Source organism: Monodon monoceros, unplaced genomic scaffold (genome assembly GCF_005190385.1).
Source record: "Monodon monoceros isolate NGI ecotype Baffin Bay Population unplaced genomic scaffold, NGI_Narwhal_1 Super_Scaffold_14, whole genome shotgun sequence".
NCBI lineage: Eukaryota > Metazoa > Chordata > Mammalia > Artiodactyla > Monodontidae > Monodon > Monodon monoceros.
This window is the reverse complement of record NW_021703770.1, coordinates 69667455-69739543: the sequence shown is the minus strand read 5'-3', so window position 1 is coordinate 69739543 and position 72089 is coordinate 69667455.

Here is a 72089-nt window from a genome sequence, read left to right as displayed (position 1 = left end):
TCTATGTCTGTGAGTCTGTTTCTGTTTTGCAGATAAGTTCATTTGTGTCATATTTTAGATTCCACATACAGTGATATCATGTGGTATTTGTCTTTCTCTCTCTGACTTCACTTAGTATGATCATGTCTAGGTCCATCCATGTGGCTGCAAGTGGCATTACTTCATTCTTTTTTATGGCTGAGTAGTATTCCGTTGTATATATGTACCACATCTTCAGAAAGGTGAATTGAACACGAGAAGAAACTGAGTCAGTGTTCACACTTTCCTGCATGTTCTGGATAAGACTTGCACTCATGCTTACTCTCCAGGAAGCCCAGTACCAACCTTGTCATTTATCACTGGAAGCTGGTGTTCTGGGAAGGACAGGCAATACAGCTCAGGAGTAGCATGGAACCAGCCCTAAGGAACTGAAAGAACATGAAGATCAATATTGTTTCAGTACAAGCAGGTTCCTGAGAGCCTCGGCGTTGCAACCTTTTCTTGCAGGGGGAGATTTGAAATTTTTCATCCACTGATCCCTACTCCTCACATGGGCCCATGAATTTTGTGATGAATTTGTAAAATCAAAATTGTCTATACAGGGTCCCCACACACTATAGACCCTGTCTATACAGGGTCCCCATACACACTAGAGTCAAGAAGAAAAAATATTTTCTTCTTGACTTTCCTAAATATTCCGGGTCCTTGCTTTCATCTCATCCCCCGTAGACCCTGCTCCAAACAATGTACTGTCTCATTGTGCCTCATACAGAGTTTTCTCTACCATGACTCTCTTGACACCATTTTCCTCACTTTGAATAACCTCTGATATTTTCCATTCCCCACTTCCCACCCCCAGTCCACTTCTTCTCTCTGCTTTGTGCCCTGCTATGCTGGACATTATGAACTGGCATCTGCGGGTTTCCTGTCCTTGGCTTCTGATTGCGTTCTGTCAGTAGGAGGGACCTTCAAGTGATCAGAGAGTGTAAGGGGATCCTGGGTGCTCAGGGCTGTGGCTTCCTCCACATCAGGCCACAGTCACTGCATTTCCCTTCTGAAGGCCAGAGCATCTGTCAAGTGCTGAATCATTACAGCCCTATCCAGTTCCTGGAACTGCTCCCACTTTTGTCTTCAGGCTGAGGAGTAGCAATGATCTCCCTCTCCTGTTAGTTCTAGAGTGTTCCATCAATGCTGTGGGCTTCCATTAGCTTTGCATGTCTAGGTAAACAATACCTTCATTACATTCTCTTATTTCCCTTTTTGAGTATGCCATCTCACTTGGGCCAAAAGCCATACTGGTACAGATTCCTTCTATCTCCTCTGGTTTCTCAGAGTTTATATCGTTTCTAAATTTAATAAACAGAGCAGGTTCTGGATTTCTGCATCTTGTCCCTAGACCCTTCTGATTATCATTGATTAAGTGTTAGGATTAGGTTTGGCATATAATAGAAAGATAAATGTTTTCTCTCAAATAATGTTGCTTAAACAAGATAGAAGCACATTTCTCTCTTACGTTAAGGAAGTTGCAATGTATCTGGTTGGCCAAAACGTTTGTTCAGGTTTTCTGTAACATCTTACGGGAAACCTGAACAAACATTTTAGCTAACCCAATAGATACTCAGGGCATTTATGGAGCCCTCGTGAAGGTCATCAGAAAGCCAGGCTCTTTCTTTTCACTATTTCACCTACTGCAGGAGGTCCAAGGTGATTTCTAGGTGATACATCTGTCTCTGGGTGGAAGAATGGGGAGGGACACGGTTGGGGTTTCTCTGTTCTCTATTAAGAAGACCTCTTGGAAGTACAGCATAACACCAATTACATTTCATTGGCCAGGACTTGTTCCAACACCTTCCCTAGCAAGGGAAGCTAGGAAATGTAGTCTTACGTCTGGCTGACAGTATGCTCAACTGAAAGCCAGAGTTTTGATATTTAAAGAAGGGAATCATGGATGTTGGGAGAGAACATGCAATCTCTGTCAAAAATGGGAGCTGCCGGGCTTCCCTGGTGGCGCAGTGGTTGAGAGTCCACCTGCCGATGCAGGGGACACGGGTTCGTGCCCCGGTCCAAGAAGATCCCACATGCCGCAGAGTGGCTGGGCCCGTGAGCCATGGCCGCTGATCCTGCGCGTCTGGAGCCTGTGCTCCGCAATGAGAGAGGCCACAGCAGTGAGAGGCCTGCATACCGCAAAAAAAAAGGGAGCTGCCATATACCTGGAGAAAACCATAATTTGAGAAGATACATGCACCCCAATGTTCACAGCAGCAGCACCATTTACAATAGTCAAGACATGGAAGCAACCTACATGTCCACTGACAGAAAAATGGGTGAAAGACATGGCATATATCTACATAATGGAATATTACTCAGCCATAAAAAAGAGTGAACTAATGCCATTAGCAGTAACATAGATGGGCCTAGAGATGATCATACTGAGTGAAGTAAGTCAGACAGAGAAAGACAAATACCATATGATATCACTTAAATGTGGAATCTAAAAAAATGATACAAATGAACTTATTTACAGAACAGAAACAGACTCACATACATAGAAAACAAACTTATTGTTACCAGGAGGGAAGTGTTGGCGGGGGAGAGATAATTTAGGACTGTGGGATTAACACAGATATACTACTACATATAAAATAGATAATCCACAAGGACCTACTTACAGCACAGGGAACTCTACTCAATATTCTGTAATAATCTATATGGGAAAAGAATCTGAAAAAGAATAGATATATGTATATGTATAACTGAATCACTTTGCTGTACACCTGAAACTAACACAACATTGTGAATCAACTATACTCCAATATAAAATAAAAATTACAAGAAGGAAGAATATACATAAACTTTAAAAAAAAATGGGAGCTGCCATATTCTGGTGATCATGTGAGGCATTCAACACCTTGCTTTCCTACTGATTATGTATCTCAAATAGCTAGAAAAACCTTCACAGTAATGACAGCTAATTACTTACGATTTCTAATTTATTTAAAGTGGATTGAATTGTCCACCTTCACTTACTCCTTTTCCTTCCTAAATTATTCTTTCTTAAGAATAATGCAATATGATTTTTATCCCAACAAATTTATTTAATCTATTAACTTAAAGATATCCAATCACTTCCTTATCATAAAATCTAGTGTCCTCTTTTCCATTGTAATTCTCTTTAATTTTGTTGCAGTGTTAACTCTCTTGTTGCTTGGCTTCGGACATACAACATTTTCCTGTTTGTTCACTACCTCTCTGGTTGCACCTTTTCTGGTGTCCTTTGATGGTTGCCCTTTCTGCTTCCATCTGCTAACTCTTCCCATTCTTTAAAGTTTTAGGCTTCCATTCACTCCTAGCTTCATTACTTGGCTTAATGATTAGATATCATCTTACAGTTCAGCTACACTTTTCAGTGCCCTAAACTTTGGCCCAATCTCCAATCTCATGTCTTTGAACTACTTATAAACAATTTCTCAGCATTTCAAACATGATACGTGAAACCACATGGCTCTTCCTTCACAAATGATTCTCTTTTACAACTTCTCCATTCGTTTGTCAACCACACCACATCTTCCCTAGCCATGTAGACATAAAACTTTTGAATAATCTTTTATTGGGCCGTCCTCTTCAATCTGTCATTTAGTCAAACAGACACTTCTTTTGAAATTTCTTTTAGCTCCATCCTTTCCTATCCTGTGATCATCCAGATGTTAATGTTAGCTGCTAAATCACTCTAAAACCTTTTTGCCCATCTTTCTGAGTATAGTTTGTAGTGTGTGTGTGTGTGTGTGTGTGTGTGTGTGTGTGTAGCTAATTCTTTTTGTATAAAAATAACAGGCCACATTTACTGAGCACATATGATATGTCAGGAACTCCTCTGTGTATTATAGATGTATTAACTTATTTAATTCTCACAGGAACAAAAGGAGGATGCCTTATTGCTATTTAAAGTTTTCAGATGAGGAAACAGAGGCATTGAGAAGTTAAGTGACTTGTCTAAAGCCAAATCTAGCAAATGAAAAGGCTGGGTCTCAAACCAGGCCTTCTTTCATCAGGGCCTGAACTCTCAAAGTTTTGCTGTATTGCATCTTCTGTTGCTGCTTGGTTAATGGGCCCTGCTATGGTACAACTAAAAATCCCCCCGTCTGCCTGGGACACCAAGGATAACCCCATCCGCCTTGTTTCCTTGGTTCTCTGCAATCCAGCCCTACCTGATACACCCAGCTCTGTTTATCACCACAGTCTATATATATAGTGTGGTATATTGCTGGTTTCATTTCTCTCAGCTCCCCAGATTCAGTTGTTTCCTCAGGCTGCAGCAGACTTGCTTCCTCCTGGGGTGACACTTTCTTGTTCCCATGTCTTGTCAAACAACCTCCACCCTGGCTTGGCCCTGGGAAATCATGTATCTGAGGGCCGCCAAGGAGGGGCCTGCCCTTCTCAGACTCTCCCCTGGAGTGGAACCCTCTCTCTGAGGAGGAGGGAAACGACATGAGCTGAGGGATGGAAATGCACCCCGCCTTGGTGCATTATCCTCATACATAATCCTTTAAACCAAAGCTCAGATGCGATCTACCTAAAGAGTCAGTCATTGGCAATAATCATAAAAAATAGAAGTTTTGCACAAAAGTCTATATATGGTCAAATCCCCTCCTTTTGAAGTTGAGGAAACTAAAGTACATTGTATTTCCATAATTGGCCATAATTCACAGGTTATAGGTGAGAGGACTGGAATAGAAACCTGGTTTTCTGGCCCCTTAAACAAACCACCGTACCTATGTCATTCTAGGGATTCTCTGGAATCCTGGTGAGGGACAAGCTGGGCGCATCATTTTTCCTCCTGATGCTGATTTCATCATTGTCTCTATTGAGATTTATTGCAAAGTTTCATTTGAACAAGGAGATCTGCAGCTAAAACAATTTTGAAACCCCATGGTTGGTTGGCCAACCATGGCCTCAGGGCCTGATCTGGTCTCCAACCTGTGTGTGTATGGCCCATAGACTAAGAATGGTTTTTACATTTTTAAATGATTAAAAAAAAATAAAACTTTAATAGCAATTGAGACTCACTCTGCAAAATATTTGACCAGTACTCCACAAACTGTCAAGTTCATCAAATACAAGGAACGTCTGACAAACTGCCACAGCCGCGAGAGGCCAAAGAGGCACGACCCCAAAATGTAGTGTGGAGTGCTGGATGGGATCCTGGAGCAGGAAAAGGACAGTGGGTAAAAACTGAAAAGATGGGAATCAGGTATGAACTTACAACAATGTATACATACTGATTCGCTAATTGTAATAAACATACCATAGTAATGTGAAGTGTAACAGGGGAAACTGGGTGTGGGTATATGACAACTCTCTGTACTATCGTCACATGTTTTCTGTAAATCTGAAGTGGTGTTTTTTTGCGGTACGCGGGCCTCTCACTATGGTGGCCTCTCCCGTTGCGGAGCACAGGCTCCGGACACGCAGGCTCAGCGGCCATGGCTCACGGGCCCAGCCTCTCCATGGCATGTGGGATCTTTCCGGACCGGGGCACGAACCCGCGTCCCCTGCATCGGCAGGCGGACTTTCAACCACTGCGCCACCAGGGAAGCCCTAAATCTGAAGTTTTTAAAAAATAAAGTTTATTTAAAAAAATTTTTCGTGAAACGTGGAGATGACATGAAATTTGAAGTCAGTGTCCAGGAATAAAGTCGTGTTGGAATATGTCGCCTTCATTTGTTTTTGTATTGTCTGTGGCTGCTCTTAGTGGCAGAGCCAAGCAGCTGTGACAGAGACCACGTGGCCCAAAGACCCCATGTATTTTCTACCTGGCCCTTCAGAGAGCAAGGTGCTCACTACTGTGTTTCTCCATGTTGCCTTACCGAGCACTTCTTTCTCTGAACTTCTATACCGTTTACAGTTTGCATCACACAATTTTTGAGTGTACAACAAATTCTCATTGAATTAGTTGACCAAATGTGTTATCTTAGTTTCCTATAGAATCGTGAATGCCGTATTCGTTTTCTTTGGCTGCCATCACACAATACCACAGGCTGGGCTTAAACAACAGCAGTATATTTCCTGGTGGTTCTGAGGCTGAAGGTCTGAGATCAAGGTGTCAGCAGGGTTGGTTTCTCAGGAGGCCTCTCTCCTTGGCTTGGGGATGCTGAATTCTCTCTGTGTCCTCATGTGGCCTTTTCTCCGTGTGCCAGTGGCCTTGGTGTCTCTTCTTAGAAGGACACCAGTCATATTGGATTAGGGCCCCACCCTTAAGATCTCCTTTAGTATTAATTACCTCCCTAAAGGCTGTACTTCCAAATGCAGTAGCAATGGGTGTTAGGGCTTCAATATATGAATTTCAGGAGGACATAATTCAATCATAACTCGTAACAAGGGATGCGCTTTAAGGAGGCACCTTTTTTAATCAGATTATGACACCCTGGAGTAGAAAAGGGGGAGAAAGCATGGCGCAGTGGTTTTGTTGTTAGCTTTGGCAATACTAGTCTGAACTCTGATGCCCCGCTCTCTCTGTTATCGTTACTGACTCTAATCACATGAGGTCTGATTGACTGACTGGGTCTGCTTTTCTCATTTCTCATCTCTAGAATGCAAGGGTTTTACATCTCTCTAGACAAGTCACATAAAAGAACAAAGTACAACACTGAAGACCTTGAAGGGAAAGCAAAAAAAGACTGTGTAAAGTAGAAGAGCATTTTCGGTACTTTCTAATGTCATTAGCACCTTTTGCTCTAACCCCAAGTGAGGGTTAGAAGCAGAGAACATCAAAGAGAGACAATCACGCTGGCATCCTGTCTCTGCCAGTGGTGCCACTGTTGTCATTGTCTCACTCTGATAGGACAGTGATTGGAGGCTGTTAATAATCACCACTGAATGCCTTTAGAGCTGGTCTCCTGGGCTGTATTAGTCCCAGCAAATGCTTTGTCTAAGTAAGTGTGTCCTACGTAGGGGGCAAAAGTGGGATCTGACTTGTCGTAGAAAATTTGGAAATTATATAATTTTCTGAAGGGTAATTACTTAAGATGTTATAGAAAATTTGGAAATGATACACTTTTATAAAGAATAATTTCTTAAAATTTTGAGGTGGGGAAAAAATAGAATCATTTTTAAATGTAAAAGTGAAAAAATTGGCCTTATCCAAAGAACATATGGAAGAACACATTTCTGAATTGCATCCTGCTAAAAAAAAATCCTTCTCCAGTCTCAGTTTTTTTCCCCACCACTGTTATGCCAATTCCAGTTCCAAATATGTAAATTGCACCAATAAGGTATATGAGGGTGTGGCTGTTCTACCAAAATCACACAGAGAAAGATTTCTTATTGTTGTCAACTTTTGATTTCCTCTGGTTCTAGATCTGTCCTGTCAAGTCATTCAAACTATTCATTGCATGGCTTGATGGCACTGAAGATGGAGGTGGAAGTAGGTATGTGTGTATATGTGTGTGTGTATGTGTGTGGGGGCTGGCGTGCATGTCTATGTAGTATTGCTATTAGTAAAGATGTGTGTTCCATTTGCAAGAAAACATCAAATAGGTTAAGAAAAGTTTCTGAGAGCATCAAAATAGTATTTGATAATTTACTTGGAGTACTTGATTTAAGCAGGTTCTGTGTTGAAATGCGAAAAGCATGGTCTTTGGAGACACGGTCTTTGGATTCCAGTCCCAGTTCTGCTGTGTCCCAGCTGGAAGACCTTGGGGTAAATGGCTAACTTTTCTAGTTATCTAATCTGGACACAATAAGGTAATTGTTTCTATCACAGAGTGCATTTTTCAAACTTTAAAATTTGCAACAATAAGCTGCAAAAATAGTGCAAAATTAGTGAAAAAAGCTCAACAAAGACCTCATTTACCCTTAGTTAATGCAAAATAAAAAAGTTATACAAAATAGTTAAAAAGTAGTGCAAAAGCAGTGCATTTTTTTGATGAATAGTTCCATGTAATTTTATCATATGCACAGATTTGTGTAACCACCATCTAATTGGAGTACAACACTGTATCATCACCACTTAGAAACTTCTCAGGGTGGTTTTGAATGTTGAATAATTGTAACAGTTAGTATACTCATATGTCTTTCTTTAAGAGGGATGCTTTTATGATTTTCTCACCGCTAGGAAGCTTAGTTATGATAAGTGGGATCTTTCTTGTTATAAGACATTTAATCATAATACCTAAGAGGTGTTTAAAATGATGTCTTTTTGGAAATGACAAAAAAATTTGTTAAAAATTTCTGAGCTCACTCTTCTTCACAAGAATAGTATTCAATTTACTGTACTAGAACAGATTAGAACAGATTCTAGAGTTAGAGATAGGTTCTGATATAACTAGGGAATTGGTGTTAAATCTAATTTCTTTGCTTGTCCAGCCAGCATTCTCTTCTGGGCGTCCTGTGTGGTCACATCTGTGCTGGCAGCACATCTTCTTAACTTCAGGGCTAGGATTTTCTGTCATATGGTTCTTAATCTTTAGTAACCCAAGCTAACCTGCATAGATTAGAAATTATTTCTCTCCTAAGTTCATTTATTCTTCCACAAATATTTACTCGGTACCTACTTTGTGATGAGCACAGAAAATGGTACCTGGACATAGGTGGACCCCTGCCTTCATGGACGTTCAAACTCAGTAGGAGTGGAAACTAGTGGATAAGCAATTATAATACAAAAGGGTGAGCGTTAGGGATGCACAAGGTGCTATGGAGGCCCCAGGAAGTGTATCTAGCCTGAACCCCTAGAGAGTCTTGAAAGGTTTCATAATAAAATGGCATTTAAGCTGAGTTCTGAAAAGCCCGGGGAAGTTATCTAGGCAAAGAAAAAAAAGGAGGGCAGTCACAGACAGAAAAGTGAAGCTGAGGAAGAAACAAAGGAATACATGTGGTGTGGGTGCAAACCAGAGCAGGCAACGGGCAACAGGTGAGCTGGAGAGGAGAGCGGGCTCAGGCCACACAGGGCCCTGTCCCTGAGTTTGATTTGAGGGGCCTGTGTCCCCATGCCTGAAATGAAAAGGAACCTTCTTTAAACAGACTCACGACACTTTTGCAACACCAGCCCGAAGGCTCTGCATAGAATGGGACCCTGGTCCTTATGTCATTACGAACTGGTGAGGCTCATCTAGCACAGAGTGGAGGCTCCAATTCTAGAATGGTCCTGCTTTTCCTGTGATTGCGTGATTTTCACCCTTTCTTTCCTTCTGCTTTGGTTTGAGTCCTTTCGACTTAAAGGAAACCTCCAAAATGAGTTTGGGTTTGTACAAACTGTATTCATTTCTGTGTCTTTTTAAAATATTCTTATTCCTATTTCTGCTTTTTTAAGACATAAATTCAAATTCAGAAAAACAAAGTACCAAGGACAAGTTTACTTTTTCATTTAATGTAGAAAAGCTATAAAAAGTGATACAGATACTAAAATATTCACATAGGAGTTTCAAAATATAATACAGGAACGAGTAGAATGCTTCAGAAGAGAATATGCGTTTCTAGAGGAACAAGAAGAATGATGAACTAAAACTGCTCTCAGGACATAGATTTTATAACGCCTAAAGGATATTAAGTTTGCACCAGTCAGCTACAATAAAAGACTAATTTTATTACAGCCTTTAGAAAGAATCCTGCACCCCAAGTGATTATACAACAGCTGTAATGATTTGATGTGAGCTCTCTCTAATATGAAGATTTTTCTTATTTCTCATCTGTCTGGTTATGGCTATTGCTTTGACCTTCTTTATGTCACTCATGCAGAGAATACATCTAACTGTATCTTGAAGTTCCTACCTCAGAGTGTTTGAAGCAACTACATGAGTTAAACGTTACTAGTGGGGTTAAACTCCTATGTCACCCTTAAAGCAAGGATTTCAAAAGGGCATATTTACATACTTCCAGCTACTGTTTTGTTAACATTAGTTCAACTTAACAACTCTCCCTTTGAGTATCCAGCATGGGGAAACACAAATTTGGCATTCTATCCAAAAGACCATGGAAGGGCCAAATCTGGACCATGCCCTGAACTTATCAAAGCAAATGTTTTCAGTTTGTTCTAGGGAGTTCTGTGTGCTAGATTCAGCCAGCTGTTGCTTGGATTAAATGCTCAGGGTGTGGAAATTGACTCAGTCTCCTACTAATAAAGCTATACCCTAGAAGGGCTTTGGGGTTCTCCTCATTACTGCTATCTTTTCTAAGTCTTCTCCTCATTATGTGTTGAATGCATATTAGATGCATGAAACAAAGGTAACATCTACATGATACCAAATATGCAATAAATACAATAAATTTGGCCAAAACTTTACCTCTGATTTTTTAAAAAATTATAGATAAAATGATTTCTTTTGAAATAAAAATATTTCAATGGTTGAGTGTCTCACCTTAAAACTGTCTCATAATGTCTCTTTAGATAATTTGTTTCATAATCAATAATCATTATTTGTCTCATAATGTCTCTTTAGATGATTTAGATGATTTTAGAGATCTACATATTAAAAATAAAGGTAAGAATTGACAATAAATCTGATCAGAAAGTCAATGTGGACCATCTAGTTCTCCTGGTCTGCTCAAGGACCTGAGTTGGCTATCTGGAGTGATGACCAGCGCTGGCTGTCCACACCAGTTAAGTTAATCGAAGAGATTCCAACTCACAATTAAGTTAATCGAAGAGATTCCAACTCACAATTTATATAGGATGCCAGAAAATCAGACCGACTAGTCAGTAATTCTTTCCAGATTGATTCAACCTCAGTGATATTTTTTATTGTCAAATGTTTTACTTTCATCTACTTTTGAGAACAAATTCTGAAACATTTTTTTGTTTGCTGAATTTAGTCCATTACATGGGAATGATTTCTCTTGAGACAAGTGTATGAAATTATAGGTAGATGACTGGAAATAAAATGATTATGATTCATCTGTGGTTGGTATTTTCCCAAAGTGGAATTCATTTAAATTAATTCATTATTCAAAAAGGAAATTGTCTTGACAGAAGATAACTCTAACTACAGTCATATAGAGCAACAAGTTTCCAACTTTAAGATTAGAAGAGGAACGGGTTGTTTGTACCAGTTCTCACTCTTGTTACGACTGTTGTTATGAGAATGGATTCATGTTGTGCCATTTTCTGTTCCTTTGCCATTTTTTTTTGTCACAAGAACAAGACATGAGAATCTCAACGGCTAGTGTTGTCTGTGAAAGGCAGTAAACTATTCTGCCTTCACCTTTTATATGGTCTCCTTTTGATTGACTAGCTATTCTGCCCCTTTTTCCTAAGTTACCAGTGGTGCTAAAAGGAAAGACGAGAAACGGCTGCCTAATCAAATGAAGGACATTAGAAAGGTCAGAGCTGTAGACTTGGCCGCTGGCTTTCACAGCACGGATGAAACATTTTTTTAAAGAAAAAACTTATTCTTGTGACAAAGATTGCCATAAGAATAGAAAATGTCAGATCAGGAATCTATTCATGTGACAATGATTGTGATGGGAATGAAAATAGTGCACACTTTATCCTTTCTCTTTATAATCATAGTAAAGTAACTTCCCGTGGTGCCGCTTGGGAGCTGAACTTGAGAATTCTGAAACTGGGGGAAAAAAAATCAAAGGAAGAGTGAAGCATAATGTAAGAAGAATCAACATTTAGGTGACCACCCAAGGTATAGACACTTCTCAATTACAGAATGTGAGTGGTTTTAAGTAAAGGTCTGGTAAAATTGGTCTGCAGATAAACCACATAGAGTTAAACAGGAATCCTATTTCCACACTTATATTGCTTTTGAAATATCAAACTGTGAACCTTTCTTTGTTATGTAAATAATAAAACTGATTTCTAAGTACATGTAAACTGGTTAGTAGGTCATTCAAAAAACACAATATGTTGATTAGTTTTTTTCTATGACAACAAATGACAAATTACTTAATATTTTTTTCTGGGTCCTTTTCTAGCACAGATGCCTAAGTTGAAACTTCCAGGGCACTCAAATCCTGTTGAATTAAACTGAGTTGAGTTAAGAAAAATTGTTAAGAAGTGGTAGTGGACAGCAGTAGCTTTCCCAAGGTTAAAGACCGCTGTACCTTTATTGAGATACAAAACCAAGGAATAAAATAAAAACATTTGATCTAGCACTCTAACTTGATAATTCATATATTTAGATATTTACTGTGTATCTAATGTTTACAACCAGATCTGTGGCCCTGGGACTCTACAGTCCCACCTCTGCCCAGTAAATCTTTGCCAAGTCACTGTAACGTTTGCTTGAAGTTTGCAAAAAAAAAAAGAGAGAAGTAGAGCAGTATATATTTATACTTGTATTTATGATTTTTAAAATTTAGATGTAATTGAAATATCATATCAATTTCAGGTGTACAATATAATGATTGGATATTTGTATATATTGTGAAATGATCACCACAGTAAATCTGGTTAACATTTGTCACTCTGCATAGTTACAAAAAATTTATTTTCTTGTGATATGAACTTCTGAGATCTATTCTCTTAGCACTTGTCATATATGCAATACAGCATCATTAAGTATAGTCATCATGCTGTACCTCATGTCCTCAGGACTTATTTACTTTATAATTGGAAGCTTACAGCTTTGGACCCCCCTCACTCATTTGCCCACCTCCCACCCCTCACCTCTGGCAACCACCAAGATGTTCTCTGTATCTATGAATCTGTTTTTTTTTAGATTCCACATATAAGTGAGATCATATGGTATTTGTCTTTCTCTGTCTGACTTATTTCACTGAGCACAATACCCTCAAGGGCCATCCATGTCGTTGTAAATGGCATATTTATGATTTTTTATTAGCCTTATACATATTGGGAAGGGATAATCAATAACAGACTGACTTCTAGACTTCAAAAGAAAGGATTTGATTAAGATTTTTTGGTGTGGTTTTGTATGAGTATTTTGAACAGAGAGCAGCAGATTTATCACCCATAACTTGAGATCACTAAGTTTACTTATCCCAGAGAATGTGGGGTTTCTTTTCCATTTGCAGGAAGACCCTCAAAGATCAAGGCTGAAGCTTAGTTTTAAACATAAACATTAGTTCCAAAATGGTTGTCCATATGCTATATTGGTATTTACATTGTATGATATTATATAACAGAAGCAGCAAACCCTGCAAGTTCTGGAATACAGACTTGGGGAAAAAAAACAGTAAAGTTCACTTCAAACTCCTACGTGCATTGTACTTTTAAGTTTGCCATCACAATATGAATAGAGGGGAAAGTTCTTTGGCTGGAGTTTAGACTGTTAGCTCCTTGAAGGAAGGGACCATGCCTTGTTTTTTTTAAAATTGAAATATAGTTGATTTACAAAGCTGTGTTAGTTTCTGGTGTACAGCAAAGTGATTCATATATATGTATATATATACATATATATATATGTAAATAAATATATATTCTTTTCCATTATGGTTTATTGCAGGATATTGACTACAGTTCCCTGTGCTCTACAGTAGGACCTTGTTTTTTACTTATTTTATATATAGTTGTGTGTATCATGCCTTGTTCATTCCCAGCACAGGGCCTGACATCTAGTAGTAACTCAATCAGCATTTTATGAATGAACGAATGAATGGATATGTTAATCAGACACTTGTGAGCCTTTGTCTCCAAAGGCCCTGGCATCTCACACTCTCCAATATGCTGGAGGAGCTCCCTTACAATATTTCAAGAAGGGACCCAATGATGCTAGGAGTTAGTGAAGCAGTTTTAATAATGCCTGTTTTCCAGCACACACAACAAAACGCCATCAGTAGAACGGCTATTTTGAAAGTACGCATTCATGACATATTTCTGCATATGGTTTTGATTTTAGGACTTTTAGAAGACCCTGCCCCACAATGACTATCCACTTCCCTCAGACGGAGTCCAAAATTTCTGACTCCAAAATTCTATAAAAGAGCTGCAAGACTAAGGTCATGACCCTGTTACAATGCAAGTATCCCTGATGGGTAAACCCCCAACACCATAAGTGTTTTTTTTTTTTTTAGCCTTGTAACTACTCATCTTTTTTTTTTTTTTAACACCTTTATTGGAGTATAATTGCTTCACAATGGTGTTTTGGTGGTGCCATATAACAAAGTGAATGAGCTGTACATATATATATATCCCCATGTCCCCTCCCTCTTGCGTCTCCCTCCCTCCCACCCTCCCTATCCCACCCCTCTAGGTGGTCACAAAGCACCGAGCTGATCTCCCTGTGCTATGCGGCTGCTTCCCACTAGCTATCTATTTTACATCTGGTAGTGTATATATGTCCACGCCACTCTCTCACTTTGTCCCAGCTTACCCTTCCCCTCCCCGTGTCCTAAGTCCATTCTCTACATCTGCGTCTTTATTCCTGTCCTGCCCCTAGGTTCTTCAGAACCTTTTTTTTTTAGATTCCATATATATGTGTTAGCATACAGTATTTGTTTTTCTTTTTCTGACTTAATTCACTCTGTTCACTCTGTATGACAGACTCTAGGTCCATCCACCTCACTACAGGTAACTCAATTTCGTTTCTTTTTACGGCTGAGTAATATTCCATTGTGTATATGTGCCACATCTTCTTTATCCATTCATCTGTCAATGGGCACTTAGGTTGCTTCCGTGTCCTGGCTATTGTAAATAGTGCTGCAATGAACATTGCCAACACCGTAAGTGTTTTTATGTCCTCCGTGTAACTTGCTCACCAGGGCCTGAACTACAGGCAGGCTTTCGAGGAGAGGAAAGGCAATCATGGTCGAAGATACTGGAAAGAGAGAAGTTGGAGATGTTGGGACAAATTTCATATTCACAGGGTTGCGGGAACACAGACATGCAAAACATATCCTGTTTGAATTACTGGAATTAATGCAAATGACTTTCCTCTAGAAACCTTTTTCTGAGATTCAGTGGCAATACACATTTAAAAAATAGAATTTAATTTTCTCCCCTTTATTTTGTGTTTCTGCCTGCACTGAACTTCTGGCCTCAATTGTCAGTAAAAATAGAACCCTGGGGAGTTTTCCTTTCTTCTCTACCAACTAATCATCCAGAGGTGTTCAAAACCAGGAAAGTCTAATGTGTGCTTTCATTTATGATTTTAATTCTTTCTACTCTACAAGGGAGAAGCATTTTTCTCTCTTAGACTTATTAAGTGTTGCAGAGAGCATTTATATCCTTAACTGATGTTCTGAAAGCAGGTCAGTTTTTGTGTTTGTTATTTAGAAACCATGATTCACGAACAAGGTTGGTTACATTAGCTGCCTAGGGGGGTGTTATCATTGGGGTGGCCCTTGGTTTGATGTAGAAGCAGAAGTGCTGATAACGTCTTGAGAGCAAGCAAAATGGTTTAAAACTATGGGAAAGAGATTCTGATATGACCTGGGATTCTTTGACTAACTGCAGGCCACATCCCATTCTATGCCTTCAAAGCCAGTGTGAATGATTAGAGATCATCTATCCTTTTAGTACATGCCCACTTGTTCTAACCTCCTGCCTAATTTAATGTAAATTTTCAAATTGACCCTTATTTTTCCACAGTTTCATGGATTATCCTTGAAATATAATATCAAAGAATCTGCTGTATGGGGTAGTTTTTTAGCACAGTAATTCTTGCTTTTAATGGATCTTAATTTTATTATGAAAATGTAAGACCACTTTCTGTAGATTTAATCTTGATGAAAAGTTTAAAAACTATTAGAGTCCAGACCACCTTGGGTGTAATCATGGGAAAGGAGCAGGTGATTGATGGGAGAAAGGCACCACGATCCTCCTGTCATGGACACAGTTTTGAGAAATTTAGAACTGGATGTAAACTTATGGGCCTGCTTCACTTTTTCAGATTGGGTGAATATTAATTAGAAACTCTTCAGAACAAAACAGGAAAAGATATTTTTCTACCTATCGTCTGCTCTCTTCAATTCAGCAAAACAATTGACTTAAGTATCTTTTTGACAGCAACGTGGCTGGGAAGTGACACACTTTTAGTTTCAGAGAATCTTGATTTGTCAGGGACCATAGCATCTTTTGTCGAGCTTGGTCCAAATGGAGACACCCAAGTGATGAAATCCCTGCTACTTGGCCATACAGCCTCTGCTTATATATGGTCAATGATATGGAATTATTTACTTTTCAAGGAAATCCATTTTATTTTTAGATAATTCTTATTGTTGGAACATTCTTTCTGATCAAACACAAAACTGCTTCCCTATGAATTTCAACATTTGTTTCTGCTTTCTGGAACTTCATCGAATAAATTAAATTTCACATGGAGATCATTCATATGTGTGGCATGCTGAGTTTTGAAATCAAACATTCTTAGCTTCTTCAGCTGCTCCTCACATGTAATGGTTGTGAGACTTCTCTTTTCTGCCTCTCTTTGGATGTACTCTAGATTGTCAATGTCTTCCTAAGGTAGACACTGGATAGAACTAAACATATGTATCCAAATGTCATCTGAATAACAAAAAGTACGATGTTTCTTTCACCTCCTTTAACCTGAAAACTATACTTCTTATGATGTAGCCTAGAATAACTTGTTCTTTCCAGCACTTGCTAAATGAGCTCATGAGAATCTAAAAACCCAAGTGTTTTCCACCAAGAACTTCTGACACACCAGCACCTCTTTCTTCTTCTGTACCAGTGCAAGCACGTGAAGGGAAAAATAATTATATTAAGGACATTGTTCATATTTTTCTAGGGTGATAAAATCATACTATTCTGGAATTAGGTATGACTTTAGAAGTCATCTAGTACGATCCTGAAATTTCACAGGGGAGAAATTTGAAAGTCCGGAGAAAATAAGTGCATTGACCAAAGAACATGTGACAGTACGTGCTGAGGCAGGGTTAGACCCTCGATCTTTGGATTTGCTGAGAAGAAAAATATTGTCTAATAACTCCTTTACTAAGGCAGAAAGGGAACAGTCTACTGAGAGCTGGTAAAGCAAAATGGTTGAGCCCACAGGCTAATATTAATCATTATTATCTTTAAATGAATTGAAATAAGCTACATCCAGCTAGAGATGTGAATGGTAAAAGACAACTTAATATTTCTTTAATGTAAAAGCGTAGAATTATTTTACTGTCTTCTAAATGCTCAGCCCCTGGTCGCTTTAGGGTCTCCATTAGGATTATGCTACGCTGTCTTTTTTTTTTTTTCTTTTTACTTCTTTCAAGTGGTGCAAGGACAGAGTAGCAGAAAAAGATGCAGTAGAACCAGGAAAAGGAAACCACAGAAGAGAAACTGTTTTTTTATCTTGCTTGCTGGTAGTTATTCTTCTTATAACAGTGAGGGAGAGAGCAGGCACATTTCTGTCAGATGAGCAGCAAGAGGTGCTTTGAGGAGGTTGAGGATAAACTCCCTGAACATTTAGAACTCATTTTCAGGGAAAAGAAAATTTCAGGATTATCGAGAAAAGTATAGAATTGTGCCCCAAGTTAGTTGTTATTAGCGGGAGGCAGAAAAGTATAACACAGTTGATCTCAAGTCTGTCTGCATAAGCCAACTGCCTGTGGAAATGTAGATATTCAGATTCTAATTCAGTGGACGTGGAAAGCTTCCAGTGCTTTCAAGAGACACTCCCCAAGACACTGTGGTATAAAGTCAAGTTTTATAATCATTGGTATATTGTTGAGGGTTTGGGCTATCCAGTTGGCCTGTTCGTTTGCATCTAAGCTGATCTCTTACTCACTACATGTCTTAGCACAAGTTGGTTAACCCCTCTAAGCTCCATTTCCTTGGCTGTAAGATGGAAATAATATTGGGAATGGTATTATTATTATGAGCCAACTCCAAAAGCTTGTCATGAAGATTAAATGAAATCATACTTCTAAATTAATACAGTGCCAGGTACCCAGTAAGCATCCCATGCATATTAACAACTGAGTATTTCTTTAGGAGTTTCTCTAAAATGCTATCTTTATAAATATGATACAACTTATATATTATATACATAATTATATATATATGATGCTATTTATATATTATATTATATAATCTGCTATCTGCTGGGAGAGGCCAGATTTTATGAGCTGGCAAACAGGATGTAGTGTATCAGAGCAACAGAAAGGGCTGAAAAGTGCACCTTGTTGTTAAAGAAAAGTCTGGAATGCCACGTAAACTATTGGATTAAGGGAGAAGATTAAGTATTCCAGGGGGTTACTATACGTTGAACACTTGTTGTGTCTCATTATTTTATTTAATCCTCAGACTCAATTTATGAAGTCAGCACTAATTTTATTCCGTTTTCAAACAGGGCAGTCAGGGCTTGGAGTGGTTACATCCTTGTGCGATTAGGACGTTAGCAAGTGATGGAGACTTTCAAACACACAAGGTAACTGCCATTTAGATCACGAAGTTATGATTGAAGACCTCCTGTCACCTAGTGTCCGTGTACCCACATTGCAGGCTTTTTTAATTTGAGGGCTGAAGACATTTTCACACTCAAAGTTTTAGAGGAAACTGCATTTTTTAACCTCTAGGAGTGAGCTTTATTTCCTCTTGTGTAAGATAGTGATAAAGTGTCACAGTTTTCAAATTTTTTTATGCATTAGAAATAATACATATACAAAGAATTTAGCGCAGTTCCTGGCACGTACTAGAGGCTCAGTGAATGATGATGTACTTGCTTCCTGTGTACATTTAACTTACCTAAAAGCAACTGTGGAGAGAGAGAAGGGAAAGGAATGCTTAGACCAAAAGCAGAGATAGAGGAAGTTAATAATGGTTGGTTGGATAAGTGTCTACTCCTAGACATTAAAGTGTGATTTAAGTGACTTTATGGGGGTAATTTTGGCTTAATTTCCTCCTTACACATTGACCAAAAAAAAAAAAAAAAGTGAAATGCTCTCCACTGTATTAGTGGTAACAATAATAGCTAGAATATTATAATTACATTACAGTATATAATGACATAATAAACGTGTCTCTATTTTAAAGGTACTGATGAAGACTCAGTAAGATAAGATTGAGAAGTAAAATGTCTGGCCAATAACTGATGCTCTGAAGTGTGAGTTTCCTTCTCTGTTGTTGCAGGCACATCCCCTTAAAATTCTCCTGTCAGAACCTTCCAATAGGCCACTGAATTATAATTTACCTATCATAGGTTCCCCTCCCGCCAATAGAATGTTGAGAATTTTTATGAAATGATTTGATTATGTCCTTTCACAGAGCATTAAAATAGAATTATTTGTTAGTGATTATGAACTTAGTTTGGAAGGCATAAGAGTTTTGTAACATATTGAAATATGGGAACATTTAAATTACATCTCTTCATTTACTTCAATTCAAAAGTTAGCTGTAAGCTTTCATTGTTTTGGTCTACCTTCAATATCTAAAACTGTCTTTCACTCCCTAAGTTTTACTCTTTTGATTAATCTGATGTTAACAGTAAAATATAAAGGGAAAAGCAATGGCAGAATGATGGCGTTACCGCAGTTTCGGGGAAAGCAGTGGAGGTACCACAGAACTTCCTTTCACTTCTCCCTTCCCCGCAGGATTTAGGCTTTGGAACTTTACAGTGGAAAAGGAGATCATAATTATCCTCTTCATCCCCCCTTTCCTCTCTTTCTTCTTCCATTCCTGGAGTGACATTTGGGTGGTCACATCTGGGATCTCTACCTTGGGTTGAATGAGAGCTGGTAGGGACAGTGAAATTGACCAAGGAGTAAAGACCAGGGGTAAAGAGATGCCTTAAGTGTCATACTTGAAAGGGAAGCAAACAGGGGCTGGTCAAAGATGGCAGGTGTCTCCACGAAGGTTGCTGTGACCTAGCAGCAGACAGAGGACAGGTAAAGGTCAACAAAGTTACGGGGAGATCATATTAATGGCCACCTTGATTCATTCGAAAATAATTCCCTTAAGCCCTCTCCCCACAGTTGGTGCCCAATAAATGCTTTTGAATTCATGGGGGAACTAACAGTAGGCACTCAGTACGTGTGTGTTAAAGGTGATAATATAAACCGGCCGACAATTCATTGGGGTGGGGTGGGAGGAGAGCATGTGTTGGCGCAGAATCATTTTTCTCTCGGACCATCTCACGTTTCTTATTGTCCTTTAGCTCCTGTTGTTTTGCTGGGTCCCAAGATTTCTGCTCATGGTTAGGGTGGCTTCCTGTGCTCTAAATCTCCTCTTTGTGGCACGATCCAGGGACTCTGCTGTCCTTTGTCTCCTCCTTCAAGCTGCCCCACCCATCTGGATTTTTGTATACTCCCTCAGCCTCGTGGTGGGAAAGGACACAGTCCCCTCAGCTCACTGTTTCGTTCCTGATGCTGAAGATAGGCACACCAACCATTGGTGTTTGCAGGTTTTTGTTGTCAATTACCAAGGAGAATTTACAAAGGATTACAAAAATACAAATTATGAGAATGATACTAAAGTAAAGGAACCCTACAAAATATTTGCTTGCTGGTCTCTTCCTACTCTTTTTTTGTTTGTTTGTTTGTTTTGCTTTTTGGGGTACGTGGGTCTCTCACTGTTGTGACTTCTCCCGCTGTGGAGCATAGGCTCCGGACGCGCAGGCTCAGCGGCCCTGGCTCACGGACACAGCCGCTCCGCGGCATGTGGGATCCTCCCGGACCGGGGCACGAACCCGTGTCCCCTGCATCGGCGGGCGGACTCTCAACCACTGCGGCACCAGGGAAGCCCCTCTTCCTACTCTTGTATAAGCTTCTATCTTGTATTTCCTATCCTCTTAATTTCAAGGAGATTCAAAGAGATTAATATATGCCCCACCTTTACCTTGCCTAGAGCAGTCTAATTAGACCCCAAGCACCTTTAGACTGGATGACACCCGCTCAGGGTCCAGGATACTTCTTCAGAACCCTAAGTATAAATGATTACTCATTTCTACTTTTTAAAATTCTAAACTGCATGTCTGAATTTTGCATTAGAAAGCCACAGTATTTGGTACATCTAAATACACACACAACTTGCGCTCACAATTGGAATAAAACTGCATTTTAACTTTAAATTGTTTGTTCCTTTTAAGATTATAAGTATTCTGCTATACTCCTGAATAATATGCAACATGTAACTCTCAGGGCTACTATGCAGTCCACCATATGGATTTACTATGAATTTAACTGCTCTTAGGTATTGAAATTCGTTCCAATTGTCTAAACTCAGAGAATACCCCAGTGAAGTCTTTGTATACCTTGGTCCTCGCTGCTGATTATGAACTCCCATTAAGTACCTAGAAGTAGAATTTCTTAGTCAAATAGTTAAGTAGCATTTTTAAAAAAACATGTATAAAATTGCCGTCCTGAAGAGTTACATTAACTCAAGAGACTTTCTGACACAGTCACCTTTGCCTTCTTCAAATCCTGGCTGGCTTTCTTCTGTGGCTTTATCAGGCATCCAGATATGAATTTTACAAACACTAGGGACCAGGAGGATGTAAGCAAGTCAGTCCGTTGGGTTAAGGCAAAACTACATTGCTGGGAACTTCTATATTCATATTTTAAAGGTTTTATCCTTTTTAGTATTTTTGTTTTTCACTTTGACAAAGTTGCAAAATGGTATTAAGAAATCTTGTATACCCGTTACCCAGCTTCAACAAATGTTAACATATTGTATAATCAACCATTAGTACCCTTATCCAAACCAGGAAATTAATATTGATACAATACCCTTAACTTATCTAAAGACCATGTTCAAATGTTTCAAATTGTCCTTTCTGTGTTCAAGGATCCAGTACAAGATCCACATCCATTTCTCCTTATTTGTCTCCAATCTGGGAAAGACTGAGGCTCTGCCTTTATTTATCATGGACTTGACTTATTTTTAATTGCATTGGCCCAGTATTTTGCATAAGTTCCTTAATTTGAGTTTGTGTGAGGTTTCCTCGTGCTTAAAATCAGGGTATGCATTTTTAGCAGGAATACCATCTAAGTGATATCGTCCATTAGGAGGCAGGTGACATTGATATACCCCTACCAATTACTAGTGGTCATGTTAACTGCTGTCATTTATTTAAGATGGCATCTTCCAGGTAACTCTGTAATTGATAAGTATCTTGTAGAGAGATACCTTAGAATCTCATCTCTCTAAATTTTCAATTTTTGTGTGTTTTATTGTGTATATACTGTATTAGTAAAATGGTGAATGTATATAACTTATAAACAGCTTGTCCATACACATAGCGCTCAAATGCTCAGATTTTTTTACTGATACGGCTATCTGACTAACAATGTTTCAGAAATCTCTGTTCTAACTCATGTTTCTTCTTCCTTAGGCTTAACACGTGACATCCCCATTGTTTCTCACAAGAAAATTTCTACTGCTGACTCTGTCCTATTATAATTTTCCCCTTATCTGCATTTTATACTGTCTTGAACCTGTGCGTATTTGCAATAGACTGCTTTATCTGTTTGCTAGTTTTAAAAGCATCCTCATTTATTACCATGTTTCAGTGCCAGGCATACTTATCGAGATTTTAATGTAGTCAAGGCTTACCTTATATATGCTATATATGCCATAGTCTATATACGTTTTTATTGGGCTGTGTCCTGCGAAGGTAGCATCTGTGTTTGGTTTATTTCTGTACCTCCCATAATATAAACATAATGCCATGCACATGAAAAGCTCTCAGTTAGGCTTTGTTTATTGACTGAGTGAGAGGATAAACATCTGGTACAATGTTTGCTCAGTGAGGAAACATAATTACTTTGGTTCAATGACTGTGGCAGACACTCTTGGATGGCTAACCAAGTCACCATTTCCAACTTCTTTCTAACCAACTTCTAGTTAGCGTTGGGCACACGACATAGTTCCAGCTAATGAAAGAGAAGGGGAAATCTGATATGCAGTTCTGGGAAAAGCTTCTGTTTTTCTCATATCACCCCTGAAATTCTGCTTTCTTCCAGCTCTTTGCCTCGGGTGTAGAGGTGATGGCTGGGCTGCAGCAGCCTTTTTATGACCATGAAGGATAGATAAGAGAAAAGTGGTGCCATTGGTCCTTACATTTTTAAACTGAAGAAGCAAAACCAAGAACTATTTACTTTTGAGCATCTTACTGTATAAGAAAAGAAATCCAGATTGGTGTAAGCCATTGTAGCTGGATTTCCTTCTACCTGTTAAGATAAAATATTCCTGACTTATACTCCAATAGACCAGAGAAGTAAGAATTGCTCTTTGATCTATTCAGAAAAACTTCATTGAGAAGGGGGTGTTTCATGATCATTTTTATAGTGGGAGAAATGACTTGGGGTATTTGAATTAGAGGAAATTCCCATGATGTGGTTCTGCTTTAGATCCTATCTGGAGGTGGGGATAATGTAAGCAATATAAGCGGAGCTCATTTCTGGGTTATGCCAACGGAGGGGGTGTGGGATGCCAGAGATGGGGACAGTGACTTACACCAACGTAAGGCTTGGGGGGCTGGCAGCAGGATGGCCCAGCTCATAATGGATTATGGGAATTAGGTAAAGTTAATGCAGCGGGCAGGTCGGAAACAGCGGCATCTTAAGGAAGAAAGGGGAAACCTGCAGAAAACACTGGACATGTTATGGAATTTGGGGCAGTGGAGTACAGTGAGAGCTCAGAGCATATGGGGTCAGAAAGTTGGAATTAAAACCTCATTTCTGCTACATACCAGCTGAACAAGCTGGCCAATTCAGGTCCTTTCTGAAACTCAGCCTCCCGTCTATCTGATAATAATAAGAGAGGTTTTATTACCTTTCATGAGGTATGTACCTCAAGAGAGATATGAAATAATTACTCAAATGAGGAACGCTGGAAACTTGTAAACAAATAACATTTATTGACACCAAACTGTAGTCCAATCTCAGGGCGATTTTACACGGCATGTTCTACATGAATGTAGAAGAGAATTCTATAAGATGTATTTTCCCTTTGACTGAGGCTCAACCAGTAGAAGGGATGGCCTCTAGTAAAAGGTGTACCTCAAGTCTCAGCATCTTTTGTAGTTCTGTGTGATTGGGTTTCAGTGGTGTTGAATTAAACCTCTGGCTTTCTGGCAGGAAAATTCAGTTCCCATAATCTCGGCAGGTTAGACCCCCTAACAGTTTTTAAGCCAGTAGTAGTTGATGAATGCTACCTTTTGGTTTTTTCACCTGTTTTAATTGAGGAAACTTCTGTAAAATGCTGTTTTTGGTTCCAGCACACTCACTAGTAAGGATTACTACTCAAAGCCAAACTCATTCAGCCAACAGCACTAAAAATACTCTTGGTTTCTGTCAGTCAATTTTCTTCTATTTTCACAATTAGTGGTTCTGCCTGGAAACTGCCTGCCAACATGCAAATATCGTCCATGGGCTGATGGAAATTTGAGAATGTGCTAAGCTGTGTAAGGTTTAAGAGCAACATTATTCATTCACTATTTGAAATACTTAAACAAATGTAAATCAAAAAAAAAGAGATGAAATCTCATTATAAGAATGAACGGCTGCTTTCCACTCTTTCTACAGTATAGGCTTGATACCCATTTACATACCATTTGTAATATTAATATTATTATAGTGCAATAAATCACATCCTTCACTTTTACATTTTTAATTACATTTTACCGCATTTGTTCTTTTGTTTATAGTTAACTAGTAAAATATTTATTACATCTTACATATATGTTGGCGGTTCTGTATTTTAATCAGATTTCACACATAATCTTTTCTTCCTCTTTTTGTATCTTTTTTATGACCCTATGCACCATGGATGTTGTTTTGTGGAAACCTCATTATTTTTTAATGCATGGCTATTTATTAATGTATTGTGTATATAACACACTGTGCATTTCTTTGAATTGATGAATACATTTACATCCACTTGAGAATAAAAATTCCCTGAAGGGCCAGCCTCACATTTCTCTCGCTGTGCTAGAAGCCTATACTGATTATTTTTTCTTGTTTCGTTGAGGAATGAAAAGTGAAAAGGAGACAAGAAAAAGACAGAGAAAAAAGAGAGACACAACGAGTAGTATTTTTAAATTTCATTTTCTGAGAGAACTTTCTCCTGAGGTCAAAAACTAATGCCTCACTGCAAAATGGAATTTTCAGAGCATGCAAATTAATTTACCCTTTGCAAAATCTTATATTTGATATGCATTTTATGTGGAGCAATTGACCTGCTGTTTCTCCAGTTCATTTCCATTGTACTTGCTGAATCACCTCTTCCATCGCTCCACCATGTTGCACTTAGAGGATTAGATATTAATTGAATGAGGAGTGAAGAACACAGTTAACTACAATAGCAAGTACCACTGAATGTAATCTTACAGCTATAAAAAAACAAAAGACTCTCTCATTGAAAACCCTGCTGCTAACCATGAGCCCAACTCCCCACAAGTCAGACAGTCTTTGTGAACCACAGGGTAAGCAGGACGGAAACAATCTCTCTCCCAGGTTAATTCATCCACTATTTGCATTATTTGAGAATTCTTCTGTGGGCTGTTGGGCGTGGGCCCTCGCCATGCATCTTGCTAGGCACCCTGCTAGGCGTCCTCCCCATGACTTTTGCCATCTTTTAAGGACACTAGTCTGGGCTCTTTCTGGGCTAGCACAGGACAGTGTCTAGCTTAACTGACTGGGAAGACCAGTGACCTTAGCAGATTGACTCTTTGTTCGGTGAACGAGATTCAGGTTTAGGTGGAAGGCTGTGGAAGGGAGGGGAACACGACAGGTTTTTTCTCTTCCATTCTCTAGAGGGAGTCGTTTTGGGTGCTGCAGAGAAAACATGAAACCGAGAGGAAAATGTCCTCATGTTATTTTTCTCTCTCCTTCTCCTTTATACAGTTTTGCCTGACGTCCTCAATTAACCACACATTCGCAGTACTCTTGGACGTATTTCCATGACAACTCCCTGTTTTAAATGATTCTCTGTTTCCAAGGAATATGTATAATTTTCATATGGTATGAAGAGGGTGCTGGGCAGGAAATTTATTGTGACCTCCAGTTTCAATAAGCAAATATGTCAATTGTGACTGTGTATTCAGGGAATAGGAATATAAAATGTTTTCTAAGATAGAATGTAGTAGAGGAAGCATTACCGTCTAGTCACAGAGAGACAAAGCGTGCACTGGTGTTTTCTAACTCAATTGATCTTTTTTCTTTTTATTTTAACATCTTTATTGGAGTATAATTGCTTTACAATGGTGTGTCAGTTTCTGCTGTATAACAAAGTGAATCAGTTATACATATACATATATCCCCATATCCCCTCCCTCTTGCGTCTCCCTCCCTCCCACCCTCCCTATCCCACCCCTCTAGGTGGTCACAAAGCACCGAGCTGATCTCCCTGTGCTGTGCAGCTGCTTCCCACTAGCTATCTATTTTACGTTTGGTAGTGTATATATGTCCATGCCACTCTCTCACTTCGTCCCAGCTTACCCTTCCCCCTCCCCGTGTCCTCAAGTCCATTCTCTATGTCTGTGTCTTTATTTCTGTCCTGCCCCTGGGTTCTTCATAACCATTTTTTTCTTTTTTTTAGATTCTATATATATATGTGTTAGCATACGGTATTTATTTTTCTCTTTCTGACTTACTTCACTCTGTATGACAGACTCTAGGTCCATCCACCTCACTACAAATAACTCAATTTCATTTCTTTTTATGGCTGAGTAATATTCCATTGTATATACGTGCCACATCTTCTTTATCCATTCATCCGATGATGGGCACTTAGGTTGCTTCCATGTCCTGGCTATTGTAAATAGAGCTGCAATGAACATTGTGACACATGACTCTTTTTGAATTAGGGTTTTCTCAGGGTGTATGCCCAGTATTGATATAGCCACTATGGAGAACAGTATGGAGGTTCCTCAAAAAAACTAAAAATAGAACTACCAATTGATCTTTCAAGCCTGTGCTTCTGTGGGGCTGCATGCAGGACCGCTTTGGCAATTAGGAATATTCTGGATACTTTCTTACTACCTGTGGGTGACATTCCCAGGCATTCAGGTTTCAGAGGCTTCCCAGGCATTGTGCTCACATGTCTCTGGCTTAGGGGTGCTCAGAGGTCTAAATGGGTAAGACGCTTGTCACCTCTATGTTCTCCTAGGACCCAAGCAATGGGAGATAGGCTTTTTTTTGGTTTTTTTTTTAATGAGTGACTAAGAAATGTGTTTAAGGATGAATACCTAGAGTGTTCTCAAAACATCCAGTAAACAAGACTGTAGACCAAATGATATTGTTCATTTGCTGTTCAGAGTCACTTAAATTCTTAGAACCTCAGGGTCCTCATGCTAAACTGGGACTAGTAATAATAAAGCCTCCACCAATGTTAGCTCTCAGTATCACTTCTGAGGCTTCATCTAATGACTAAATGTTTTCTGTTCTTATTTCTTTGTTTTCTCTCCATTTGTCTTCTCCCTTGCCATATCAATATGTTCTAGTCTCCCACAAAAATAATGTCTTGACAGCTCTGCCATCTCCCCCTTTTTTTTCCATGAAATCTCTCAAATTTTTTGAAGATGATCCTAAGCTATTGTTCTCACCTGCCCTTCACCTCTGGTCACCTCATGGGCCTAGAACTCCTAGTACTAGTTCCCAGAGCAAAATAGGTCTTCAATAAATGTTAATTTCCTCCCTGTGTTTTTTTCTCTTCTCTTCTGTGCTCCAGAAATAAACATTTTAAAAACAATTTTTTAGAACGATTATAGATTCACAGTAAAATGGAGAGGAAAAGTCCAGAGGTTTCCCATATATGCCCTGCTTCCATACATGTAGCCTCCCCATGACCAACATCCCTCACCAGAGTGTTACAGCTGATGAACCTACATTGACAAATCATAATCACCCAGAGATAATAGTTTACCTTCGGGTCCACTCTTGGTGTACATTCTATGGGTTTGAACACCACATAATGACATGTATCCATGCTCTTCGTTACGGTGCACGGGCTTCTCGTTGCAGTGGCTTCTCTTGTTGTGGAGCACGAGCTCTAGGTACACGGACTTCAGTAGTTGTGGCATGTGGGCTCAGTAGCTGTGGTGCACGGGCTTAGTTGCTCTGCAGCATGTGGGATCTTCCTGGACCAGGGCTCGAACCTGTGTCCCCTGCATTGGCAGGCAGATTCTTAACCACTGTGCCACCAGGGAAGTCCCTGAGAGTATTCTTAATAGAGACATTTGGACTACCTCTCAGTGCCTCTGAACATGTGGAACAGATAGCAGTTCAGTCAAGTGTGTTATTTGACTTCGTGTAAATTCATACTATATTCAATTCAGTAAACAGATTTTTGTGTTTAGAAATTACCTAGAACCTGACTAGTACTCATATAACGACTACATAACTACAAAAGTGAAGAGAAAAACATATTTTAATTCATACTATATTCAATTCAGTAAACAGATTTTTGTGTTTAGAAATTACCTAGAACCTGACTAGTACTCATATAACAACTACATAACTACAAAAGTGAAGAGAAAAACATATTTTAATTGGTGAAGAGAGTAATTGCGTGGGTCTCACGTAAGGAATCAAATTTTATAGTGAAATGTGACAACACAAGCAACTTGTTTAAAGGCTCCTGTGCTGTTCAGACCTAAGACCGGTCCTGTGGTTCTTTGTCTTCAGGTGAACCATCGGCAATGGTTTACAGATGGATTTTGTACAAATTTTAGCAGCAAAAGTCTTTGCTGTTATGCAGATGACTGTTTCAGGGGGAATGTCTTATTTGGTGATATTGCATTTTTCCCCCACTTTTCAAAATATGTGAAAGCAGAGCTCTATTTATGTAAAACTATCACAGACTAAAAGTAAATAACGTAATCAAAAAGTTTTTTTGTTTTTATAACAAATAGGGGGCTTGATCCATCTCTTCTCTGAGGGATACGTCAAAACATGAACGCAAAATAAATCATTCTTTGCATTTTTAGATGTTCACAATTGATAGTTCTGCTTGACCACATCAATTTTACTGATTATTCTTGGATTCATGTAGATCCTGATGCTGGAATTATTGGAGGCACACTTTGTTCTTCTCCCTTTTCCTATTTAGGTGTGTCTTAGCAGGGTCTTGCTTGTACCAATGGGAGGAACTCCCAGAATCTCTGATTCCCTTCCATTCTCCTTACCACCTCATCCATTTGTCAAAATGCGAGGATGCAGAACATCAAGCTTGAAAACTGTGTCACTGGTAATCAAGGAATATTGACGGTAATTGAAGATAAACGAAATTCACTTTATCCCTCGTTATCTGAATTTTCAGATGCGATGAATTAACTATGTATAGATGTAATTTTTAAAAATATGCTTTGAATGATATATGTAAATGAAATTAAGACATTTGATTTCATGACAAAAATTGAAAATTCAAAATATGTCCCAACAGAAGTTATATAGTCAATTATTTTCACTCCCTCACTCTCCATGCTGTTTGAATTAGTTTTTCTCCATAGCTGTCTGGCAAATGAATGAATGCATCAGACCTCGTTGGGAAGAGACAACACTGTTACTGTACTCACATCCTGCATTGGCAAATTCCATGAACAGAGCAAAACATCATTTCTCTCACTTGTATATGATACGCTTTACAGAACAAAAATTCACAGATGGCCAAGCAGGCCAACTTTCCCCTCTGTATTCAGTGGGTGTTTCATTTGAAATACAAAATCAAGATATTGTGTTTTGAAATTTTGAAACTTTTGGTTTAGTGATGTATAAGTGTATAGGAGAATTTCCTGTGATGTCAAATTGTTCCTTCCGGTGACCATGGAGGTAACAGATGTATACAGTGTAGTTGGACTATAAATTCTTAGCACTTATTAACCTGGTGCTATTACTTTTGTTCTGTACTTGTTTAAATATCCTTAATATAAATTATATATTTTAAATGTTATATATTTATTACACTTAATATTTATTATATGTATTATTAAGTTCTTTATGGTAAAATAATGTATTTTGAAATTTATATATAATAATATATATAACATGTAATTACAATGTAAAAGATATAGTTTAATAATATACTGTATATTACTTAAAATATATTATATATTATTAATGAATATAAGTTTATTTTTATATAAAGTTTAAAATATACAATAATATAGAAATATAATATATTTATAATTATATTTATTTATAAATATAATTATAAATATAAATATATTTATATATCTATAAACTATATATTTATATTTATACACATTTATAAATATACTCTATTTATACATCTAACCATTGATTTCACACTAAGGATGGTTCTCTAAGTGTGTAATAAAAGAAGCAGGATAAAAGCATTTTGAATTTTCTTTTATTGAGAATAATTTTATTTTGTGGAAGGGTGTTAGAGTTTATAACAACACCAACTATTAAGATGGGTTTCCATTTTTTCATAGCGTTTACTTAATATTGCATTTTCCAGTAGTTATTAAAATTAGATGAGTAGCTTTGAACATGGTGTTAAAAACATCAGTTAAGGAACGAATTTGTTAAAAACATCAGTTAAGGAATGAATTTATTAATATATTGTATTTAAGTGGCAATACCTTGCCACTTAAATTATGATTATGTAGATGCTATCCTGGTTATGTCACTTATTCAGCCCTGGATGCCTCCTAAGGGCCAAGTAATTGTAGGAAGTGGGTGGGATTGGGGGGAGAATGAAGACTTAACCCTTCAGGGACTCACTGATAAATGTACAAGGTGCAGTGGTAGCATATTGAAGTTGCCTGTCATTCCCATTCTGAAGTGGCATCAGTAAAATAGACAGTTCACTGACCCAGATTGGCCATCTCTCGACCTATTGTGCTATTAGCAAACCTTACCAAAGCATAATATGAAACTAATTTTTAAAATATTCCTAAATATATGTTCAGAATCTTATGAGATATCTACAAGACTTCAGTTTATAACTAAATGTAGGTAAGAAAGGAAGTGGGGAATATTGCAGAAATGCTGCTCTTAAAAGCCTAATTACAAACTTAAAAAGCTTTTGGAGATTAAAATATGTTTAAACAAACTATAAATATAAATATTAAATAATATATAAATATATAAAATGAATCACTTATAAGACATAGAACTCAGAAAGTGATCCTTTAATTACCTTCTATAATCAAGCATCATTTCCTCTAAGAAGCTGCAAGCTCTAGTAATCCTTTAATTTTCAATTTCATCCGCATAGCCCCACTTCTTCTCCTGCCTTATGTACGCTTGCAACAATTACTCCTCTGATCGAGAGAGAAGAAACTTCCTACCATTATGGGGGGATAGAAACTGATGAAACAATGAGGGGACACATCTGACCTGTGTGAAGGTAGATGCAACGCCCTCACTTACCTGATTTTGACCATGTCTAAGCCCAGCTCCTGGTAGGTGGTAGCTGCTAGAAAACCTCGTATTCTCTGGAACAAACCAGGAGGCGGCAGCTGCCAGGGAGCTCAGTCCAGCCAAGGGCTCCTCTTTGTCTCCCACCTACTTCATAGGCCTTAGGTATTTCTTTAGATCCAAAGAAAAACATTAATTTTGCTCTCATGCAAAATTAGAATCTAATCAAGTTAAATTACAAAAGAATTATGATTGCACTTAATACTTGAAGAAACTTTCTCCCAGAACCTTTGTAAGACATTAACTATGAATAGAAGAATTTTGGATTTTTTTATCTTTCTTTTTTATTTTTATAATTGAGTATAGTTGATTTACAATGCTTCAGGTGTACAGCAAGGTGATTCAGTTATACATATATATACACATATATGTGTATATAATCTTTTTCAGATTCTTTTCCATTATATGTTATTACACGATATTGAATATAGTTCCCTGTGCTCTACAGTAGATTCTTGTTTATTTATTTTACATATAGTAGCATGTATTTGCTAATCCCCATTTCCCAACTTACCCCTTCCTGCCCCTTTCCTCTTTTGTAACCATAAGTTTGTTTCCTATGTATTCTGTGAATCTATTACTATTTTGTAAATAAGTTCATTTGTATCATTTTTTTAGATTCCACATATAAGTGATACCATATGATGTTTGCCTTTCTCTTTCTGATTTACTTCACTTTGTATGATAATCTCTAAATCCATCCATGTTGCTGCAAATGGTATTATTTCATTTTTTCTTACGGCTGAGTAATATTCCATTGTGTATATATACACATCTTCTTTATCCATTCATCTGTCAATGGACATTCAGGTTGCTCAAATCATCAAATCTCAAAGGCAATTTTTAAAGTATTTTCTCATTAATATTAACATGAATTTTGAGAAAACCATGCAACAAATTCACGTCCTCTTTGGCAATAAGGATGATATTTAATAAGAACTTGTTAACTAGATCCCCATAAAGATATAAAATCAACAGATGTTACTATTGTAAGATGTGCCCAGAGGTACAAGTAAGACTTTGAAATAAAGTTTTAAAATATTTCTGATAAGCACATGACTGACCTGGATTGCTTTAATTTTTAAATAATAATGGATTTAGATAGGTATATTACTCAATTTAGAGTTATATTTCTATAAAACTATAGTTTAGAGTGACATATCCAATATATCAAGATAACTACATATTCTCTGACTTATATGCTGGTTCCAGATATTTGTAAATCTCATAGAATGAAAATAACATGTTGCATTCCACATTTCATCTCTTTAAGAAAGATCAGAGTAAACATTTGAAAGATATTGTCAGAAACATTTTTCTTTGTACTTGGCAACTATCTGAAGGTCAGGAAGGGAAGGAAGAGTCAAAGGTGAATGGAGCCCAGTTGTCTGGAAGAATGAGGTGCCAATAGTAGAGGTCACCACGTCAGGAGAGAGGGTGAGCACCTTGAGTAAAACATGAGTTAATTTTTTTTTTTTTTTTTGCGGTGCGCGGGCCTCTCACTCCTGTGGCCTCTCCCGTTGCGGAGCACAGGCTCTGGACGCGCAGGCTCAGCGGCCATGGCTCACGGGCCCAGCCGCTCCGCGGCATGTGGGATCTTCCCGGACCGGGGCACGAACCTGTGTCCCCTGCATCGGCAGGCATACTCTCAACCACTGCGCCACCAGGGAAGCCTTGAGTTTAATTTTGTACCTGTACTTGGAGGTTCAAATCAGATATCTCGGTGGAAGAGCCTAGAATTCAGTTGGGAATGAAATGAAATAAAGTTGAAGTAGAAAAAGAGATTTGTGATTTCCTTACGTAGACTGGAAACTGAAGAGTTTGGAGGGTGAAAAAAGGGTTGAGGCTAGAATTTTCTAGAATCTGAAACATTCACTCCCTCTATTTTCTAATTTATTATTTAAATTGGGTCATAGTATCAATATATAATTCAGTTAGAAAGTAATTACCTCAGATGGACATATAAAATATATGTCCATTCAAGGTAATTATACATATAAAATATACATATATGATTTTATACATAAAATATAATATAATTAATTTTATACATATACATATAATTTATATATAAATTATATTATAATTATACTATATAATTATATATATAATTTTATACTTATAAAATATATGATTTTAAAATATAAAATCTTAAAAAGCAACAATTGTCTACATCAAGAATATTATGTGGCATGGGGTAATGCATAAAATAATCCATCAGTTACCAATAACGTAGATATTAAAAGAAATAGGCATTATAAGTAATTACTTGCTTTGGAAATGTTTCCTACATTTTGACTCTCAAATGTGTGTACCCCAGCCAATTTATCTCTTCTTTCCAGAGTGTGCTTTTAATTAATGTTTGCAGTATGTAGACCACTAGAGATTTAGTTTGAAATGGAAGATTAAATTCTGAAATTTGTTTCAGTAAACAGATGAAGGTTTAATAATTTTGTTGACTTTTAATGCTGATTTAATGGGAAGATTTTTGAGGATCAGATGTTAAGACAAACAGAAAAAAAACGAGCCTGAGATGTATGTTTCTAGGCAAATAAATGAAATATTTACATCTATTTTGTAAGCTTCTTCATAATGACTTGTTTTCCAGTTCTGAACCATATTTTGTTTATAGAAGAAATTTCAATATTATAACATAAAAAAAATTGAGCCTCTGTGATATCAGAGTGAGTCCTAAAGTTCATGAGTGGAGCAAGGTAAGAGACTGCAATTGTTCTGATTGTTCTAGATTCATAAGGCAAAGGCGGTTTTGGCCAGTCCTGGGAAATATACTCTCGCTCTTTCTCATTGGATTTGAATGTGAGGAAATGAAGTGTAAATGTGCTGTGTGAACTTGTGCCTTTGAAGGGAGAGCTTGCTGAAAATGAAGCCATCATGGATGGGAATTGGGACTTGGTAACCGTATCTGAACCTTGGGCCATGTTGCCCTGAAGCTGACCATGTCTTTGATTTTTTTCAGTTACGGTGCCTAGCTCTTTTTTTTTTTTTTAAATCCTAAAATCAATTTGGGGAGGATTTTCTGTCCCTGTAAGCATCCTAAATGATAGAACAGCTCTCATTGTTGATGACTTTGTTTTTTCCTAAGAAATTCCTGAACACAAAACCAAGCAGAAAAGTCACATCTTATAGTTCCTGGTTCAAGCAATGACCATATCTTACCCAGTTTTCAGGAAGTCTTCTGAGTCAATCTGGTTCCTTCACCGCCCCAAGCAAGGTGAGGTGCTTTCTATACTCAAACAAAGTTTTATATCCCTGCGGCTTCACTTTAACTTTTTACCTGGGGGCTGCATGGCCGTAACTGAAACACTGTCGCCTGGTATATATTCTGAGCACAAGACTGGGAGATGCTGCAAGGTCCAGTGACCGGGCATTTTTGTGATGGATGTTGGGACATCTCCTGACGACAAGTATGCATGGCTGAACCACGATGATTTCTCAGAAATGATACACACTGAGTTCCCTCTGTCTTTTTATCTCTTTTCCCCTTCTTTTTCAAGGAGGAAGAGTTAAACGTAGACTCTGTGTAAAACCCTACATTCTTTGCGTGCATTTTAAGGCAGAAGCAGGTGTACCTCTGTGTAGCCCAGTGCCCTACAAGCCCTTCATAAGTGTGACCCCAACCTCTGAGACTCAGTTATAATTTCTGTCCAAGGAGACATGATAATAACCCTTCATTGTACTTTACCTGATATTCACATGCCTAAAATCAATCACATGTATTTGTGCCCTTGTCTTACAGACGGGGCTACTGAAACTCAGAGAACTGGGGACTAGCAGACAGGTCTTTGAATAGCAGGTCCAGGCTCCTGCCACCATTCACGAGCGTGGCTTCGAGCACTAAGGTACCCAGTACATGCTAGTACAGCCTTCTGTCTCCACATTCAAGGACCCGGCTGCCCTCTCCCAAAGGGAGCGTCAGAGAGAATGATCACACGCCCTGCCTACGCTGTCCCCTACACTTCCTCTCATCCTTTGACTCTGTCCCTCTCACAACATCCCCAGAGCAAGAGCAAGAAGGTGAAGATACGCTTGCTTGGGTACACACACACACACACACACACACACACACACACACACACACGGCCTCTCATAACACCACTCTCTTTGGACTAGCTCTGTTTGCATTTTATCCTTTTTTTAAATTAAAGTACAGTTCATTTACAATATTCTGTTAGTTTCAGGTATACAGCAAAGTGATTCAGTTATATATTTTTTTTTCTGTTTTTTTCAGATTCTTTTCTGTTATAAGCTACTACTAGATATTGAATATAGTGGAATTTGCCGAGAACCTTATTTTCAACCAGTGCAATGATTACTATAAATTTTTGTCCATGAAAAACACAAATCCTTATGGAAAACTCTTTGTTTCTTCCTTTTGATGGGAAGAAAACAGAAGACATTAGCTGGCTGCTTAAACGTATTAGAGTTTGTTATTATTTAATAAAATATGTCTCTGTTTACTGGGTTTTTTTGCAAAAATGTGTTGTGCCATACCAAATTCTTTGCAGTAATTCCAAGCTGCCAAGAAAGTCTCAAAGGATATTTTTAGTGTGATTTTTAAGCTCTGTGAAATCAACTCCTTTTTGGACTTTAATTAGAACAATACAACATCAGATCTTTCCCTAAAGCTAGCTGCTGATTCACGTCCTGTACTTGCTTCTTAACCCCATGGCTGGTCAGGGGAGAGTGAAAGGAAGGCTTTAGAAACCTTCTACTTGCTCTTTGCCAAAGTGTCATCTTCCTCCCAGGACTGAATCAGAAATCAATCTTGATCCCTTGCTGGTGGGAAATCTATAACAGCACTCTCTCCCCATCCTTCTGTTTGTTTTTAGAACAACTCCAAAAAACGACAACATTTTTCCAGGAGATGCATCGCTTAGCACAGGGAAATGCCAAGCAGCCCTGTCAGTTCTTATCTCAGAATCCCTACAATTCTTGTTTTAGGAGATTATAAGGATTTTAACATTTTTATTTGTTTTTTAAAAATAAAGACTACATCCCCTGCAAAATAGCGGGTGTATTAGAAGAGATGCTTCTTTGTTTTGCATGAAGACATTGCATTTCTAGAGGGAGAAGTCAGATGTTGGCTGAAGTAGTTCAGGGAAGTGTTTACATCAGGACTGTGGGCTTCTTATAATGCAAACTGTACCATATGATCAGACTATGTGATCAGACTGCTTGATCTTTTTTTTTTTTTTAGATTAGAGCAGGACAGTACTTATAGTAACAATTTAATTGAAGTTGCAAGCACTTAAGGATAATGAGGGGTGATGATTTCATGTCTCTTAGTGGTATGCTATTGTTACATGTTTCTGCCAGAGTGAACAGGCTAAAACGGAAAGTTGTCTGTTAGTTATTCATAGGTATTTTTCTACAATAAGTTTGCCTCGCCAAGCTTGGTTTAGAGAAAAAATCAATATTTTCTCCCTAAGAACATATCACCTAGAGGCTGTGACAAACACACACTGGATTGCTTTGAAGAATTCTTTCAAAACCTCCACGTTAAAAAGTTAGAAAAGGAAAAAGGGTACAATAATTTTACTCTTGGTTGTCATTCAGCAGCATCAAGCTCAAATGGATGTTCTACTTTTAAGGATTAGAGAAGAAAAGAAATTGATCCGTGTTTTTCTTCCCTCTTTTTTGAAAGAAATTATGATGGGCTGATTCCACATCCTTTTCTTCAACCATTATCTAATAATTCACGAATTTATATATTTTTTCCAGATTTTTTTCAACCTCCAATCCTGAATCCAACTGGGCATGTCCTAAAAGTATGTCAAACACAGTTTTCTCCCCAGACATGCTCCTCCCCTGTGGACCTTTAGCAATTGGTAGGTGCCATCATCTACCCAGTTGGCCAAACCATGCTTCTGTGAGTTACCATTGACCTCTGAATTTTTCTTACCTGCCTTTTCTGACCACTAAATGCCATCTTTTTGGAAAAGACCCCTGGTCTGGGCTGTTCTGTCATTCATTAAAGCAACAGTCTTCATCTAGTTTTGGACTCAGTACTGAAGAGTTCTGAAAAGTTTAACCCATATTTACCAGCCTAACTGTGGCCAACCAAGTGAAGACATGAGACGTGAGAGAACAAGGATGGAACTGCTTTCTCAGACATGTTCACCTGTGTGCAGGTGTCCAGTGTTGATAATCCAGCCAGTGTTTTAACTCCTGAGATGTGCCCGAGGTGTTAGGAGAAAGTCACACCTGGCATCCACACATTGCCGTCCTCCTGAGTCCTCTTCTCTGGGAGAGAGAAGCTGGAAGGCTAAAGGCTCATTGCTCCAAAGGATTTCAGAGGGAGAGGGAGTGGCATTCCATGAAATAGGAAATGTGGGGGTTTTGTGCATTTCGAAAAGAGTGAATACGAACCTTTCATCCATCCCCAATTTCATATGCTGCTGCCAATTTATTATGGCAATGATTCATGGACAAAATAATCCAAAAAGACAGCAGATCAATTTCCAGTTTGTTAACAAAGAATATATACTAAAAGTGTGATTAAAATGTGATTTGTAAGAAATCAGTATCTGAAAATCATTTGAAATCTAATTCCTGGGACTTCTAAGCTTCTAGAATTAATATATTAAGAATTCATCAATTTCTCTCACTTTAAGAAATTGTTGAATAGCCTCAAAATTAATAAATTTATATATTTCTTTTGAAGTAACCTGGTTGCTTTTCCTTGGGATTCAGTAAGTCATTATTATTCTTAGGAGTAACTTCAATTTACAGCAATTTTCTTTTTTATTGTCTCTTAAAATACACAGTGCATAATAATGCCACATTTTAAACACTTGATCAATACACAAGCTCATAAATGGTCCTTTCTCTCCTCCACCTCCTATTCTGCCGTCTACCCATCACCAGCAAGGAGAAGCTACAATGGATAACAGTGAGGATTCCCTCAGGTCCTCTGTCCATTACTGCATTGCATTTAATAAAACATAACTAGATCTACTGTTTGCCTTAGTCTTATTAGCTTTTTCTCTTCAAAGCATGAGCCTCTGACTCTCTTTTTGACTATTACAGTGTTCTGCATATGGAAGGACCCGTTGATTCAATGATCCCTCCTCTGCTGTGTATCTTAGGGGGGAAATAGATGGTGTCCATGTCAAGGCTACCTCCTAAAATATCTCTCCACACTTTCTGCTCCGCCTGCTGGCAGAGGTTAAGGCACTATCGACTCTTTCCTGAATCCTTCCGACAACCTCTTACTAAGCTATCTCTCTTTCTCTAGCTTTCATTTCTCTCTAATTGATTATCACCTGCAACTGATGTGACTCTTTTAAAATGCAAATTCCATTTTATTAATTCTGGTTTATACTCTTTCATTTGTATAGGATGAAGCCCCTCTCCTTAGCATAAGCAAGACCTCTTATGAATGAATCTCTCTTGTGCCTACTTTCCCCACCTCCCCTCTGTCCCTTCACCTCTGTGCATCCTGGATGCCACACAAGCCATCTGTCATTCTCTGAATGTACCCTGGCCTGTCTTGTCTCCATGTCATTGACCTTGCTGCTTCATAAGTGTAGAGTCACTTGTTCCGTTTGGCTTTTCTTGTGAACACCTTTGGACTCAATTCAAATATCATCTCAATTTGCCTGGTTTTCTTTCACAGAGTTAGAGACCTTTTCTGTGCTTCCGTAAGCCCTTGTACATACCTCTGCTCTATGTATTTCAATGACTATCTCCTACAGGGACCATGTTTTATTAATCTTCATGTCCCCAGCATCAATCAGAATGCCTGAAAAATAGTAGAGATAAAAGCAAAATAAATATTTATGTAATGAATAAGTGAATGAAAGAATCGGCAAGGGTGAAGGTCAGGCAACTTGACTACCAGGAAACGGAAATTAAAGGTAGGAGAGAGAAATATACAAGGCATCTGCAATTTATCAAGCAATTTTTAAAAATCAGTTGACCCAAAGTCATAGTATTTGTGAAAGACAACAAAATTCAACATTTCAGACTCAAACCCATCAACCTGGCCCCAACCCACTCCATCTTCCCACCACAGTATCACCTCTACCCCTGATCTGACCTCTATCTTTTTTTCTGGACCTCACTCTTAGTTTACCCCTATCAATAAGCTTCTACTCTTCTCCTAGCCTCCTCTCTACTTCTTACAGTCTCATGGCTCTTGACACTCTGATCAATCGGACACCTCTGTCACGGTGCTGATCCAGACCCAAGGGGCAAAATGTAGCATCTGTGGCTATTTTACTTCCATTGAGATCAGAGGGAATTGAGACTCAGTTTAGATTTTGGATGCTATTGCATTTCTTTATGCACAAGCAGATTTGTTCCTTTATATATACAATAATGATTGTGCTGCTTTTAATTAGCAAAGTTAGATTCTTAGATACTATTTTTTCCAGGGACTTGCCTAAAATTTTGCTAATTGATTCCAGATGAAGAGTAAGACTGGAAACGCCTCCATGGCTTGAATCGTAAGGTTTCATGTAACTGTGGACAAATAAAATGAAATTTAATACGAGTCATTCAGCTATGCCTTTCAGTTAAGAAATTTTATGTAAATGATAAAGCCCAGAAAATAGTTTCTAATTGCTAAGCTTTAAAACAAATGATGCACAATTTAGAGCAATATTTTAATTTTATTTTTGGCTGCGTTGGGTCTTTGTTGCTACCCGCAGGCTTTCTCTAGCTGCGGCGAGCGGGGGCTACTCTTGGTTGCGGTGCGCAGACTTCTCATTGCGGTGGCTTCTCTTGTTGCGGAACATGGGCTCTAGGTGTGTGGGCTTCAGTAGTTGTGGCACAAAGGCTCAGTAGTTTTGGCTCTTGGGCTCTAGAGCGCAGGCTCAGTAGTTGTGGCACACGGGCTTAGTTGCTCCGCGGCATGTGGGATCTTCCCTGACCAGGGATTGAACTTGTGTCCCCTGCATTGGCAGGCGGATTCTTAACCACTGTGCCACCAGGGAAGTCCCCTAGAGCAATATTTTAAAAGCATAAATATCTAGGTATCATCTGAATCTTTATCATGAATATCAATATTTAAATGATGCTGTTTATTCTAATCATATTTAACCCTATTTTTATGTTTAAGACTAAATGAAGAAATTCATCCTGCAACCTACATTAATGATAATAAAACGTTACCATTTGTTGAATGTTTATTACACATGTGTCTGGCATTTCATTTACATCCTTTAATTTAAATCTCACAACAAGCTATGAGGTAGGCATTACTTTCTCTGCTTTGCTAATGTGAACATGGACTCTCAGAAGTGGAGGTGCCATTCCCAGCAGAAACAGCTCTTGACTGGAGGGACAGACACTTGAATCCAGCTCTAACTCAGAAGTCTGTGCAATAGCCACCCGTTGCTCCTGCCCACTACCCGCATGCGTCTATTACCCCCACGCCTAGGGTTGGAAGCATTTCAGAGCAAATGAATGTAATTCTGTTGCTTTGGGACTTTGCTACATTTCAGCGTCCAACTCCTTTGTGGGTCATCTCTCACTAGATGGGTAGGCTTAACGAGATTAAGGCTGTTTTGTCTTTTTAATGTTCCATTTCTGGACTCATCATTCTGCTTCCCTTGTGACCAGCAGAGAGGAAGTGAAATATTACCTGAAGCTCATCTTAGGTCGTTGATCCCAGGCTTTGTTGGGCAGAAGAATTAGTGCAAGAGCCAGTTAAAATGCAGATTCCAGGACGTTGTTCCTCAAGATGAGTTTTAGTAAGTCTGGGATGCAGCCTGGCTGTCTAAATTAGTAAAAAGAGCCCCTGCTTCTTCCATCCCCCCTTCTTTTTCTTTAACACAATATAACTAACGTTTAACATTATATTAGTTTCTGCTGTGCAATGTAATGATTTGATATTTATATATATTGTGAAAGGATCATAACAATAAGTCTAGTTAATATCCAACACAATTACAAATTTTTTTTCCTTGTGATGAGAATTTTTAAGATCTACTCTCTTAGCAACTTTTAAACATGCACAATGGCACTATTAACTATAGTCACCATGTTGTACATTACAGTCCCATGACCTATTTATTTTATAACTTGAAGTTTGTATCTTTTGACTCCCTTCACCAATTCTGCCCACCCTCTACCCCTTGTCCTCCGGAAACCGCCAATCTGTTCTCCGTATCTATGAGCTTGGTCTTGTTTTTTTCAAAAATCATCTTTATTGCTATAAACTAAGTGTCTCAGAGACAGGGTTTCACCAGAGAAATGGAATCAGTAGGATAGAGATTTATTCTTTTGTGATTGTAGGGGCTGGCTAGTTAAGTCTGAAACTCTCAGGCAAGCTGTTAGAAAGGGTATATGAGCTTGGTTTTTATTTGTTTGTTTTAGATTCCACATATAAACGAGATCCAACGGTGTTTGTCTTTCTCTGTCTGACTTGCTCCCCTTAGCATAATGCCCTTAAGGTCCACCCATGTTCTTGCAAATGGCAGGATTTCCTTCTTTCTTAAGGCTGAGTAACATTCCATTGTGTATATATGCCACATCTTCTTTATCCATTCATCCATCAATGGATACTAAGGTTGTTTCTATATCTTAGTTATTATAAATAATGCTGAGATCAACATGGGGGTACAAGCACCCTGATTCTGATGTAAGTGGTGCATGAACAGAATTTGGGAAACCAGTTAAGACCCTAGAACAATGCTGCTCAATAGAAAGATAATGTAGGTCACAAATGGGCCATTTAAAATTTTGTAGTAGCCACATTTAAAAAGCGAAAAGAAACAGATAAAACTAATTTTAATAATATTTGGTTACTCCATGCATTCAAAATACTATTTAAAAGTTGGAATCGTATAAAAAATTATTGAAATAGTTTAAAGTTTTTTTATACTGAATCTTTGAAGTATTTTATGCTTAGAGTACTTGTCGGTTTAGACCAGCCACATTTCACGGGCTCAGTAGCCACATGTGGCTGCCACACGTGACAGTGCAAGTCTAGAACTAGAGAGGAACTTTGTTTCGAGGTAGTTGGAACTTTGTTTCAAGGTCATGTCACAACTGAGGGTCAGATGAGTTACCAAGCATGTCTTCAAATTACTTGCTAGGTCAAACATGTCCCACAGACTGGAAGTAGACATGAAAATAAATTAATTGAAATCTTAAGGCGTCCTTCTGGAGGAGATGAAGAGGGATAAAGTGAAGTGACAGCACAAGGGAAGCAGTGGGGCTTTAGAAGAGGTGAGGTGAATCTCCCCATCCCTGAGGCCAGGACCACTGTTTGGTGTAATCCTGCTGGACTGAGGAGGGGTGGGAGGCAGGGGAGCAGGTGCTTAGGGCTAGACAGAGTTTACTTATCTGTACAATGAGAGTATCAGGTAAGTTCGCCCCTGAATCTTCACCATTGCTAAAATGAGATGATTCTGTGGCTATGAGGACCATGCCGTATGCACATCCATGGAGAACGATGTCCTTTTTCTACCCGGAGAAAATATCTTTCCTATGGCTCACTCCTGATCAGCTCCCAACCTTTTGGAACTGAGGCTTGAACTTGAACGTACAGTATCCTTTGCTACCATACATGAAATTCAAGTTTTATACCCATACCTAATTCTCATTCTTAAAGGGCCAGACCCCTTTCCCCAAAAGACAATTTTAAATTGCTCAGGAACAGAAGGGACCATAGCTTTGATACAAAGATATAAGATTGGTTATTCACAAATTATACAAAGGCGTGGCTTTGGCATTGCATTAAAATGGCTTTTCTGTGTTGTGCATTTGAAGCACACGGAAAATTCAAAAAACAAAAATACAAACTATTGAAATAGCACTTTGTAATTGATCAAAACTTTGAATTCAGGGTTATGTTATAGCTCAGGTTGCTTCAGGTTGCTGGCATATGCAGTCTCATGTGCTAACACATCCTAAAGTTTCAAATATCTCATCTCACATATATACGCACATATATAATCAATCTACAGCTACTGATCTTGCATTTAATAACACTGCACCTGATACATCGGCCAAAGTGGGATAAATAAAAGCCAGAAAATATGATGCTGTCAAACTTTTAGGAGAAATGAAACACAAAGAATACAAAGGCATATTTGCCAAGGTCGGATACGTGGTATAATGTGTGTTGAGAGTTCAGAGGAAGGAGAGATTATCCTGGGCTAGGTTAGTAGGGGCAAGAGTATTAAAACCAGTGGAACTTGAATCTGACTTGGATGCTGAGCTTAAGGTTTCTAATACTATAGGCATGAATCCACTGTCTCATCCAGTACAGTCAACTTCAATCGTTGGGCAGGGCTGCCGAGGGCACAGTAGCTGTGATGTGCTCTTGGAACCCGGTACAATTCCCCCTGTACCATGCAGTAAATGTCACCTGGCAGGAGGTGGTTCCCTGTTCTAGCTCTGGTAAGCCTGGATGCTAGACTCGAGGCTCAGAATAGCCGGTGGAGATTTCTACACACCCAAAAAGGGACAGAGTAGGCGATCTCCTCTGCGTAAAGGAAGGATGTGGGCTAGCATGTTCTGCACTGGTAGAGATAGTGGAAGGAAGAAGAGGGGAAAGGATAGGTTAGAAACTCAAGTTCCACTTTTTGACATTACTGCAAATTTGTGTAGGGTACTATTCATCCTCATGAGTAGTCAGCTGTAGCCTTCTTGATTTTAATTATTCCCAAGAACAATAAAGACACACATTTTATTAATTTCTCAGCAATGTAATGCTAATTAAGATGTTTTTCAATTCTAAAGCTCTTTCCACTGGAGCTTTGCAAAAATAATGGATCTGAGAAGTATAACTTTAAACTATATGTAGTTTCAACTGTATTGCTTTGAAATGCAGTTCCTAAAAATCTACAGTTCCCAAATGGATTGCTTGGGATACCCTTGAATCTCATAGATATTGTCAAGAAATTTAGGAGATTCTTTGCTTCACTGAATGAAAATATTCCAGTTAGGTCTAACTTTTCATGAAGAAGGAGCAGACGGCTGCATATTGGCATTCTCTGAGATGCATTGGAATAGGTACAGCTATTCTTTTTTTAAAGTGCTCTCTTCACTGTCTCTGCCATGGTATCTAATATGCCATAAATTAATATTCTTCTTTTTTTAACAAGATTTTGAAAATACTTATTAAATGTACATGTTTTCTATGTGGGATAAGACACATAATAAACATTGACAACATAAGCATATATATGAAATCCATTAATCATTACATTAATTCCTTAGCCATGTCTGGAAGGCATGGGATTTAAGAACGAAGTGTACACTTTGTAGAGAGGTGTTGGGTGTGGGGATTAGATACTGACGGTGGGTAAGTAGTTGCTTCCAAAAGGAGGAAAAATGTGCAAAAAGTAGACAAAGTGACAGGAAAGACAGGAAATGTTGCTTGAGTTAACATTATTTATCATCTACAGTGTTTCTCTGGTTACCTGGAGGCAAGGGAAAGGATCTTATGACTTATTTATTCACTGTATCTTCTAAAAAGGAATTGAAATTTGAGAGTCTCACAAGATCTATCTATCTATCTATCTATCTGTCATCTATCCATCTGCAATTTCACTCATAAATAAATGCTCCAAATAATTGAAAATGGATATTCAGACAAAACGTATACAGGAATGCTCATAGCAGCACTAATGACAGCAGGCAAAAGGTAAAAACAACCCAAATGTCTGTCAGTGGATGGATGGATAAACAAAATGTGGTATATGTATACCACGGAATATTATTCAGTTATAAAAAGGAATGAAGTTCTGACAGAGGCTACAACATGGATGAGCCTTGAAAACATGCCAAGTGAAAGAAGCCAGAAACAAAAGGTCACATACTGTATGATTCTATTTATGTGTAATATTCCAAAATAGGTAAATCCATAGAGACACAAAGCAAATTAGTGGTTGCCAATAGTGATTACTAGGAGTTGGGTTGGGGGAATTGGAAAGATTGTTTAATGGGTACTGAGTTTCTTGTGGGGTTGATGAAAATGTTTTGGAGCCAGATAGACGTGATGGCTGCACAGTATTAGGAATTTTCTAGATGCCATTGTGTTACACACTTTAAAATGGTTAATTTTATATTATGTGAATTTTACCTCAATTAAAATAAAAAGTACAATTTGGAAAATATGGATGAGTGGAAGCTTGTTGACTTTGTGCAATCCTCTGTTAAATTCTTTTTCTCACAACCTGGCTTTTGATAGAAAGTTGGGTATCTGAAGGATACAGTCTTTGACTAGTATATAGTTTATGGGACCTCCATGCTGTTACTTAAGGCAGACTCATATTCGTTGAAGACCCTTGAGCAGAGGTTTGGGTTAATATGAGTCTATGAAAAATAAGTGGCCAAACAAACATCTTACCTGAGCAGATGGCCTCTCCTGCATTCATACAGAGTTGGGCAATGGAGTCCCCTCATATAAAGCAAGTTTTATCTCAAACACAGATCTCGGTTCATTCTAGTGCATAAATACGTGAATCCCTTAAGTCCTCAATTGTACATGAAACAGAACAGTAGTTTCCAAATTATGTGGGGGAGAAAACACATATTAGAATAACTTAAGATTTATCTTAAATAAATAAAAGTCATCCAAGTTGGAAAGAAAGAAGTAAAACTCACTATTCATAGATGACATGCTATTATATATGGAAAACCCTAAAGACTCCACCAAAAAACTGTTAGAACTAGTAAACAAATTTAGTCAAGTTGCAGGATACAAAATCAATATACAAAAATCTGTGGCATTTCAATATGCTAATAATGAACTACAAGAGACAGAAATTAAGACAACAATTCCATTTGCAATTGCATCAAAAAATAAAATACCTAGAAATAAATTTAATCAAGGAGGTGAAAGACGTGTACACTGAAAACTCTAAGACATCAATGAAAGAAGTTGAAGACAACACAAATAAATGGAAAGACATTCCATGCTCATGACTGAAAGAATTGATATTGTTAAAATGTCCATACTACCCAAAGCAATCTACAGATTCATTGCAATTCCTATCAAAATTCCAGTGGCGGGCTTCCCTGGTTGAGAGTCCTCCTGCTGATGCAGGGGATACAGGTTCGTGCCTGGGTCCAGGAGGATCCCACATGCCGTGGAGCGTCTGGGCCGGTGAGCCATGGTCGCTAAGCCTGTGCATCCAGGGCCTGTGCTCCGCAATGGGAGAGGCCACAGCAGTGAGAGGCCTGCGTACCTCAAAAAAAAAAAAAAATTCCAGTGGCATCATGAAACCACATAAGACCCCAAATATCCTAAGCAATCTTGAGAGGGGAGAACAAAGGTGCAGGCATCACACTTCCTGAGTACAAACTATATTACAAAACTGTAATAATGAAAACCACATGGTATTGGCAGAAAAACAGAAACATAGATCAATGGAACTGTATAGAAAGCCCAGAAATAAAACCACATATATATATTCAATTAATGTATGACAAAGGAGCCAAGAATATACACTGGGGAAAGGACAGTCTCTTCAATAAATGGTTTTGGGAAAACTGGACAGCCTCATGCAAATAGTCAAACTCGACCATTACCTGACACCATACACAAAAATTTACTCAAAATGGATTAAAGGATTGAATGTAAGACCTGAAACCATAAAACTCCTAGAAGAAAGCCTAGGTAAACTCCTTGACATCAGTGTTTTTGGATTTGACACCAAAAACAAAGGCAGCAAAACCAAAATAAAGTGGGTCTACATTAAACTAAAAAGATTCTGTACAGAAAAGAAAACCATCAGCAAAATGAAATGGCAGCCCACAGAATGTCAGAAAGTATTTGCAAATAATATATCTGATAATGGGTTAATATCCAAAATATATAAAGAACTCACACAACTCAATAGCAAAAAAAAATCTGATTAAATAATGGGCAGAGGATCTGAATAGACATATTTCCAAAGAAGACATACAGACATACGGCCAACAGATATATGAAACGGTGCTCAACACATTAATCATCAGGAAAATGCAAATCAAAACCACAATGAGGTATCACCTCACACTTCTTTTTTTTCTCTCTCTCTCTAGTTGTGGCGCATGGGCTCCAGAGCACATGGGCTCTGTAGTTTGCGACACATGGGCTCACTAGTTGAGGTGTGCGTGCTCAGTATTTGTGGCATGTGGGCTTAGTTGCCCCATGGCATGTGGGATCTTAGTTCGAACCTTCATCCCCTGCATGGTAAGTCCCCACCTCACACTTCTTAAAATGACTATTATCAAAAAGACAAGAAATAACAAGTGTCAGTGAAGATGTGGAGAAAAGAGAACCCTTGTGTGCTGTTGGTGGGGATGTAAAGTGGTGCAGCCACTGTGGAAAACAGTATGGAGGTTCCTCAAAAAATTAAAAATAAACCTACCATGTGATCCAGCAATTCTATTCAAGTATTTTATTCAATTCTATGCAAGCAATTTAAACTGAAGGAAACAAAAACACTACCTTGAAAAGATATCGGCACCCCCCATGTTCATTGCAACATTGTTTACAATAGCTAAGACATGGAAGCAACTTTGTGTCCATAGATAAATAAATGGATAAAGAATATATATATTCAATGGAATATTATGCAGCCATAAAAGAAGGAACTCTTGCCATTTGCAACAACATGGATGGACCTTGAGGCATCATGCTAAGTGAAGTAAGTCAGAGAGAGGAAGACAAATACTTTATGATCTTATATGTGGAATCTTTAAAAAAAAACCTGAACTCTTAGATACAGAGAACAGATTGGGAGTTGCCAGAGGTGAGGGGTGGGAGGTGGGTGAAATGGATGAAGGTGGTCTTCTGGTCATAAAAGAAATAAGTCCTGGGGATGTCATTTATGGCCTGGAGATATAGTTAATAATACTGTATTGTATATTTGAAAGTTGCCAAGAGAATAGATCTTAAAAATTCTCATCAAAAGAGAAAAGAATTGTACCTATAAAATTTTCTATTTCTGTCAAATGTTTTTATTTCTATTCACTTAGTAGAGCCCATGTGCATGATGCCAGAGTCCCTTGCTCCATCCTTAGCCCTCAGGATAGGCAGGAGGCAAGTTGGCTGTGGGCCTGGTTTGCCTGGACAGTGTCAGCTGGTGCCTGTGGTCTCAGGGTCCTGTCACATCGGCCTCGCCTTTACGCTGAAAGTAAAAAGTGGACAATATATTCTGTGCTCATCTCGACAGAGGAGGTCCTTTTTGTCTGGCTCTTCTCTGTTGAGGGAAAAAAGCAAGCAGTGAGCTAGGGACTTGCCTAGAGTGCATATTTATTTACTTATTTATTACAATTTAGCTTTCTTGCTAGGGGAAGGGAGGCAAAATCCACGCTTGGCTGTTGAGTATTAACCTCAGAGCTCTTCTTTCATCTGAAAGAGTAAATAACGCTGCTTCATGGGAGAAGTCAAGGCAGTTAGGTGCTTGGTAAGGCCATGGGAAGAAAAAGTAATTGTTTTCAGAGCCTTGCCAGAATGAGTATGGAGATAGAAGACTCTGGGCTTTCTTTCCTTTAGACTGGGTGAAATGTTTTTTTTCATTTTCGCAATATTTGTAATTATCTTGTCAGCGTTTGCAACTCCATTCGTGAGCACTCAGTGTTCACTTTCCAGTGAGCATCTGTGGCCTTCCAGGTGATGGCATGCTGGAGTTTTCATTTTCCGCTTCCCACCACGCAGCAGCACATGCGAATAAACTCTGAAATGCTCTGAAATGCTGAGGTTAGCAGATGAAGCATGGACTTGGAGGAGGCCACACATCGTTACCCTGTCAGTCAAACGTGACACCATAGAATACTGGATCACTGGGAAGTTGCCTTTATTCTCTAGCAGGATGTCCTTGTAGAGAACCTGCAATCACTTGGCTGCTGTGAGCGCTGGAGCAGTATGGCGCTAGGAGCGTTGTGTTACATGGACGTGCATTCTCCCTTGAATGTGAGAATGCTTCATGTTGCTAACAAGTAGACCTTGAATAGAAAGCTTCTTGTAGCATATTAGCCACATGTGGTAAGTGAACTAAAATTTATTGAATGTAAGACACTGCTAGTCACTTCTGATAGATAATCTAATTGGCGTAAGAAGTTTGCAAAATAGGTCATATTATTATTCCCATTTCAGAGATGGAGACAGGCTGAAAGAGCTACGCCTGCTTCCTAATTTGACAAAGCAGGTGAAAATTCAGGACTTTCTGACTCAACTCCAAAACCTATTCTTGTTTTATTTTATTATATTGAAAAGTGAAAAGTAAACACAGATACACCAACTAAATTACAGACCTGAGAAATTTGTATCTGTGTATATTCAAGGACTGCACTATAATATACCAGACCAGTGGTCTCACGGCTTGTACTGATTGTGACTAATATTTGTATGACAGAAGTACAAATTTGAAACACACGGGGTTGGTACTTCCACTTGTTTAAATGTTATCTAGTGGCTAAAGTCCCTGTAGAGCTTAGCTGTCACCTCCTCCCTCTCCAAATGCTTTCTCAATCTTTCATCCTCTGGGAGAGGATGAAGAAGTTAATCTTCGTATGGAAAGGGTACTTTGTATTTAAAGTTAAGCTGAGGCCCAGTTGCCACCCTACAGCAGCCAGACTTCATAGCTCTATTACAAGCATTGTTTCATGTCCTGCTGTTGAAGTCTGTCTCCTTTCAGAGCTTAAAGCAAGTAATGCAAAGCGCTTTGTCATCCATGATATATGCTAAAATCACAGGTGGGGAGGTGTGAAGAATTTTTATTCTCCCCGTCTTTGTGATGTTAATGATTCTCTCTATAAAACCACTTCATTTCATGTAAAATTAAAACTTCATAATCTGTGAAACGCCTAAAGACTTGGTACTGGCAAACCACTGACGACCACCGAAGTAAGTAGAGTTGATTCTGTTTGTACTTTTATAGACAAACAGAAAAAAAAAAAAACAGCTTTAAAAATTCTTTGACCCTGCTTTTTGCCATCTGAATGGTCATGGTTGAGTGGAAAATCAATGAAGTACTGTGAGAATTGCACCTCAGTGTTGCCGACAAGGCACACAAAAATCCAACTTTTCACATGAGATGAAGATTGCCTTTGCTTCATTTACTCTCTTAAGACACATTAAAATCAAAGCTATCACCCCATTTGGCCATCTGTCAATGCTCACCACACAGTAAGTGGGTCGACTTTGTTCTTGGATCACCAGAATACGAGGATGTTTTGTTGTTGTAATAAATGGTTTTAGGCTTAAGAGACAGAAATAAATCAATGTAATTTATAAATTTGGGGTGGAAATGTTAGATGCTGTTTTATAAACCACAGAGAATTATATATGGATGAGTTGCAATAAATAAAGCATAGCTTTAGCAGTTCACAAAAATAAATGATAAAGATGAAATAAATTAATGTATAGCCTTTTATTTGGAATCATCTCTTGCTTTCCCCAAATGCATGCCATGATCCTTTGCTCGTTAAATTGCAAATTTCAGGTTTGAACGCAATATAGTAAATAATGGCTCCCAGTTTCCCTCCTAAAGTTCAGTTTCCAAAGTTTTGTTTAGATGAGAAGCCAAACCTGAAAACCTAGTTTCTGAAGGTTCCCAGGCAATTGTTCTCCCGTTTATTAACAATGCATTGCCTTTTAACAATGGCTTGTGTTTTCAGACTGAACATACTGAATCCAGTTGGCTGACCCTGAACTCAGTTAAACACAAGTGCTCACCCTGCAGGTGCTGGTTCATAGAACTTGTGTGGCCAACATCTTCAGAGCTGGTCTGGGGAACGGGGGCACCCTGGGCCTTGCAGACAGGCACGTAGAGGGCTCTTGTTCTCACAACCAAGTTCCAAGCCTACCTCCTTGGTTTACCATTTGCAGTAGATTTGGTTCTCCTATGTTTGTGGACTTGATCAGGCAAAAAGAGTAGCGAAGCATAAGCACTGTTAATAACTAGTCAGCCACACATTCTCCTAAACATGGTTTTGTGTAGAGATTTGTGATTTAGTCTGTTGGAAAAATAGAAACCACGAAACCATAAAATGTGTAATATTGGAAAAAAACCAAATAACATCAAACTACAATCAAAATGTTTTCCTCTTTAAAAGGACATCGTTTCTTTTCAAAGCTTAATTTTTTTGGTGAAAATCTCATTCAGTTCTAATATTATCACAGTGTCTTTAAAAAGATATAACAACAATATGATAGTGGTTCCTGAAATATATTCTGTGGAACACTAGTTTGACAAGTTGACAAGTTCACAGATATTCTGGTTAAGGCAATATTTTATATCATTACTTTATGTCTTTGGAGAGAGCCATATGCTCCTTTAGATATTAAACACCCAGAGAAATCCTACAATAAAGAAATACAGTTCACTTTTTCAACTCTGCTCTTTGCAGAACAAATTTCTGAAGAACTCACTTTGTAAACTGCAATCAGTGGCAACTGAGATAATTTTCCAGAGATTGTTACAGCCTTCTGATCACTTTCAAGAATACCCCTACAATTCATAAAATGTTGGTTTGTTTAATACCTCCTCTTTTTCCAGAAGAAAATTGTATCAACTTAATAAATTGCTTTTGTTTTATTTCCAATTACTGTAGCACCAGCAAGCCGGTGGTAACCCGAGTGTCTGCCATTCGGGAAGAGAGAGGTAAAATGTGGCACGTGAATGGGATAGAACGCCCTTCAGAATTCAGAAGTGTGAACCAAGGTTACACTTTGCAACACGGAAGTTATCAAAATACAATGTTAAGTCAAATAAACTTGGAGAAGAACAAGGTTTATAGTACAATGCTATTTAAATTAATTAAAAAACAAAAATCTCCAATAATGTGCAAACTTAATTATAGAATTAATGTTGCATATGCCACGTATGTGTGAGATACATATACCTAAGTACACATAAAGAAGGTGGATAGAAAAGACATGTATTAAATATACTAGGACTGGGTGCCTATGGTGGGAGGGGACTGAGTTAGTAGGCAAAAGGGAAAACAGAGAAAGTATAAAATAAAATAAAGTAAAATTAGTGCAATGCAATGAATTAAGAACCTTCTATGGGCCAATGATGACAATTTACCATGACTCAACTCCAGACACTTGAAGTCTAAAAAACGAAAAATAAAATGAAAAGGCTGAAGGGGATGCCAGTGTGTTTGGTCCATGTTCCACGGTGTGAGAGACACAGCTCCACGTACTTGGTCCAGGAGTCCCTGTCTCTGTGTCTCCCTCACTGAAGCGTAAGACGGTAGAACATTTGGGGGTTACTCAACCTCTCCAGGTGGGATCAGAAAGGCCAAAAGCACTTGAAGCTTTAGAAATCATGCTGAGTTCAGATCTGGGGTTTAGACATTGACCTTAGTTGGTCACAAATCCCAGGCTCTGCCCTGAGCATCAGTGAAGTGGAAGAGTTCTAATTAGAAAAGGTAGGAAACTCACAGTTTAGCCTCGGGCTACTTTTCTGTCCCGGGTTCCCTGGCTGCCTTCTCCTCCTTGGGGCAGGCAGCGGACGCTCGGCTTGCTTTCCCTTTCTCTTTGAATTTGTATATCTGGATCTGGATCTCTCTATCTCCATCCCCAAGTCTACAGCCACATCTACATCTATATCCATATCTACATTTGTATCTGTATCCATACAATTCTTAGAACAGTGCCTGATACATAGCAAATGCTCCAAAAAGTGAACAACTGTTTGCTTGTTCACTTATTAGTTAAACCCGCTATTACCCACTTTCCCTTGGGGCTTTTGCATCCCAGAATATTTACCTTAGAAAAAGGTCCAATTTCCTGCTTGCCCTAGGACCAATTATTTGTATGGACATTTAACTTTGAATCTCTGAGGAGAACAGACCAAGGAAAATAAAAATAACAAAGATGAGGAAGTTGGAAATACTAAAACATCATACATGGTTCTTAGAGCACAGTCTCAAATTTTTGACTCCATTGTTGACATGGCAACATGAGAACATCACTGGCCTTTCCTTTCATTATCTTGAGAATGGACAGGATACTCCTCAAGTATTTCCTTCACTCTTTTCTTCATCTAATATTTCCACCCTAAACGAAAAGTGCACAGAACCCTAGGCAGTAAAAGCCTTGAATGCCAGTTAAGTCACCTTCGCTTACAGTTGGAGGAATGGTGTGTCCTCCCGACTTACACTGCCGAAGTTTAAGTAACTTCATGCTTCTCATCACGTGGGATTTGAAAGGAAGGAATTTGTCTGGGTGTGCTGCTTCTAAATATCCACCACAATTCCTGACATCGTACGGCTTTACTTGCATTTCTTTGCTTCTGCATGCTTTTTCTCCTCTGAGAGTGCCCAGAGCCCAGGTTGGCTGCCTGATACCAGGGGATTAGGGTCTGCTCTCCCAGACTCATCCTGGGCCCCAAACCATCAAGAGTTGGTTCTGGCAACCTACAGGGCATCTTCCCCCATAGGGGTGCCTTCTGGAAACCGTCTGGTGCCCTCAAGCCCGTTTTCAGTGTGGTCAGGGACCCCATGTGTGCTCAGTCTGCTTGACTGTCCAGATGCCTGGTTCTGAACTTGTCTTCCAACGAGGGTCAGGACACGGTGTTGAATCCCAGCTCTCTTGGATTGGGTCCAGATGCTCCTGCCTAATGCCTCAGGGATTTGAAGTCTACTTCATTTATTTATCTATTTACCTATTTATATTTTAAATTTCTTTACCTACAAAAAGCTGTACATAATTAATGCATACTACTTGATAAGTTTGCAGAGAAGTACCTTATCCATGAAACCATTACCACAATGTATGCCGTAAATCTATCCACCACCTCCAAAAGTTTCCTCCATCAGTCTTTTTTATTATTATTTTATTATTTGTGAACATTTAACATAAGATCTGCCCTCTTAGCAAAATTTTAAGTATATCATAGAGTTAACCATAGGCATCGTGCTGCTCTGTAGGATTTATTCATCCTGCGTTAGTGAAACTTTTTACCCTTTGACGAATACCTCCCCATTTCTTCCTCCCCCAAGACCCTGAAAACCTCCACTCCACTCTCTGCTTCTATGAGTTTTACTATTTTTGATTTATCTTTTAAGTAGTATCACGTAGTATTTTTAAGCAACCTAAATTTCCATCAACGAATGATTGGATAAAGAAAATGTCGTGTAAACCTACAATGTAATGTTATTCAGCCTTAAAAAAGAAAGAAATCCTGCCAGTCATGGCACCATGGATGAACCTGGAGGACATCATGCTAAGTGAAATAAACCAGACACAGATGACCCTTGCTTCTATGTGATGTTCAATCACTTGGACAGGCTTCACTGGCTTGTGACCCACTTGAGTCTAAAAACTACCACCACATTTTCTTTAGCCACATCCTTCCCACGTACTAGTATATTGGCACGAGCTCTGCTTGGGCTGGCGTTCACCCCACCTTCGTGGACTTGCTGCCTTTTGTTCCTGTCGGTCTCTAGCCCTGTAAGGATCAACCTTAGCTTGTTTGCTTCATCTGTTTTATTCCCATGGCCAAGCAAGTTTGGGCACTGACATTTTGCACACATATACACACAATTATATATTATAATTATTTATTACATATCTCTAATTTTGCTGATATGCTAAAAAATGAATTCCCTCACCACCAAAAATATAAAACCGTCATAACCTTGTATATATATTTTTTCTCAGCCCCCCGCCACTAGTAGCAATTTTCATTCTTCCCTCCCAGGCAGTAATGAATATATAACACTGGAAGATGGATGTGGATGGATATCACGTACCCACTGGGGCATAAAAAAAAAAAAAAAAATTAAGATGCTACAGGACTTTGTTTGAACCCAGTGACTATACATACAACCCCTAATCTAGAACATATAATTGACATACATGCTGATAATGGGGTAAGATATTTCATAATTAATGTCCCAGGAAACCTAACATAATGTTATACCAGCTACTCTGAAATGGACAGCAAAATCCTCTCTCTCATCACTGTAGAATACAAGCACATCTTATAATAAAGATGACTTTCTCCTGAGTTTCTGGATTGAGAATATTGTGAATGTGGAAAATATTACTAATATAAAGTACAATATTGGGTGTATGGTTTGGTTTGAGACCCTTAGCATGTTAAAAAGAAAAAAAAATCATGAAAAAGAGAATTAGGTTAGAACACATATTTTGAGGCATTTAGTACATTTTGGAAGTGAAGGCATATATTCCTAGGCTTTGGATCAGAAAGCTAATAGAAGTTCTTCTCCAAGGTGAAAAAGACAGTGTGAGGAAAAGAAGCAGCAGTTCTTTGCATCTGCTGGAGAAACAAATCAGAACAAAGGCAAAAGCTGTAGAGGGTGGTAGGGGTCATTAATGACTTTCACACTGGCAGAATGAAAGGAAAGATGGTCACCCTCGAACATTCATGAATCTTAGGTAACTCTCATTTCATCGGTTCTGCTCTTGAGAAGTTGACATTATAATAATGAAAAGCATGTCAGGTTGGTGAGATTTGAATTGAGTGTGCACATTTGTTAGCATTGCTGGCTGCATGGGTACTTTTGTTGATGAAATGAAGTGATCTATAATATTAAATCATTATTTCATGCCGCTTGTATTAATGTTCTGAAGGGCACTGCAAATTATATTGTACTATTTCTTAAAGTTGATTACATCGTAGAACTGATCATGTCCCACTTGTGGCCTAAGATACTGAAATTCTTTTTAGAGGAAAAGAAAAGATTATTTATGGTACATTCATTTTTGCTCATAGATTTTGAATCCAATGCACCTTTCCAAACAGGCTAGAATGGATAAAAATTAAAGATGAGACAGAGGAGAGCAAAAATAAGAGAGAGACGGTCAGATTCCATGGGTTTCCATGTTGCCTTTACTTTTTATTGTTTTTCCTCCATCTAAGAGCCCTTTCAGAAAGATCTGGCATGGAACAGAGAAGGAGAAAAGAAAGAACCTGGGAAAGATACAAGTGGATCGGAGTAATTGCTAATAACCCTCAAGAACAGACAGGGTTTTTTAATGTCCCCCGACATCGTATGGGTGGACATAGTGACATGAGCTTTGCAGTTTTCACTTTATGTGCTCTCCTCCAGAGAACACTTAGTTCTTTTAAGAAAAATTTATTTATTTTATTTTTTTGGCTGCGCCGTGCGGCTTGCAGGATCTTAGTTCCCCGACCAGGGACTGAACCCAGGCCACGACAGTAAAAGCGCTGAGTCCTAACCACTGGACCACCAGGGAATTCCCAGGCTTAGTTCTGAAGAGCTGCAGAACCCACAAAACCCTTTCTGCTGATGTTAAATTTACCTCCTGCAATTTTTCTCAATCTTTTAAAAAAATTTATGATACGTTTAGAATACTATAGAGAAAAAAGTAGGAGTAACAATTTAGTCAGGAGGATCGAATAGGACTGTGTATAGATATCCTAGCAATTGGTCATATGTTGTTGGACCACTAAATGCAGTTCATGTAGTTCATGTCTGGGGGTGGACTCTCCAGGCGTTTCTGCCATGTTTAGAGGTAGCCAGAACTACACGCTGGGGATGGTAACCAAGGACATTTTGCCTTCTAAATCTAAAAGCTTCAGAGCTTCCATAGCAATCACAATGGGAGCAGCAATGAAACGCTGAAGACTTTGCTTTTCTTTATTTAGCATTTGCTTCATTGGCCAGTCTGTTTAAATTTTCTTTGACATAATGGTACTACTATTGCTATTATACTATTCTACATACCATTGCTATTTTAGAGCAGCTATTAAGAATATTTCAAAATGGGAGGGATAAATTTTAAATTAAAGAAAGACTATTTAAAAATCAGTCATAAGATGATGTATTTGATCAAGCCATGCAATAATAATTGAAGACATCTCACCCTTGAACATTTAATAATTTAAGAATTACTAATATTTCCTGAGTACACACACTGTCCCAGACGCTGTTCTGAGCTTTCCATGTGTGTTAACTCATTTCAACCTCTTAACCCTATGAGGTAGTTTTTAGGAAACTCAAGCACATAGAGCTCAAGTTGCCCAAAGTTATTCAATTGGTAAGCGGTGGAGCAGGGATTTGAAGCCAGGGAGCCTTGGATCCTATGTTAAACTTTCTTTCCCATTTTCTTACAAGGCTGGTAAAAAAGAAGACAGAAATGATATCTGACTTTATTGCTGTCTTGTCAATGATACAATAGTAAGAGGGTTTATCATATGATCACATTGATCTAGGCATCATTGAACTCATCTTTTCCATTAAAACTGATCTGACAACATTTCTCTCTCTTTTCACTCCCCATTGAAAACACCACTAGCTTCATAGTAACACATGTTCAAAATATCTGACACTCCACATTCCTTGTCTAGCTGACAAATTCTTTTCCATCTTTTAAGATTTAGCTAAAGAATTACTTTGTTTGTGAATCCCTCCGCAGGAAGGTTGAGCTTTCCTTACATTTCCATCTTCTCATGGACCTGTTTCTCCTGGTTCCCAAATGAGATTCTGCACCAGTCCTAAGAGATTCAGGCTCAGTGTGTCTGTCCCCAAATACACTTTTCCTGCCCCTGCACCTTTATCTAGCCCCTTGAACATTCATTCTTGGAACCCAGGCCTATAATCGGCACAAAGTACATGCTCAACAAATACTACCGAAGAAGTGAAAGAAAAAGAAAAAAGACTCAGGTTAAGTTGACACTGGAGAGTTTCAGGAAAATAAGTACCAGGGTATATATCAGTATCAGCTTCACTCAATCATAATTGTCCTGTCATCAGTGTCACAATGTCAATTGCTTATAAGAATGACCTAGGTTCAGTAAGAAAAAATTCCATTATATTATGTAAATTCTACTTATCAGAGCTGATTATTTCACAGTAATTTCAGAAGAACATTTTACATTTGTAACATAAGGGGTTAACTTGGTTATCTGGAAAATACAGATTTCTAGAATGACTCTAGCCAGAATTCTGGATAACAAAGTTATTGTACTAAAATTCCATGAGATTGAAAAATTATGTTGGCTATATAGAAAGAACTCTGTTTATGAAAAACAAATAATAAACCCATTTTTAGTTGTAAGTCTTTAATCATACAAAAACTTTTTAAAAAGAATTGTTAACCTTTTCTATACTTGCTGAACCATTTCATCATGACACTTCTCCCTAAATGCTTCAGCACCTCCAAAAAAATTGACATTATCCTACATAAAAACAATACGATTATCACAGCTAATAATATTAACAGTAATCTAAAAATATCATCTAATACTTAGCCCATATTCAAATTTCAACAATTGTTATTAAAATACATTTGATAGTCATTTCTTTAAAACAAACAGAATCATTCAAGGATAATGTGTTAAAGCAATTAATTGGTTTCTTAAAGTTTCTTTTATGCATAAATCATCCATTGATTCTTTGAAGGATCAGATCAATTATCTCTTAGAATGTTCCATCTTTCGATTTGTCTGATAGTTTTCTCATGGTTTCGTTTAACTTGTTCCTCTTTTCTCTGTATTTTCCATTCTGAGAGTCAGTTCTAAAGGCTCAATTAAATTCAGGTTAAACATTTTTGGCAAGAATACTCACAGGTGAAGCTGTGGCATTCGTGCTACATTATATCAGTAGGTACACAATGTCTGGTTGTCCTCCACATAATTTGATCAGCAGGCGATGGTGCAGTGTCAGCATGACTTGCAAAGAAGGGTGACAGCTCTGGTTGCTCTGCTCTGAGCAAATCTTAAAAGTCCCATTTTCCAAAGATAACTCTCCCATTGTGTCTGCCATAATTTCTGGAAAGTCAACATTTCCCACCTTTGTTTATGCTGAGCTATTGGAAGCCCTTGATAGAGCTAACATAATAAAAACCACTCTGCCATTTATACTTTTATCTCGAACCATATTATTGGATTACACAGCTATTGATTCAGCAAGGTACTTGAGGGAAAACAGCGAGAGCATAGGACTCTTAATGGGAGGGAGAGGTACACAAAAGTGGAAATTAGATAATCTAGTTGGCACAAATTACCAGGGTTTTGTAACAGTTATTTTGCAATGGGATGGGCAGTTAGTTTGCGGGTAGGGAGTGAGTGGTGAGGAGTGAAAAGAATATATTTTGTTTTGTTAATGGTCTGGAAGAATGCTATTAACTCTCCAGGTACGCTGCGACCCCAACCTGCAAGTATGTTACCATGAGGCTCTCTCCTCCATGTGGGTGGTCCCAGTTCCACCAGCACAATTGACTTTTATCATGTTACCTTCTCCTTTTCTCTCTCTCTCTTTCTCTCTGATTTTACCAATAAAATCATGAATTGAGATTACTCAATAAAAGGAATTAACTTTTCCTCATATGCTTTTCATACTTTTTACTTTTTCTACCTAAAGCTACTGTTTTTTAAATATTGTTTTGCTTACTTATCTCCATCTTTTGGATAAAGGCAAGGACTTTGACAACCTCGGTCATTCTTGCATCTCCAGAGCCTAGAACCTGCCTTGCCCAGAGAAGAGCTTCAGAAAACCTTGTTGCTGTGGAATGAAGGAAGGAATGAACAGCCTGCAGACAGGCTGGCATCTTTGTTTTCTGTTGTATGTAACGCCTTTGCATTGCTAATTCTATTAACTATTTTTATTGGAATTAATTGGAGGATGACATACTGATTGAAAGAATGAGAAACATGTTTCCCTGAAGTCAATACCTTGCAGTTCTAAAGGAAGTATATGTCTTTCTTATTTACCTTGAGGGACTGTCTCTAGGTATCTTGGATTATTTCAAGCATATTTTCTGCAATCATGCATTTTGGATGTAAGGAAGAAACAAGAGCTTTAACTTGTTTTTTCCTTGTGATGTATTGTTCCTCTGGTAATAGTATGTATCAAATTGAAGGTATGGTTGGCATATACAGCAACTCAGGCAACAATTTTTTTTTCACTTGTTAGATGAAACGAAAGTCCACTTAGAAAATAGTCTTCCTGCATTTCTCTCATGAGAAAATAGTGAATGAGTACAGAACAAAGAGTTATGGATGTTGACCTTTGAAACTCTCCCCAAAGTAGCATGACTACTGATGGGATGACATGAAAAGTCATTTTACTTATAATGAGATACCAAGTGGGCCTGTCTTCTTTTAAAACCTGGCATTTAAAAATACATTTACTTCTATTATGTACTAGCCTAACCTGCACAGGCTACTGGATATGACATATTACCCGAGCAGATGTTTTAGACAACATACTGGCAGCAATGAAAGTAAAGAATAAAGTTTATAGTTTTATTTCTTCAACCTCGGAATCACACAACTAAGAAAGCTTTTTTATCTGGTGATTTATTACAAATGTTATATTAATTTTATGCCTACTGTGCAGCAGAACTCTTTAATATGAAGAAATCGAGGGAAATAGATTATTTTTTTGAGTAGGACAGCTTTACACTTTAGCAGGATCTTTGGTAGTCAATTTGCCTCTGACCTTAAGACCTTATGGGTGAAGAGGTAGGTTAGAGGGGCATTCAGATATTTAGAGAACTGTATTCCTTGATACTAAAGGGGAGAAAGAATTGGGGAGGAAAGACATGATGATAGAAATTTTTATAATTGTGTTATTTTGATCATTCGTAGGTTATAGAAGGGTAGGGCTTTAAAAAAATTGTTCTAAGGAAACGATTGCATTCATTTTACTGTCATGACCTCTACTGCGATTTATATTATGAACTCAAAATAAGCCTGTTTAATATTTCATTAAAATGTATAAAGTATAAACATACAGCATTATGTTACATAATGCATTTGCAAGTTGATATTCAGATGTGGGAGATTTCTGTATTCATGAAGGAATGACCTTAAGATCCCACTGAAGGATCACCAGTTTATGCAATCCTATGACAATTTTATTTTATTTATGTGCCATATGAAAATACGACATTCATATAATCATCTCTAACAAATCTGTTATCAATCAGAGAGGGCACAAAACCATTTCTGTGTTCACTAGGCTGCTGGCACCAGCATTGGCCCCCACAACTTGGCAATGCCATCTGAAACTGTGCATATGTTCAAGCATTTGCATTCCTGAAATTTGCCTTTCCTTATCCACACTTGTCGAATAACAATTTAAAAAAATGGAAAAGACATGATTTTCATGCTCTATAATCAACAAGGAATGTTCCGAAATGACAAAGGAGTGGAAATTCAGAGAACTAAAGGGAGGTTAGTTAATTCCAAATCGATTAGCCAAACACTACCACACCACCACACAATCAGAATGTTTGAACAATTTCTGAGTTTCACACGGAGAATTTATCAAGATAAACAGATGTTCCTTTGACACTACAGTCTCCCTTTCCCCAAGCAGCACTGCTTCTATTCTCACCTCTCTTATAGTTTCCAACTCTTAACCAACAGGAGGCACTGAAGAAGCAAAACAGTTCTATGATTTGGCTGCTTATTCTAGGTGGCAAGGCTAAAGATGCTGATTTGGAGTCAGAAAATACTTGCTCATAGATTACGGGAAAAAAATAATCAATGCTGTTAAATTGCTTAGAAGATTTTACACTGCTCCTAGTGGGGCTTAGAGTCCAATATTTAAAAACATTTTTTAAAATAATTTTTTAAAATATTTAAATACTTTTCAAGAAATTGAAATTACATATGGTATTATAGTTTTCAATAAGTAACAGTACTTTTTAGAATGATACTTTAATCTCAACATTTTCTATTTTTTTGTTCAACAGACAGGAGAGATGCTTGTTTGGCCGTTCATTTACCAAAAATACAAATCAAATGATTCTACACCTACAAATAAAGTACAATAAAGAATATTTCCACAAGTTAACACATGTCTTTTGTTTTCTATGTTTGTAGCAGAAAATCAGCAGAAAGAATTGGAGCAAATTCCTAAATTAGTTTCCTTCCCTCCCAGTCCATATTAGGTCATTGCAGCAGACTAAATGCAATTGGAAACTGAGCTAGCAAGTAATTAAAGGGTCCCTCCCACTGTTGTTTTCTATGACCTTTTTTTCTGGCATCTCTCAATTAAGATAATGAACAAGATAGTCTATGTTATTGATAGAAGATGAGTCTTAATACAGTTGGTTCTATAGAGAAAAAGATTTTATTCTAATATGGAAAGATCTTTATCAGTATTGTTTCCCCTCTTTCTCCATTACATTGTTTTAGGAACAACCACTACAAATGAATTATATGCTTTTACTCTTTTTACTTATTAAATTGGAAAAGAGGAATTTTATTTGATTATTTAATGAATTACATCCTACTCCAGTAATTGTGATATATTGTATTGAGAAAAAATTTTCTTTGGTATCCATGAAAGTTTATATCACCATCACAATATTTGTACTAAACTAGAATCCTCCAATTATTTTTTTTTAATTATTTTATTGTGCGCATCTGTTCAGTCACGAGATTTTGGTGAAAAATTTTATAGAGAAGCTCTTTTCTTAAAATGCAGAGAGTCTTTGGGATAATGCTAGACAGCATCTCCCTGAACCCTTTCAAATTGCCACTCTCATTTATTGCATAAAGCCTTTCATTTACATTTTTAATGCCATCCCATCACTGTTGATATTGTTGCATTCTCTTGCCTCACCACTTGAAGCAAGATTTTAACTGTAACACCTATAAATTGATTTATGAGTGATTTTTAAACTCTCAACATTGAGTTATTTTCATACATTAGCTGTTAAATGAGATGGTAAATATAAAGTAATAACACAGAGCCTGACTCATTGTGAGGGGCAGCAATAAACTTGGGTCATTCTGATAATGAAATTGGGAGCTATCTCAGCACAATGTCTGCCTAGGTCTGGCAAGTCTGTCTTATGGCTCCCTCTTTTGAATTGATGATAAAGTTATCAGTGACTTAGGTTTCAAAAGTATTTAGTCTACAAAGCACATTGACAGGTACTTCCGACCTGATTCTATGACAACCCTGTGAGGTACATAGGGAAAATATTAAAATCTCTTTTTTGGAAGCTCAGAAAAATTAACTGATGTACACTAGTCCATATTAGTTTGGTCTAAAATCTACCTTTTTTTGATTATACCTTGTTGTTTGCAAGAAACAGAAACTGACTAAAACCATCTTAAATGAAAGACTGAATGTATTGAAGAAGTAGGGGTAGGTAGAAAGTACAAATGGACCTTACAGGCACCTACACCAGGCTCTGTCTCTGGACCCTCTGCGTCTCTTCTTTACACTTACTTCAGATTTTCATCCCTTTGAAGATTTTCTTATATTTTCTATTCATTTTGACTAAATGTGGCTACATGTGCCCTGGTTCTATTGGCTTCAAGTTTGGCACCTAGCAAAGACTAATAATAGTCTCTTTGTTCCAAGCCACAATTCTCATACTCAAGATTCCCTGTGCCCACCTCCTCCCTCCCACTTCCTTATGTGGGGCAAGGGGACATCCCAGAGGCCATCAGCTCTGGTCAGGAGCTCAGGACTTAATAACCTGCTGTCCTTTGGTAGATGATGTGGACATGTTGGAGCATGGAAACCAGTGAGATTTTAAGACACTTCTAGAACACCAAACCATATTACTTTGCCCCCAGATCACTCTGTACACTCCCTAGAGAGGTTAGAAGTTATAATCTAGTCTTTTACAAAGAGAAGGTTGCTGTCTATCTTTTTTTTTCAAAGTCAATTGGTAGTTGAGTTTAACTTCAGGTAAACAGCTTTTTCCTTCGTATGAAAATGAGATCAAAACTAAATGCAACAAAATATATATATATTTGATTTTCAGGAAATAATTTTCCTGCTAAATTATTCCTCAGAAAATTGGTTTAGTGTAGTAAAAGTTCTCCCTAGTTAAAGCTCATTTGATTGTTAGAGGAGTGAAGTATTATTTTACTGAATGGTTATGAAGCACTGTGGGGGAATAAGCATGATTTAAATACAATTAATCTAACAACATCTTAAAGCAGTTACTGTAGATGTAGTCTACCCAAGTATTGGAGTTCCATTAAATAAATATATATATATATATATATATATTCCTTGGCCCTTTACATTTTTCAGTGAAGTCTGGATGTCATGGTTGAACCCCCCTTCCCCCAAATTTTGAGCAATAGCAATCAATGAAAAAGAGTTTTAAACAAATGAAGTAGCCACAGGAAGCTGAAGCCAGGCAGCCAGCCTACAGTGGCAGCAGCAGGAGTAAGAATGGATTAGTGAGCCCCTCTCTCTACACCCCAAGGAGTTCATGAGATAAATGGCTTTATCTTTATCTGCCTTAGGAAGTTGCCCTGTCACTGGAAGATGGCTCCATATGGCAACCTCTTACTTTGAATACTTCTGGAGGGAAGAAATGGCTGGAAACATTTAAGACATGTAATTTTATTGCTCCCTGTACATGTGGCCATAGAGAAAGCTTTGTAAAAATCTAGATTATTTGTCTATCAATTTGTAATCTCTGCTCACTGACTCTAATGTGTTGAAATTAATTTGCTTTATACAAGGATTTTAGAAATCATATACCAGGTTTAGGCTCTCAAATTCAACTATTTGTCACTCTGTAGCCTGTTATCTTTTTAAAACATAAATAGTTCTCCATTATTTACACATCCCACTTGAAAACCTTCAAACAATTCAAAGTATTAACATTGCTTCCAGCTCTACATCACCAACCACCAATTCCTACCACTTTCACCTTGCTTCCTGTACTCTAGCCACACGGAACTTCTTCCCAATCCTAACAGGTGCTAAAGGTGCTCCAAAATTAGAGCCTTTACAAAGCTTTCATATGCATGGATTACTCATTTCTACAGTCGTGTTCTCTTACTTCATTTAGTCTCATCTCCAATGCCATCTGAAAATGAAAAAGAGAAAAAAAAGTCTTCCTTGATCAGTCTATTTAAAATAGCACCCAGTCATCGTTCTTTATGGCCTGATAGTGCCCTACTATTTCTTTATAATACTGATCATCACCAGACATTAAATCATTTTAACTCTATTTTTTATTGTTTTTATCCTCCACCAGAACATAAACTCCTTGAAAGCATGAAGCTTTCCCAGTTTTTTCCCTTAATACATAGTGTCTAAAATAAAGCTGGCACGTAGCGTGTATTCCAGGTGCTAGTCCATAAACTGTGTTATCTGTTCATGGCAAGATAAAAACATTATGTGAGAATATGCATTGGAAAACTTTTGTAGCAATTCGACATTGATGCAACATCCAAGTATGGGATTTTGCAGATTATAAAAGTATCAGCCCATAATGAATTAGGGAAAATAAACTGGTCTTTCAGCCAGAGAATTGGAGATGTACTGCCCTACCTGCTTTAGTAAGACAGTTGTTAGTTAGACACTGAAAAAATATGTTGCTGAATCTTACACCACATGCTACTAAAAAAAGAGGGTGAGTCGTCCTCTTCAGATTTTGGAGACCACATATCTTCCATCTGCTTGTGTGGCTCTGATCTGTTAGCAAGTGTCCTGCCCTAGAAGGCTCTACAGCAGGTCCAGGCTACAGAGAGGATCCAACTGAAGTGCTGCGGCAAAGTAGGAATTCTGTTTGGAGCCTCTGACAATTCCCCATTAGATAATCACAGCACAGAACTGAAGGGTTTTAGAATAGAGCTGTGCTCCATTTTCCAGGAACGCCATTTCTTTTTGAGAGGCAGCTACTAACTTGCTGTCTGAGCTAAATGGAAACTGAACACACGACTTTGGGACATTAAGTGACCACTCAGTCAAAGCTGTCCAGGATGAAATGGGTGTTACTCAGTCCACTAAGCCACATTCAGCAGTAATGTACAATGTTTGTAAAGGTATTGCACAATATATGTTTCAATCAGCAGTATAGAATACAGTATTACAGGTCTAATGTATAATAGACATATCACATATGACAGTTTACCTATAAACGTTAAAAAAGAAGCTGAAAAACAATGGAACAATAATAATAACTTCCAAACACAACCTGGAAGTGTATATTCTGTGAAAACATTCTTTAAAAATGAGGACATAAATATTCACTTTCAGACACATAAAAATGACAAGAATTGATCAGCGGCAAAACTAACTAAAATAGACAATGAATAATTTTCTTCAGGGAGAAGGGATGATTTCCTATGGCATCTCAAGATGCATGAACAAATGTAGAACAGCAGAAATGGTAAATGTATGGATAAATGTGAATGAATTTTGACATATGAAACAAGAACAATAATATATTGAATATTAAATATATAACAACAATATCACATATTGCAGAAGTGGAGTAAATAGTGTTAAAGTATTCTAAAATCTTTTAATTATCCAGGAAATGGTAAACATACTAATTTATTTTAGACATTCACAAATCTAAATGCAGTTATTATTTCTAGAGTAACCACTAGAAGAATAATAAAATAATGTGTAACTATCAAGCTGCAGTGAGCAAATACTAAAATTGCTTGATTAAAAATAAATCAAAAAAAGAAAAATGTAACAATAAATGTAGGAACAAATAGAAAGTAGAAGCAAATAGTAAGATGGTAAATTTAAAGCATCAACTATCAGTAATTACATTAAATATAAATCAACTAAATATTTCAACTGAAAGACAAAGGTTTTCAGACTGAAAAAATAAGTAAACAAAAAACCCTTACCATTTGCTGCTTATCAGAAACCCATCTTAAATACAGAATTTCAGAAAGGTTAAAACTTAAAGGACAGATAAATGTACTCTATGTAAACAGTAACCAAAGAATACTAAAGATTCAAGGTTTTTTTTTTTTTATAATAACGGAAAGGTTCATTCCACTGGGAAGATTTAATTATCATAAAAGCACACCTAATTTAACAAATATATAAAGTAAAATTTGGCAGAGCTAAGCCAATAAATAAATATATCTGCAATAATAGTGGAAGATCATAACACATCTTTCAGTAACTGAGAATTGGCTGACAAAAAAGTCACTGAGCAGAAAAATTCAGAAGATTTGAACAACAAAGCTACCAACATTGATATAAATGATATAAGTGGAACATTGCATGTAACAAAAGCAAAAGTGCTTAACCTTAGTAGTCATCAGGGAAATGCAAATGAAAACCCAATGAGACACCACAGCACATTCATCAGTATGACTGAAATTATAAAGACTGATGTAATCAAATATTAGTAAGGATATGGAGTCAATGGTACTTTCTTATATTGCAGGTAGAATAAAAATTGTATAATCCCTGTAGAAAGCTGTTAGGCAGTAGTTACAAAATTTGAAGATACATATACTTTATAACCCAGCAGTTTTACTTTTAGCTATATATCCATTAGAAATCCACACATATGTGCACAAAAATGTGTATAATAATGTTCATAATAGTCCTAAACTGAAAACATCTCAGATGCCCACCAACAGAAGAATGGAAAAACAAACTGTAATTTATTCACACAAGGGGATACTATACATCAAGGAAAATGAACAAACTCCTGTTACAATACATAAAGCAACATGGATGAATCTCACAAACAAAATGTTGGACGAAAGAACCCAGACATAAAAGAATTCAGACTGCAGGATTCCCTTTACAAAACATTTGAACACAGGTGAAACCAATATGTGGTATTAGAAATCAGGATAATGAGGAACTGGGGGTCACAAGGAACCTTCTGGAGTACTAGTGACGTGCTATTTCTTTTTTTTTTTTTCTGCAGTACGCAGGCCTCTCACCGCTGTGGCCTCTCCCGCTGCGGAGCAGAGGCTCCGGATGCGCAGGCTCAGCAGCCATGGCCCAAGGGCCCAGCTGCTCCGCGGCACGCGGGATCCTCCCGGACCGGGACACGAACCCGTGTCCCCTGCATCGGCAGGCGGACCTCCAACCACTGCGCCACCAGGGAAGCCCTGATGTGCTATTTTTTGACTCTGGGGTAGTTACATGTATGGGTTCATTTTGTGATAATTCGTTGAACTGCACACATATAATCTGTGCCATTTTCTATATAATACTTTAATATGTGCTCTGTATGTCATAGTTCAAGAACATATTTTAATAAAATATAGAGAATACAGCTTATTACTGGATGTTCATATCCACTGACAATGAAATGAGCATATTATAGAAAAGTCAAAGTCCTTTATAGGAAATATATTACCACAGAGTTGCCCTTACTTGGTTAAGGATAGATTCTATATGGCTATTTCCTTTTATCAATACATTTCATGGAATTATTTATTTAATAATTTTTAAAAGCATATTAACAATCCCTTATCATTGTGCGCAATAAGGATACTGGGAATTTTTTAGCTTTGTTTCATAATTACAAGCTCCTATAGGTTGTGAATGGTTTCCTTGGTACACATTTTGTGTAAGGCTCATAGCTTCACCACTCTTTTGTGATTACAAGACAAAACAATCCTTAAAGGTGCCCTGCTCAATTTAAACTCTGACATTAAGTTTGATATATTCCAGAGTTGAATATTCTGTACTTACATTTAATATAATTTCCTCATAATTAAAAAAAGTCTTTGTATTTAAATATGGAAAATGAGTTGAGATATTAACAGCATAAAACGACCAGTGCTAAGTAGTAATGTCACTCAAAATTCTTTAATAAAAAAGTTTGTAATCAACTCAGCCATCTTTTACCACTTTACAAAATCTACCAGTTGGGTAGTTAACTGGGTTGATGGACTGAATTAAAAATTTTCTGTCATCTTGTAAAGCTACTTTCTATAGTAGAAAAAAGGTGGTATATCCAAACTTATTATTGGAATTATTTCTCTTTGTTAACTTTTTCTACGTTTGGCACCTTTAAAACATTTGGCATTTCCGTCCTAATTCTATGTCTCAAATTAAGAGCTTAAAACTATTTTATACATTTTCCTGTGATTTTGGAAAAATTCAGGACAAACTGGAAAATGTCTTCATTGCGTTCAGTAGCTGTTAAAACAGACAAAAGATAAGCAGGTCTTTAACAAAACAGTTCCATAGTGTTACAAACGTTCCTCTTGGCTAAACCCTTTCTGGTATGAAGTTAGAACACTTCCTACGCTGGTGAACTCTGACTTCAGAAGGCTATCTGTCACATTTTTTGGATGGATCTTGCTAGATTTTCCATTCCAAACTCTGAATGAAAAGAGCTCTCCTTCATGGATCCCAGCTCTACCTCTGGGACTACTCCCTTCCTTCCTGATATACATCAAATATATAAATGTAGCTGTATGTATCCCTCACTCTTATTCAGGCTACACATCCATGGTTCTTCTGTTCTTAGATGTTGATTCCTTGCCTGCATGATTTTGGTTGCCCTCATTTAGAAATACATGTAACCCTCATTTGGTGGTATAGGTCATCCTTCTTACTGCTTGATTAGCAACTCCCATGGAATCTTTCGTATCATAAATATCATAAAGAAATCCCTGCAGCATCAATATAAACTCTTATTTACAACTGTGACTGATAACTGAATCTGTAGGCACTGGGCCAAGAAGAATGACAGGATAGGTGATACTCTGACTCATGAGGATGAAAGACTTTTCTTTGCATGGAAAAAAATTCATACTCCTTTGAAAGGAGCAATGATTTTGGCAAAAGCATAGTTTCTTCTCATGACACTAAAACACAGGTATGAAGGAACGGACACCCAAAAGAAGAGATTTTCTTCTTTTTTTTTTAACATCTTTATTGGAGTATAATTGCTTTACAATGGTGTGTTATTTTCTGCTTTATAACAAAGTGAATCAGTTATAGAGATTTTCAACATAAGAAAAGGGTGTTGTGATCACTTCAAGAAGGGGCACTGGTTGATGTAACAGATTTCAGAAATGGGGAGAAGCTGCAAGAACTGATAACTGACACATGTTATCCCCTTCTCCTTCCTCAGTGTAGTTTGACCTATACCCAGGGACAAATTAGGTAATAAGCAAGACAGCCATTATTGACAATGTTTTCCTTAAAATATGGAGCGTAAAATGAAATAAAATACACCAAATGAGGTCCGAAAAGTGTGGAGTGATATGGGACTGTTATCATTCCTCAAAGGACTCTGTCATTACATTATTGGGACCTCAGTTTCCATTCAATAACTGTTCTTTCACTTTGAGCTTGGGATCAGTGAAAACCCCTGTATCTTTATTACTCAAACTTTTGCTAAGCTTGATCATCCACATGTTACTTGTACAATCAATTTAATCAAATAGAAGACGTTTTCATTCATCACTTAAAAATCCATCTCTTTAATTGACTCATATTTCCAAACCTAGAGAGAGTTATGAACCTTGAGTCTGTCATCCCACACCATGGTTACCCTTTCTCATTTTGTGTCTTTTGCAAATGTGACAAGCCGCATTCCCTAGGGAATGTTTATTAGGGTGACGCAGGAATAGCATTGGTATGGTGCGATGGGAAACGACCTTTCAGCTCTAACTCCAAACATAAAGCAATTCCTCTTGCCCAAAACCTTTTAGAACCATCACGCCCATGACCACAGCATTCTGAGATGGCAGAGAGTGGCAAAGATGACACAGGGGAGGGCAAGGACGGAAATCCTAAACTCAGGGTAGAGAGAAACAGATTGCCGCACCCTGACAGGGGTTCCCATGATCTGGTAAAGACAGCAGCCACCGTTTTGCAGAGCGTATTGTAGATAAGCAGAGCCTCTGACAGAAATCCACTGATAAGAAATGTACTTGTAAGTCTTAAGATCAAGTGGTTGTGGTTCTAAAACTTAGAAGTGACATCCAGTGAGATCGGCTTGGGGAAAGTCTTCTGAGACACACACATGTGGCACCACAGAATATCATGGGAACTCTGCTCAGTCAGAGGGCACTGGACATTACAGGTGGACGTAGGACCGATTCGGTAGACCTTCTCTTTTGCTGTATAATGTGTGGCAAAATCTAAATAGCTCTTATTAAGAGCATGATTTTCAAAAACATATTTCTGTTAGTAACACTACCTGGTTATTACAACCAAGATTCTGGTACTCAAGATTGGGAAAAAGAAGATAAACAGCAGCCTTTACAGAATGTTTTTTGCTAATGTATTTGTGGCTTACAGTTTTTTCTAGGTTTCACTCTCACTGAGGTCTTAATACTTCTTAAATAAATAAATCTTCCCTGCACTGGCTTTTATTAAGTGCCTCTTCTGTCCTAAGTGATCACAACTCATCTGATTAACAGTTTGTTCTAATCTTCAAGGTATCTTTTTTTTTTAATTTTGGTGATACAAATCTGGGCGTAATCTTTCACCCCCCCCTTTTTTTTTTTTCAAATTTAAGGAATGTTTTCCTATCTTTAGTAACCTTCTTTTATTCTCCGTGTATTCTTAAAATTATTGACAGTGATTCTGGGAATCCCATCTGAGTTTTTGGTGGTATATTGGGATATAATTCTTCTAGACACTGAGTTCTTTTAAAACAAATGGTTGATTTCTTACAGCCTCTTTACATAATCATCTTGCTTTGATTCCATTCCTAAACATTCTTAACCAGATTGAACATTTTTCTCCTTGAAACAGAATATAGAAATAAATTAAGCTATTAAGGATTCTTTTTCATCATCCTTACCTAAAAATTCCATTATTTTTCTTGTTCTGAACAGGAAATAGAAGGCTTTACTATTTAATTGTTTCCCCAATTAGATTGTAAGCTCCTTCTGGGCAAGAATATGTGGTTACATGTCTTTATTTTTTCACATTGTCCAGTGCTGAATATGTAGAAGATCCTCAATAAATACTTAATAGTTTGTCTTGTCACTCAGAACATTACAAAAGCTGCTGTCTTAGAGATGTTGTGAAAATGTCAGATATCTTTGGCTTGTCATCTCACCATCTGTTTTTCACTTTCAGACTCTTTTTTGAAACTTTGCCTAGGCACATAGATGATTCACTTTTTTTTCCATAGTGTTGTTGACATTTCCTCAAGTGTTAAACCTCATGCTTGTGGTTAATCGATTCTTGGATCAACTCATCATTCCAGCCTGATGATTCTTGCTGTAGAATCCATGTGTCTTTTGTCAGGATTATAGACTGTGGTCTTC